This window comes from Muscardinus avellanarius, assembly GCF_963383645.1.
Source record: "Muscardinus avellanarius genome assembly, chromosome: 11".
NCBI lineage: Eukaryota > Metazoa > Chordata > Mammalia > Rodentia > Gliridae > Muscardinus > Muscardinus avellanarius.
The window spans coordinates 67,264,546-67,335,733 of NC_137797.1; the positions used below are offsets into that span (position 1 = coordinate 67,264,546).

The window sequence follows — 71,188 nt, forward strand, 5'->3', positions numbered from 1 at the left end:
GAGATGCTGAGAGGAGAGAGAGAATGAAAAGTTAAAAAGAATTTTCCTGCTAATCACCTGGAGTTAGAAAGAGGCACTAATGAAATTAGTAACTGCAGCAAGAGGGAGTGCTGGTGAGACTATAAAAAGGACTTCCCAGCGTGATGGAGCTAGGGTAGAACTGACCCTGAGAAAGGGCAGCCTTTTTCTCTGCAAGCAACAAGCGGAGAAGATGGCTGCTGGGGTGGAGGAGGAAGAGAGAGGGGGGCAGTTCCAGGAACTCAGGGATCTGGTACCATCCTGTCCCCCAGCTGCAGTTCAAGGGTACAGAAAGGAGGCGTCCCCACTGCAGACACAGATAGACGGCTCCCCTCCCACGCACGTCCCATTGACTTTGCCATTCTGCTGTCAATCCACAGCTTCTCCGAGATTTAACATATTGACTCTCCGAGCTGCAGAAAATTGAATTTTCTTCATTACGACTGTCTCCTGACAAAAGCAGCTCATAAATTCTCCATCTTTTTCAGGCTTCCCGCCCCTCACCACCCGACATGTCTTCAGGGGATTCACACATCTGAACATACAATTCACATGGGTGTAAAGGACAGGCATGACCAGCACTCCCCACGCACCTACTACTCATGAAGACTGGGCATCCACCCGGCCCCACTACCCAACCGAGATCCAGTCAGGCGCATGGCTTCCCACCGGGTGGCTGAAAGGGCGGCTCCCAGCCCTGCCTGCACTGTGCGCCCTGACAGCAGCCTCGCCAGTGTTACCCCGGTTGGGAGGCGGCATTCACTGCAGGTCCACCTCGGTGCTGCCGGCCACTGCCCAGGCCTGGGCCCGCGCGCGGGAGCCCCTGCCTGCACTCCCACTGGGGCTTGGCCCACGAGCATGACACGTAGGCGGGTCCCAGGCTTTTGCACAGACACAGAGGACAGAGGACCCTCCTAGGACCTAGAGGGGAGTCTTCACACCATAGCAACGGCTCCCGCCTCCTCCCAACGCTGCCCCAAGCATCTGGCATCTTCCATGGATGACAGCCTATGTGGCTTCAGCCCCAGGAACAGAACTGGGGGAGGCAGGAGCCAGTTCTTTCGGTACCTGCGCCAGCCTGGCAGCTGAAGCTGTAATGGATGGGCAGGAGGCCAGGATGATGGCCAGCACCGTGCGGCTTTGCCCAGGGCCAGATGGGGCGGGAAGTGATGGGCTGGGTGCCCGGGCACCCCACCTTCCAAGATGCCACACAATCTGCGAGTGGAAAGAGACAGAAAGAGGGACCCCGGGACACTCAGACAAGGACACCCCCTAGAGCCCCACTAAGCCAATCTCTGGCCCATTGAAGCTACTCTCTCCCCCCACCACTCTGACCCAGGCACAAAAGGAAGTCACCAGGAATTGAGGAGGGGGAGGCTGGCCGGCCATTTTCCTTTCAAGTATTGAACCTAGAGAGTGTGGGAGTGCAGCCAGAATGCAGGAGGAAGGTGGTCCGTCTGTCAGGAGAGGGGCTGAAACTGGGAGCGAGCGCAGGGTCTCTGCAGATTTTTATGTGAGATAATCAATGAGCAAATGTTATGTGAAATGCGGATAAACATCTACTGGCTTTGCGAGCCCGACACGGTTCCTCTTGGTACACACACACACACACGCACACGCACACGCATGGGGGCTTGAACCCAGGGGCATTCTACCTCTGAACTACACCCCCAGCCTTTTTATTTTTTATTTTTAAATAGGTCTTGCTAAGTTGCTGAGGCTGGGCTTGAATCTGTGATCCTCCTGTCTCAGCCTCCCAAGTACTGAGATTACAGGCATGCGCCACCACGCCTGGCTCATACACCTCTTTATCTATGACTGGCTCCTCTGTTTCTCCCAATGGCTGAGTTTCTTTTTTTTTTTTTTTTTTTTTTTTTTTTTTGAGGTACTGAAGTTCCTGGAAGCCCTTCTACCTCTGGGCTACACTCCCAGACCTATTTTTACATTTTTATTTGGAAACAGGGTCTCCTAAGCCAGCGCGCGGGGCTGACTTCGAACCTGCGCGATCCTCCTGTCTCTGCCTCTCAAGCGCGGGGATTACAGGCGTGCGCCACCACGCCCGGCCCCAATGCCTGAGTTTCTAAGTCATCCTCCATATTTTCCTTTAAGAGAAATATTGAAAGGACAGAAAGATAGCCAGGAAGGCTAAGGTCCATGGTCCAAAAAAATGGCCTTCTGGAAACTTAGGGGTGTTCAAATCCTGTTTATGCAGAAGTAGAAGAACCACCCTGCCCATCCCAACCCTCCCAGGCCCACCCCCAAATCTGCTCCTTATGTCAAGGCCCCTGACACAGAAAGGGACTACTGTCCACTCACATGCCCAAGCCAGGAACCTGGGACCAGCCAAGGCTTGTCTCCAGGTTGGTTGGGATGGGCAAAGAAACCTGTGTCATGTATTGAGTGACTTGGGTGACTTTTTAAAAATTTTTGTAGCACTGGGGATTGAACCCAAGAACCCTCTACCTCCAAGATACACCCCCAGCCCTTTTTATTTTTTTGTTTTGAAACAGGGTCTTGCTAAGCTATAGTGTTCTGGCCTCAAACCTTCCATCCTCCTGTCTCAGCCTCCCAAGTACTAGGACTATAGTGCACTGCCCAGCAGTGACAATTTTTTTTAAAGCCACATGTCTATAGGCATCAAAATGACCTGTACTTTAGAGATTAAAATGTCCTGCTTCCCTCTCCTTTATTCTTTGGCTACATCCTCCCCACGCTACCTCCTAAAGCCCTCCGGAGTCTGTGCCCTTTGCTCCAGTCTCTCTAGCGGATGAGTCAGTTCTCAGCAAGATGGCTGAGCCAGCTCTTATTGCATTCCTGGGCTCCAGGGTTAGCCCCCCACACTCACAATACAGGGGAGACCGAGGACACAGAGAGAACATGCCCAGCCCCATGAGAGCAGTATTTTAAAACTGCTGGGAAGGTGATAGTACTGTTAGACATGTGAAATCAGCTACTCACAGTGTGACCATAAGACAGCTGTTGGTTTATTTATATTGTGATGGGGTAAACATTTTTCAAACTTTTCATTGATAGACTATGAAAATAAAGAAATAGTACAACTATATAAGTAACACTACCCTGAAGGGAAAAGACCACCTCCACAATCACTCACACCAGGCCCAGTGCCCACCGCCATGTTGGCTGGCTGGGCCCCAATCTCTTCGCCGCAGGGGATCTTTGCCAGTGTGTGTGGTCCATAGAGTTGGTGCTCTGTAAATTCCAGTGGAATGAATAAGAGACAGAGGTCTGAGTATGTGGCCACGTGAGACTCATTTAAAGGCCTTCCCTCCAGAGGGAGCTTTCACCCCACGACACCTCTACTGACTCTAGAATGTTGGCTCAACCCATCCTGATAGAGAGTGGGGTGGGCACGTAGCTAAATTCTATCTCCAGCCCCTCTGAAATGTGGTGAGGCCATAGAACCCGGTCTCACCAACAGCATGTAAACAGCAGTGAGGCGCTATTCCCAAGCTGCAGAGGAGCAGCTGGGCCCTCTCCTGCTCAGTCTTTCCTGTGGGGGGACACCCGGGTGACCTGAAAACACACAGCTAAGATGACAGGTCCAAGCCAGGTGTGGTGGCACACACTTGTGATCCCAGACTTGGGAGACAGGAGCATCTCAGGTTTAGGACAAGCCTCAGCATTGTAGGGAGACTCAAAAACCTAGAAAAAAAAACATGTTTAAAAGAAGACAAAAAGCCAGTCGTGGTGGTGCACGCTTGTAATCCCAGCATTCGGGAGGCTGAGACCTGGAGGATCACGGTTCACGGACAGCCTCAGCTACTTAGTGAGGCCCTCTGCAACTCAGTGAGACCCGGTTTCAAAATAAAGAATAAAAAATAGGGCAGGAGGTGTAGCTCGGAGGTCGAATGCCCCTGGGTTCCATCCCCAGACCCAGGAAGAAAAAAAAAAAAGACAGGGGGTGTAGCTCAAAGGTAGAATGCCCTGGGTTCCATCCCCGGTACCACAATAAATGAATGAATGAATGAACGAATGAATAGGGTTAGGAGTGTAACTCAGAGGTAGAATACCCCTGAATTCAATCCCCAGTACTAACACACAGACACAGACACACACACACACACACACACACACACACACACACACACACACAGGTAGAACCATAGCACAAACAATTTAATTTTTCTTGCATGTGGTACTAGAGATGAAACCCAGGGGCTTTCTATCCCCGGGGCTACACTCCCAGACCTATTCTTTTTTTTTTTTTTTTTTTTTTGGTGGTACTGGGGGTGGAACCCAGAGGCTTTTTACCTCCGGGCTATACTCCCAGACCTTTTTTATATTTTATTTGGAAACAGGGTCTCACTAAGTTGCTGAAAGCCTTACTAAGTAGCTGAGGCTGGCTTTGAACCCATGCGATCCTCCTGTCTCAGCCTCCCAAGCACGGGGATTACAAGTGTGTGCCACCACACCCGGCTCCAGACCTATTATTTTATATTTTATTTGGGAAAAGGGTCTCACTAAGTTGCTGAGAGCCTCACTAAGTAGCTGAGGCTGGCTTCGAAACTGTGCGATCCTCCTGTCTCAGCCTCCCAACTGCTGGGATTACAAACGTGCGCCTCCACGTCTGGCTAATTTTTTAATTAATTTTTTTTGTATTGGGGATTGAACCCACGGGCATTTTAGCTCTCCACCACACACCCTCTTCAAACCCTATTTCATATTCTTTATTTTGAAACAGGGTCTCACTAAGTTGCAGAGAGCCTCACTAAGTAGGTGAGGTTGGCCAAGAAACTTCAATCCTCCTGTCTCAATCTCCCAAGTACTAGGATTACAAGCATGCACCACCATGCCCAGCAGATTTGAATTACTGAGTCAAATGGTTGTAAATATTAACATCAACATATGTGAAATGTAAAGCTTTCTCATGTAAAGAGGTTGAGATCTGTGGTATATTGATGCTATCACGCCCACCCTAATACATGAATCAAGGTACTGAGGCCAAAATGACAAGAAACTCAGGTTTGAGCCTCTATTTTGGACTGTAACCCGTGTAAAGGGTACAGAAGAACACTTGAGAATCAGAAATTCTTTTTTATTTTTTGCAGAACTGGGGGGTTGAATCCAGGGGCATTCCATCTCTGAGCTACACTCCTATCCCTAGTTTTTATTCTTTATTTTGAAGCAAGGTCTCACTTCAGCATTACTAAGTAGCTGAAGCTGGCCAAGAACCTGCGATCCTCCCATCTCAGCCTCCCAAGTACTGGGATTACAAGTATACACCACCACACCCAGCTTTAGAAAATTTTGATTTGACTTTCATACTAGCTATGTGACCTTGGTGAAGTTATCTAATATTTCTGAGCACTGCTTTCTTCATTGATAAAAATATGTAAAAATAATAATAATAAGATAGCCAGGTGTGGTGGCACATGCTTGTAATCCCAGCATTTGGGAGACGGAGACAGAAGGATCACAGTTCGAGGACAGCCTCATCTACTTAGTGAGGCTCTTTGCAACTCAATGAGACCCTGTTTCAAAATAAAGAATAAAAAATAGACCTGGGGTGTAGCTCAGAGGTAGAATGTCCTTGGGTTCAATCCCTGGTACCACAAAAAATAAAATAAAAGACTAAAAAATAGGGCTGGGGGTGTACCTGGAGGTGCAATGCCCCTGGGTTCCTTCCCCAGTTCTGAAGAAGAAGGAGGAGAAGGAGGAGGAGGAGGAGGAGGAGGAGGAGGAGGAGGAGGAGGAGGAGGAAGAGGAAGAGGAGGAGGAGGAGGAGGAGGGGAGAATCACAGTTTGCAGACAGCCTCAGCTACTTAGTGAGGCCCTTTGCAACTCAGTGAGACCCTGTTTCAAAAATAAAGAATTAAGGCTGGGCGTGGTGGCGCACGCTTATAATCCCAGCGCCGGGAGGCTGAGACAGGAGGATCGCACAGGTTCATAGCCAGCCTCAGCTACTGAGTGAGGCTCTCAGCAACTTAGTGAGACCCTGTTTCCAAATAAAGTATAAAATAGGTCTGGGAGTATAGCCTGGAGGTAGAAAAGCCCCTGGGTTCCACTAAATAATTAATTAATTAATTAATTAAAAATAGCACCGGAGTATAACTCAGAGGTAGAATGCCCCTGAATTCCATCCCCAGTACCACAAAAATAATAAAAATAATAAGCTGGGCATGGTGGCAAGTGACTGTAATTCTAGTACCTGAGAGGCTGAGACAAATAAATAAAATAATAATATAATCTACTTCATAGTATTGGTTATGAGGATCAAACGAGCCCAAGAATGTAAAAGAAAAGGTCACTAAAACCAGAAAGTTACATTATGTCTCTGGCTATTATTCTAGCAGTTGACCCATAGTACTTACATATATATATATATATATATATATATATATATATATATATATATATTACATATAATAAATATTTTTGTGGTACTGGGGGGTGGAAACCAGGGGCTTTCTACCTCTGGGCTACTCCCCCAGCCCTGTTTTATAATTTATTTGGAAACAGAGAGACTCACTAAGTAGCTGAGGCTGGCTTCGAACCTGTGCGATCCCCCTGTCTCAGTCTCCCAAGCACTGGGATTACAAGCGTGCACCACCACAACCAGCTTAATAAATATATATAATATATAATATATATGCATATATATTATATATATATATATATATATATATATATATATATATATTTGGTGTGGTGCTAGGAATTGAACCAGTGGGGTTATCCAACCTCAAAACTGTGGGCTAAATACACCTCTGCTTCATGAATACCCAGGTCTAACAGTGATCTGAGCACTTCAGTATTAAAGTGTCTGCTCCATAGACCTATAGAAGGAGGAGCTGCAGTCCTGAGTATTACTGAGAACTCTAAACCACCCTTCCCTCCAGCCCAAGGTAAATGAAGCCAAAGAACTAAAAGGACAAAAGAAAATAGGCCTTAAAGGAAAGTCCAAAAGGATTAAACTTTGCCCTAAAATTGTATTACCAGGCATGGTGGCACACACCTGTAGTCACAACTGCTCGGGAAGCTAGGCAGGAGGATCCCTTGGGGGGCAGGAGTTTTGAGACCAGCCTGGGCAACATAGTGAGATCCACCCATCTTAAAAAAAAAAAATCAGTACTGTTTTTTTCTACTTCCCGTAGAGTCCGCAGTTGGAGGCATTAGTTACAGCGATACTGGTGGAGCAGCTCCTGTGTCCTCAGACCGGCCCAGGAGAGCGCCCGGCACATGGCAGCCCTCAGTGAGTACTACTCATTAGTATTTTCTTTGAAAGAATCTTTGCTTTATTGGAAAAGGTACAGGTTTCAGAATAAAATTGTTTTGAGACTTTTTTTTTTTTTGAGATTGAACCCAGGGGTGCTTTACCACTGAGCTGCATCCCTAGCCTGTTTTATTATAATTATTTTGGGACAGGATCTCACTATTCTTCAGGCTGGCCTCAAACTTGCAATCCTCCCTCCCATTTCAGCCCCACTGGTCGCTGGGATTACAGGCATGCACGACCATGTCCAGCTGGGCAGGTTACTTTTTTTTATGGTATTAGGGTTTGAACACAAAGGTTTTCTACTTCTAAGCTATACCTCTTAGGCCCTGCTTTATTTTTTATTTTGAAACAGGGTCTTATGCCGGGTGTGGTGGCGCACGCTTGTAATCCCCGTGCTTGGAAGGCGGAGACAGGAGGATCACGCTGGTTCGAAGCCAGCCTTGCCGGCTTAAGAGACCCTGTTTCCAAATAAAAAAATAGGTCTGGGAGTGTAGCCTGGAGGTAGAAGGGCTTCCAGGAACCCCAGTACCACCAGAAAGAAAGAGAGAGAGAAAGAAAGAAAGAAAGAAAGAAAGAAAGAAAGAAAGAAAGAAAGAAAGAGAATAGAAACAGGGCCTTACTAAATTGCTGATGCTGGCAATCCTCCTGTATCAGCCTCCCAAATCCTGGGATTACAGGTGTGCACTACTGAGCCTGACACAAATTAGCCTTAAAGTTTCTGTCTCTGCATCTGTAAAATCCCACCAGCCCCTTGCATGTTGCAATAATCCCATCAGGCAGAGGGCGACTCTGGCACAGCAGGCGCTCAGGGTGGTGGAGGCGTCTCAAAGCATCCCAAGGGGCCAGAGCTCCCATTCCACAGCCACTGTGTGTCCAACACCAGGCAGGATGCAGCAGTAGCTGATTTAGCTCTTTTACAAAAGAGAAAACAGACTTCAAACTTCAGGAAAGGGGCTGGGGTGTGGCTCAGTGGGAGGGCACTTGCCAAGCATTCCAGAGACCCTGGCTTCAATCCCCAGCATTGGGGGGGGGGGTTGTCAGGAAATAAGATTTATTTTTCAGCATCGTATCTCCTCTGCAGCCTCTGTAGAGACCTTCAAAGATAATGCCAGTCCTAATCAAGATTTAGTCTGATTTCTGAAAGAACCAACAGTCCCCAAATCTTCCAGCCTCTCTCCTGATCGCTGCAACCTCCATCTGTCTTCACAGTATTATCTCCTTGCTCAAAATATCAGTAGTGACTAACTTCCCATTCTGATAGGAATCAAGTGCAAGCCTCGGAACTTGATGAGTCAATTAAGGAAACACACACTACTATCAAGAATAAGCCCCAAATTTAGATTTTGGCCTAATGTAGTCAGATACTGTGACCTTGATTTGTGGCCAGCTGTCTACCAAGTGGGGATTTAAGGAACCAGGTTCCTTCCATCCTGGAGCCCCACTATATATTTTGTGTGTGGTACTGGGCCTCAAGCATGCTAGTAGGCAAGTGCTTTGCCACTCAACTACATTCCCCGCCCCTTTTTGTATTTTATTTTGAGATAGGATCCCACCAAGTTGCCCAGGCTGGACTTGAACTTGTGATCCTCCTTTTTCAGCCTCCTAAGTAGCTGGGATTACGGGCATGCATAACTGCACCCAGGTTGGTGGCTTCACTCTTGGTTTTTATTTTTATTTTTTATTTTTTGGTACTGGAGATGGAACATAGGAGCATTCTCCCTCTGAACTATACCTCCAGCCCTATTTTATTTTGAAACAGGATCTCACTAAGTTGCTGGAGGCCTTGCTAACTTGCTAAGGCTGGGCTTAAGCCTGCAAAGCCTCCCGAGTACTGGAATCAGAGGTGTAGGCTTCCACCCCAAGCTCTAGGCTTCGCTTCTTCTTTTTTTTTTTTTTTTTTTTTTTTTGTGGTACTGGGGTTCCTGGAAGTCCTTCTACCTCCGGGCTACACTCCCAGACCTATTTTATATTTTTTTTATTTGGAAACGGGGTCTCTTAAGCCAGCGAGGCTGGCTCCGAACCAGCGCAATCCTCCTGTCCCTGCCTCCCAAGCGCGGGGATTACAAGCGTGCGCCACCACGCCCGGCTATCTGTTATTTTTGAAACAGGATCTTGCTAGGTTTCTGAGGCGATCCTTAAACCTGCAATTCTCCTGTCTCAGCCTCCCAAATACTGAGATTACAGGTGTGTACCACCATGCCTGGCCAAACTTCTATATTTTATTTCATTTTTTTCCTGTAACATTTATTGAATATCCAGCACAGTACCTAACACATATTTGTCAAGTAAATCTGTTTCACATTGCTTTGTGCCTTGCACTGAACACATAAATGCACAGTGAATATTTGTTCCCTGATAAAAAGCACTGTTCCTTGGAACAATGGGAGTTAATTACACATACCAATGGGCGTGGTGGTACATGCCTATAATCCCAGGAACTTGGGAGACTGAGGCAGAAAGACCACAAATTCAAAGCCAAATTCAAAACCTTAGTGAGACCATGTCTCAAAAATAAAAGAGAAGCCGGGCATGGTGGCACACACTTGTAATCCCAATATTTGGGAGTTGGAGACCAGAAGATCGGGGTTCACGGACAGCCTCAGCTACTTAGCGAGGCCCTTCACAACTTAGTGACACCCTGTTTCAAAAAATAAAAAGACAGCTGGGCGTGGTGGTGCATGCCAGCCTTTGGGGGCTGAGACTGGAGGATCACAGTTCCCAGACAGCCTCAGCTACTTAGTGAGGCCCTCAACAATTTACTGAGACCCTGTTTCAAAATAAAGAATAAAAAATAGGGCAGTGGGTGTAGCTCAGAGGTACAGTGCTCCTGGGTTCCATCCCCAGTGTTGGCAATAAATAAATAAATAAATAAATAATAAGTAAGAATGTAACTCAGTGTTAGAGCTTGCCTAGCACCTGCGAAGCACTGGTTTAATGTTTAGTTCTGCAAAAGAATAAACAAAATTAACAACAACACATACCAGAATTTCTGGGATATGAATATAATGTACCATTTGTGCTTGAATCCTGATTCACTTATTGGCTAGATGCCTCAATCTTATCATATGTAAAATGGGGATAATAATAGGGCCTACTGTATAAGGCATTTTAAACACATGGCCTTACAAACATCCAATAAATGGAAGCTGCTAAAATAAATTTTATAGAGCTAAAATATAGAGCTAAAATAAATTTTTAGCTCTACTATGAGACTGAGTTTTTTTTTTTTTTTAAACAGGTCTTTATTCTGGGTAGATGATGAAAATCAAAAACACCTGAGACCTTGTTTTATTTTGGGGGGGACTTGAACCTAGGGGCATTCTACCTCAGAGCTACACTCTCAAACCTTTATTTGTGTGTGTGTGTGTGTGTGTGTGTGTGTGTGTGTGTGTGTGTGTGTCTGGGGATTTGAATCCAGGGGCATTCGACCTCCAAGCTATACCCTCATTCCTTTATATTTTTAATTTTAATTTTTTAAAATTTTGTGTATAATAGCCAGGTGTGGTGGCGCACGCTTGTAATCCCGTGCTTGGGAGGCGGAGACAGGAGGATTCTGCAGGTTCGAAGCCAGCCTCGCTGGCTTAAAAGACCCTGTTTCCAAATAAAAAAATATAAAATAGGTCTGGGAGTGTAGCCCGGAGGTAGAAAGGTTTCCAGGAAGAAACCCAGGGGCAGTCTACCTCTGAGCTACATCCCCAGCCCTATTTAGTAGTAGTAGTAGTAGTAGTAGTAGTAGTAGTAGTAGTAGTAGTACTGGGGTTCCTGGAAGCCCTTCTACCTCCGGGCTACACTCCCAGACCTATTTTTACATTTTTATTTGGAAACAGGGTCTCCTAAGTCAGCGCGCGGCTGGCTTCGAACCTGCGCCATCCTCCTGTCTCTGCCTCCCAAGTGCGGGGATTACAAGCATGCGCCACCACGCCCGGCGTTATTCTTTATTTTGAAACAGGGTCTCACTGACTTGCAAAGGACCTCACTAAGTAGCGAGGCTGTTTGCAAACCACAACCCTCCTGTCTCAGCCTCCCAAATGCTGAGATTAAAATAAGCATGCACCACCACGCCAGGTTTACATGATCTAATTTTAACTAGGGATTTCTCCGAGATTAAAATCCAAATCCTCATCCGGCATCCTGTTCCCTAACTCACTCATAAATCCTGACTAATGACACAAACACGTCACCTTAATGCTTGCGTAGCACAGTAACTTATTAAATGCTTGGAGATATTCAGATGAAAGGCACCCAAGGCAGGCACCAGACACCTTATTCAGTCGTAAAAGAAAAAACACCACCAAAAAAATTGGAAAAGATCGAGGCGTGGTGGGGCATGCCTGTAATTCCAGTACTTGGAAGGCTGAAACACGATGATCACAGGTTGGAGGTCAGCCTCAGACCCTCAGCAACTTAGTGAGACCCTCTTTAAAAAATAAATTAAAAGGGCTGGGGGGTGTAGCTCCGAGGCAGAATGCCCCTGGGTTCAATCCCCAGTATAAAACAAAACAAAGAACTTTTAAAAAGTTGAAGTTCCATAACTTAGTGCAGCAGAGAATTAAAACAAGCAACTAGAAAATCAACCCGTAGACTTTAATCCTTTAACAGGGTTGGAGGAGGTAGAGAAGGCGAAGGAGGGGCAAGTCTTTAAGGTGACTTGTGGTGTGGGAGGAGTGCAAATATTTCACTCTTCTAAATAAAAACCGGAGAGACAGGTGGTATTGTTACCCTAATTAATTAAGCCAGTTAAAAGGCTTGGGCAAACAGGCCCATGTAAGTGGCTTGTTTGTGAGTTGTGACGAGTCCTGAATTACACCAGGCTCCGTCCTCAACCTCCTGTTTCTCATCTCCCAACTCGCAGCATCGCCTCAGGAAATGCATCTTCTTCCTAGACCCAGAGGCCACTCCAGGGGAGCCTCCAGGTGTGTGGGTACTATCAGGCCTCTTGACAAGAAATTCAGATTGGAAGAAAATGTTCAGTGCGGAACACAAGGTTTTTACAAGAGATGTCCCCGAGCAGTTTTGAGCTTCCCATCCCCTGTTGGGTGGCTGTGGCGCAGGGACGACAGCATAGAATATGGATTCCGACAATCCTAGTGCAGTTCTTCCATTTCATAGCTTTGACATTTCGGACCTGGTCCGTCACCGCCCTAGGGTTTTGTTTTCTCTTCTGTAAAGTGTACAATCTCACAGGTGGTTGTGAAAACTAAATGCGCAGACACCCCTGTAAGCGCTGTGCCCACTGCGCAGCATCCTGCAGAACGCTTTAGGGCCGTGAATTTCCCCCGCCCCTGCCTCGGTCTCCCCTGCGCTCGCTACTAACCGACTGGTGCAGCCGGCCCCTGCGGAGGAATCCTGGGCTGTGAAGTCCTGTGCTGGCCACACCCTCGTGGGCCCTCTAGGGAACGAGGACTACGCCTCCCAGGATGCCGCGCTCAGATCGCCGCGCCGCCCTCGGCTCCGCCCCTCACGCGCAGCATCCTGGGAGGCGTAGTGCTGCGGGCCGCACGCTGCGCACCAGCCGCCACGGGAGAACCACAAGCCCCAGAAGGCCTCGCGCCCGCTCTTCCCCCGCCCCTCCAGAAGTCGGAATGCTGTTTTTGTTGTTGGTGAAAGGTGAGGGGAACAGCTGATCGTCTGTGGGGTAAGAAACTTGGCCTAATTAAGGAGGGTGGTCTTACGGAGAGAATCACCCCACTTACCGGTCTGGGAAAGGGTAACCTAAGGGAACTGTAGAAAGGGGATTCAGGAGCGTTCGGGTTTTAATACTTTACATACTGGAGAAGCCACCCCCACGTTTTTGGGTGCTCTTGGTTTCCAGGGGCCCCCGGAGTAGGGGGGGGGCGGCCTCATCGTCCTCACTTTCTTCTCAGGCTTTCTCTGGAAAGCTTGAGACGATTCGGGGAATTTGAGGGGACCGAAATCTTTGATTATTCTCTTTCAGGCAAGACTTGTCCCTCACAAAACCTTCCCTCCCTCGCCCCAGTCCAGAGGCCTTTACTACGCAGAATCTCTAGGGGGGAAACTTCCAAGTTGTGGAATGTCAAGAAACTCTAGGGCCCTTCAGAGTGGAGGGATGGGACACATACACACACCGCGTGAGCATCTGAATCTGGCCACATACACTGTAGGTTCCCAGAACTTTCGGGCATGAAGAATGTTGGCAGCTGTTACGGATTTTCTTTGTGGGGAGTATTTGGAGGTTCCCCAAGCATAGATTTTCGGTGACCATTAAGGCTCCTTCTCTCCCCGGAAGAATTGAGGAAAATATAGACTAGTTTTAACCAGAGATTTTTCAGAGGTTAAAATCCAAAGAAACCTCTGTCTTCAAGTCAGTCTCTATTTTAGAAAGAAAATTTGCTTCTTTTTTTTTATCACTAGTCCACTTTTCCTTCTCTACTAACTTTGTTTTCTTTTAAAGCCACCCCAAACCCCTTTGGGGATGATATAGTTTTGTGATATTTGGGGGTGTGCACATGACCAATGGTGATGTAGCCATTGGATGCATCAGCTGCAGCTGACACAGGAGGCAGATGAGTGGGCTGGAGAGGAGAGATGAGAAGAGGGCCAGCTCACAGCTCTGGACTGAGGAGTTCTCTTGATTGTTATTATTATCTTTCCTTACCCCACTCCCATAGTTCCCAGAGAACTCTGCACAACTAACTTGGAACATCCCTTCCTCCCAACCACATGCTGTAGTATGTTTTCAACCAAGCAGACAGCAGGATACAGGCACTTAGGTTTGAGTTTTAAGAGACGCTGAAAGAAAATGGGGAGGGAAATATTAGAGCTGGATTAACATCCAGTCAAACCAGTAGTTTTCTAGTCCTGCTCCAGGCAAAATCTGGAAATATGAATGTTAGGTTCTTTTTTAACTATCTTCCCTTTCTCAACATTAAATATACATTTCGCCTTCTCAAAGCCCCTTACTTCCTATTTTTAGTCTATTCCTTGCCCAAGGTTGAGGCTTTATGGCTCCAAGCCCCCACATTCCATCTCCCCACACCACCACGTTCCTGCTGACTGTTTCACTCCACCCTTGAAGCTACCGCCTCCAGAATTCTTGACTTCCTGGAATAATGAAGTTGAGGGACAGAACCTGTCTTTCCTTATATCCTCCCCTTTCCAGTGTTTTTTAGATGAGAGCTAAAGCTTTCTGCTTTTCTGTAATTAATAGGGGTAGATGGTTCAGAGAAGGAATAGACTGAGTGATCAGGGGCTAGGATTACACTGCCCCCTGCCTCAGCCATATTCTAGCTCTGAAGACTCAACTATTCCCTTTAGAGATTAACTGCTTCTTTCAGGTGTCATAATTTGCTCTTAGGTACAGTTGAGTCAACAAGCCCAGGAGTAGGTAAGAAGACCTGCTCAGAATGAGAGGGCTCTACACATCATTTGGATTTTGAGTTCAAAAGCCAGAAGGTGTCAGAGATGGGATGAGAAATGGAGACTGGAGAATTTGGTGGAATACTCAAGGAAGTTAAGAGCCAAAATGGAGGGACTAAGGGGACAGAGCCTGGGCTGAGACTTGTCAGTGAGGCAGTGAAAAGGAAGAAGAAATTAGGGAAAGACAAACTCTAGGAAGGGCGTATGAGCCAGAGAGGGTACCGCATGACACTGGGTAGGGGCTGAATTGGAAGGCCAGACCAATTCCTAGAACATAGATTCTCAAAGCCAGTGTGATACCTGGGTGGGGGGGAGATGCTGGAACAATAGGGGGGGTGTGAGTAGCCTCAGGTGCATGTGGGAGTGTTTAATACAAATAAGGGGATGATGAAAGGATCCAGGGGGCTCTGGGTAATTTTTTCTATAAAAGGGGGGGGTGGCCCAATAAGTTTGAGAATCTCTGTCTAGAGACTAAGTGTAATGCCTTTAAAAAGTCCTGTAATCTTCAGGTATGCCATCATCTCCAGGTATAGTGACAGGGGCTGTTGAGGTGGGTATGGAGTTGAGGGAAGCAGGTAGAGAGACTTCAGGACATCAACCTTTCTTTCATAGGAGGACAGATATCTTGAAGGCAGGATGGAAGAATCATCAGTAAGCCGGGCAGTGTCCCGGGGTGGAGTCAACTTTCTGAATGTAGCACGGACCTACATCCCCAACACCAAGGTGGAATGTCACTACACCCTACCGCCAGGCACCATGCCCAGTGCCAGTGACTGGATTGGCATTTTTAAGGTATTCGTGAAACCCCTTTGTGCTCAGGTTTGTGGGACTTGGGTTGATTGGAATAGGGAAATGCCTAGATTCTTGGATTCTCAACCTGAGCTAATAGGAAAGAAGGGAGAATGATGTCACAGATGACAGAGACCATCTGTATAAGCAAAACTCATCTTGTCCCCATCTTAGCCTCGCTCTCTCCTGACATGGTAGTGTCCCCCAATTTCCTTGTCTCTCATCATCCTTGCCACTGCAGCACCAGCCTGCTCTCTTGTTCTATCCCTCTGCCATCCATAGATGGTGATTACACCATCATTACACGCTTCTCCCACCTTGGGCTTTCACAGGTGGAAGCTGCCTGTGTTCGTGACTACCACACATTTGTGTGGTCTTCGGTGCCCGAAAGTACAACGGATGGTTCCCCTATCCACGCCAGTGTCCAGTTCCAAGGTACAAGGGAAGATGGAAAACTGGGAGGGAAGAGCCAAGGGAATCCAAGTTTGAATAAAGGTAGTGGGCTCTTAACAGAAAAAGCACAGAGTACAAGGAAAAGTGAATGCAAATGACTACAATAAGAGCCAGGCAAGACAAGCATGGTGGCACACACCTATAATCCCAGTACTTGGGAGGCTGAGACAGGAGGACCACAAGTTTGAGGGCAGCCTCAGCAACTTAGCATGATACTCAGCAACTTAGAGAGACCCCCATTTCAAAATAAAAAGGGTTGGGGGTATAGCTCAGTGATAGAATGCCCCTGGGTTCAATCCCCAGTACCAAAAGAAAAATAGTATTGCATGCCTATAGTCAAAGATACTTGGGAGGCTAAGACAGAGGGATTGATAAGGCTCAGGAGTTTAAGGTGGTCAACCTGGGCAACATAGTAAAACCCCATCTCAAAGGAAAAAAAAATCTAAGGAGAATATATCCAACAGGGCTCAGCAGATATAGAAACATGGAATTATTATAGAACCAGAGACTTTGAAACAGAAGAATCTTTAAAGGGCATCTGGTCCTACCACCTACCCAAAGAAGGAGGAACTCTTCTGATGGAGCTAGGTTGTAGGGAAGGAGTGCAGTAGCATCATATATTGAGAAGTGGGTGGTCATAAGACTCTGAAAGACCTAGGTTTATATCTCAGCTCTCATAGTTGCAGTCTGTTTGGCCTCTCTGTATTTGTTATCTTAAAATGGGATCCCTGGATTAGAGGGACAATATGAAAACTGTTCATCGAAGGGTTGGTATGTGGTGGGCACTCAAATGGCAACTAGCATTACTGTGATGATGGCAAAACAGTGAGTTTGAGAAGGAGAGGAAAGAGAGTATCCCAGGGAAGATAAGTAGCCTGTGGGAAGTGGAGAGGAGAGAAATAGTATATGGAATAGGAGCAAAGGACCAGAGCCAAGGACAATGGAAAATGCGTTGCACTAGGGGAAAAGGTACGTGTGAGTACTTGAGTACCTGAGATCATATTGGGGTCTTGGATCCAATCTTTTCCCCACAGCCAGCTACCTGCCCAAACCAGGAGCCCAGCTCTACCAGTTCCGATACGTGAACCGCCAGGGCCGGGTGTGCGGACAGAGCCCCCCTTTCCAGTTCCGAGAGCCAAGGCCCATGGATGAGCTGGTGACCCTGGAGGAGGCTGATGGCGGTTCTGACATCCTGCTAGTTGTCCCCAAGGCCACTGTGCTACAGGTGAGGAAAGATCATCAGGCTTCTTCCCACTCCCACACCTATTGGGAGTGCCAAGATCCACATGTAGCCCCAACTGGACATCTCACTGGGAGTTATCCAAAGTCTGCTGTCAAGTCTCAACTTTGACATAGACATGGACACATGGGGCAGGAAAGTGAGCTGCCCACAGATAAGTGTAGCTCAGGATCTCCTAAGAACTCTTTGAACCTCCCTCTGAGCACTACATCCTGCCCTAGACCCTAGAGGAAAACCCAAGGGGTGGAAGGCAGCTACTCCAGGGACCACTGGGAGGCAGGGAAGATGAGACCTGTCTCCCTGGCAGGTAAGGACTTACCCTGGCAGGTAAGGACTGGAAGCAAATAGGGCCCATATCTGTCGTACCAGAGGTGCTGACCACATAAGCCAGGCATGATAGTGTATGCTTGTAATCCCAGTACTTGAGAGGCTAAAACAGGAGGATCTAAGGTTTGCAGCCAGCCTCACCTATTTAGTGAGGCCCTCCACAACTTAGCAAGACCCTATTTCAAAATAAAGAATAAAAAATAGGGCTGGAGGTGTAGGTTAGAGGTAGAATGCCCCTGGGTTCAAGCCCTAGTCCCACAAAAATGGATAAAAAATAGGATGATATTTTCACCCTAAGCCAGAGAATTGTGAGCTCATACTTAGTATTCTAGTTTCACATTTATTATTCTTTTTGTGGTACTAGGAATTCAACCCACTGACACTCTACCTCCAAGCTATACCCCCAGCCATTTTTTATAATTTTTTGTTTTGAAACAGCGTCTCATTAGGTTGCTGAAAGTCTCACCGTGTTGCTGAGTCTGTCCTTGAACCTGTGGTCTTCCTGTCTCAACCTCCCAAGTACTGAGATTTACAGGCATGGGCCACCATGCCTGGTTATATTAATTATTCTTTCTTTTTCGGCGGTACTGGGGTTCCTGGAAACCTTCTACCTCCGGGCTACACTCCCAGACCTATTTTTATATTTTATTTGGACACAGGGTCTCATAAGCCAGCCAGGCTGGCTTCGAACCTGCGCAATCCTCCTATCTCTGCCTCCCAAGCGCGGGGGTTACAAGCGTGTGCCACCACGCCTGGTTTCATTATTCTTATTTAAACCTCACAGCAACCCAGACTAAGGGGTCACAGATGAGTACAGAGACTCATAGGAGTTCAGTAACTTGTTCAGAGTCACACAGCTAGTAAAAATTGTATTGGAGCTGGGCGTGGTAGCACACGCTTGTAATCCTGGCATTTGGGAGGCTGAGACAGGGGGATCACGGTTTGCAGACAGCCTCAGGTACTTAGTGAGGCCCTTTGCAACTCAGTGAGACCCTGTTTTAAAATAAAGAATAAAAAATGAGGATGGGGTGTAGCTTGGAGGTAGAATGCCCCTGACTTCCGTTCCCGGTACCACAGACACACACACACACACACATTGTATTGGAGTTTGGCCCAAGTATGTCCAACTCCAGAACTTAGGGGACACCTCCCTTGTTTCTCATGCCAGAGAAGGCATTCCTGCTGCTGCTGTGTGAGGGAGGTGCAGGACCTGGTGTGGGAAGGTAAGAGGATATCACATGAGTGCTGTAGCAGGCAAGGATGCTGCAGCACAACCAGGCCTCCCCCACTCGCCCCTTATGGACCTCACTGACAGCATCTGCAGAGTGCAGGGGACAGGGGCCATAGAACGGGTGCCTCCCAGGCACACCCTCTTCTCATCCTGCCCCCTGTAGAACCAGCTGGATGAGAGCCAGCAGGAGCGGAATGACCTGATGCAGCTGAAGCTGCAGCTGGAGGGGCAGGTGACAGAGCTGAGGAGCCGGGTGCAGGAGCTAGAGACGGCCCTGGCAACTGCCAGGCAGGAGCACGCGGAGCTGGCAGAGCAGTACAAGGTGAGAGCTGGGCCCGGTCAGGGACCAGGGACAGGGCCTGCCTGCTCACCCAGTGCCCAGAATTGGAACCCAGTGAAGACAAAAAAGAGGAGCAATTAGTGGGCTTTTAAGATGGTCTGGCATCAAAAAAATAGGTGTAAGGGGTAACAAGTGGGATTAGACTTGATCCAACAAGGACTTGTCTCAAATTTGGGATGAGACAGTTCTTTGAACATGGGACTACTGGAGTAAGGCGGTAATGGGTATATTCCCAGGTAAGGGAACATCTCTGTACAGTTTCTTTTTCAAGGACAGTGATGGGGTGAAGGTGGGCATGGTCCAACGCTGGTGTGCTCCTCCTAAGCCTTTGTCTTGCTCTTCGAGAGATTAGTCTCAGCCTCCCTCTTCTGTGGGACCTTAATTCCAGGGGCTTTCCCGGTCCCATGGGGAGCTCACAGAAGAGAGGGACATCCTGAGTCGGCAACAGGGAGACCATGTGGCACGCATCCTGGAGCTGGAGGATGACATCCAGACCATCAGTGAGAAAGTGCTGATGAAGGAGGTGGAGCTGGACAGGTGAGGCACCTCCCCACCCGTCGTCGCTGCCCTTCCTTTCCTGGGACCTCCCACACACCAGCCTCCAGTTTCAACAAGCAGATGTGTTCTGTATCTTCCTGTTGCTCTCTCCCTTCTCATTCTTACTCAGGGTGTTTCAACTACTGGGAATCTCTTTCCTCCAACTCTCTTGTCTTTCCTAATGCTGTTCTGTATTCATCACCTTCAGAAATAATCATAGTTACTATGTATTGTGCAGCAAAAGCTCAATAAGCTAGGAGTAGAGGATTTGGAAGAAGAGGATAGGACAGTCAATGAAAGATAAGAAAGGATGGATTTCAAATTTTATTACAGGAAAGATATGATTAGACTTTGTTCTCATTCTTGAGAAATGTTAGAGCTGGTGGTCCAGGAGTGTTATGGAATCTTTCCCCTGGAAAAAGGTATAAGTCATAATTTAAAACTGTTACTTTGCCGGGCATGGTGGCGCACGCTTGTAATCCCCATGCTTGGGAGGCTGAGACAGGAGGATCACACGGGTTCGAAGCCAGCTTTCAGCAACTTAGTGAGACCCTGTTTCCAAATAAAATATAAAAAAAAAAGTTCTGGGAGTATAGCCCGGAGGTAGAAAGCCTCTGGGTTCCACCCCCAGTACCACCAAAAAAATAAAATAAAACTGTTACTTCTACCAAATAGCATAAATACTGATCACTTCTCATGCCCACCCTACAAATTTTTACCAGGTTAAATACTCCAGCTTTTTTTTATTCATCAAATGTGATAATTTTTTCAAGTATTGGTAGATTTGATTTTTTCATTCTTTAAAGAAAAGAGAGCCGGGCATGGTAGCACACATTTGTAATCCCCTCACTTGGGAGGCAGGAGACAGGAGGATCGCGCAGGTTCGAAGCCAGCCTCACTGGCTTAAGAGACCCTGTTTCCAAATAAAAATATATTAAAAAATAGTTGTCTGGGAGTTTAGCCTGGAGGTAGAAGGGTTTCCAGGAACCCCAATACCACCGAAAGAAAGAAAGAAAGAAAGAAAGAAAGAAAGAAAGAAAGAAAGAAAGAAAGGAAGGAAGGAAGGAAGGAAGGAAGGAGGGAGAAAGAAAAGAAAAGAAAGAAAAAGAAAAGAGATGCTCTGCCCACCCAAGGCCCAGAATAATAAGTGAATAGATCTGAGTGACTTCTGTAGGATATACTAGTCTAGCCAGGCATGTAATCAGTTACTCCTGTAATCAATTGGATGCTAAAACAGGAGGGTCAGGGGTTAAAGACCAGCCTCTGCAACCTGACAAGACCCTCTTTCAAAGGAAAATATAAAAAGAGATGTGTAACTCAGGGGTAGAATGACCTTGACTTCAATCCCCAGTACCACAAAAAATATTTTTTTTTCTTAGAGAGACACTATATATATTTTCTTAGGGAGACACTAGATATCTATGTTCTTAGGGACTATCTAGTCTAGGGGTGTTAGGGTTAGCAGACTGTGATCCACACACCAAATCTAGCCTACCACCTGTTTTTATAGAGCCCACAGGTAAGAATGAAGTTTTACATGTTTTAATAGTTAAAGAACAGATTTTTAAAGTATAATATTTGATGTGAGAATTAACATGAAATTTAAATCCTTATGTTTGTAAGTCAAGTTTTATTGAGACACCGTGCTCATTCATTTACTTACTCTCTATGACAGCTTTCATAGAACGACAGAGTTGAGTAGTTGCCACAGAGACCACATGGCCTGCAAAGCCTAAAATATTGACTATCAGGCCTTTTATAGAAGAAGCCTGTCAACTGCTGATGTAGAGCAAAGTAATCATTACTGACAGCTCCTGATCTAGAAACGACTGGATTCTACTCTCTTGATTGAGTGAAATAGCCAAGAAGCCATCAGTAGGACAGTACTTAAAAATGAAACTTAAGCCAGGCGTGGTGGTGCACGCTTGTAACGCCAGCATTCAAGAGGCTGAGACAGGAGGATCGCAGTTCATGGACAGCCTCAGCTACTTAGTGAGGCCTTTTACAACTCAGGGAGACCCTGTTTCAAAATAAAGAATAAAAGATAGGGCAGGGGGTGTAGCTTGGAGGTCGAATGCCCCTGAGTTCCATCCCCAGACCTGCAAAAAAAAAAAAAAAAAAAGAAAAGAAAAGAAACTTAAACAGAAAAGAAAATGGTTTATTTTTAAATTATGCTCAAGAGCCAGGAATTTTAGGTTCTTGGGGTTTAGAACCCTGGTTTGGAGCTTTGCACATCCTAAAGCCAAGTGAAGGCCTGGCCTAGTGGCAGAAAAGCACAGGACAGAAATCTTGAGTTCTTCTCTGGGTAGCCAAATGATCAGACATGTTGTCCCCTATGCATAGGGTTAGAGATGCTGTGAAGGCCCTGACCCGGGAACAAGAGAAGCTCCTGGGGCAGTTGAAGGAAGTCCAAGCAGACAAGGAACAAAGCGAGGTAAGGAGCTCAGAGCCGCTTTGCTTTCTCAGTTGTCCAGCCAGCCTAACCGAGTTCATTTAGAGCGCCATGATAAAAATGTAAAAACTGGGCAGGACGTGGTGGTGCACACCTGTCATACCTGTACTTGAGAGGCTGAGATAGGAGGATCACAGGTTCGAAGACAGCCTCAGCAAGTAGTGAAACTTTTTATCAATGTAGCAAGACCCTGATTGCAAATAAGAAATAAAATCAGGCTGAGGGTGTTGCCCGAAGGTAGAATGCCTCTGGGTTTAATCCCCAGTACCAAAAAAAAAAAGCAAACAAAAAAAAAGTTAAAACCTGTGTGCTCTCTACTGCAGAACACACTACTTACACTCAAACCAGGATTAGTCAAAGTGGAATGTAGGAAGTGTCACAGGAGAAGTTGGACACAGTATTGTGGGGCTCCAGAGGAGCGGACAAGAACACATCTCAGAATCATTAGAAAAGGTTGAGTGCTATGACACATACTTGTGATCCCATGACTCTGAAGACTGAGGCAGGAGAATAGGAAGTCTAAACAAGCCTTGGCAACTTGTCTCCAAAAATTAAAAAAAAAAGGGCTGGGGATGTAGCTCCCTGGTAGCGCATCCTGGTTCAATCACTAGTAATGAAAAAGGGAGGGAGAAAGAGACTTAAAGAGGTTATTAACTAGCCTAGTACTACCAGACCTTTTTTTGTTTAGCTGCAGAGCTCTTTCTTCCCCTCGCCTAGTGAAGTTGTATATCTTATGTGACACCTCAGTGAACAAATAAAAGCAATATCTTATTACCACAAATTTATTTTTATGAATTCAAATATATAACACTTACTTGTAGGGTAATTAAAGCAATTAAACAATTTTGATGGATACCAAACTTTGAAATTAGAGATTATGAGTGACTGTTTTGGTAGTTTTAGCAGCTAATGTATTTCTATGTATTATTTTGGTTATAAATTCTTTTTTTTTTTAATCCAGGGGCATTCTACTTACAAGCTACACTTCTCCAGCCCTTTTTTAATTGTTATTTTAAAACGGTGTCTTGCTAAATTGCCAAGGGTCTCACTAAATTGCTGAGGCTGGCCTCGAACCTGGGCTCTTCCTATCTCAGCCTCCCAAGTACTGGGATTACAAGCATGTGCCACCATGCCCAGCTTTTTACCTAATTTTTAATAAGTTAGAACAAGTTTGGGCTGGGATACAACTCAGGGGTAGAGTGCTTGCCAAAATGCACAAAGCCCTGGGTTTCAGCCTCAGCACTATAAAAAAGAAAAATTAGAACAAGTTCAAATCAAATATTTGTAGAACTTCTCAGTTGCTTTCTCAGAACCCTGGGCCCTGTGTAAGATGGTTTGAAGACTCTGAAAAATAAATGGAATTTGAGTAGACAGATGAAAAGGAGGCCATTCTAGGGCAGAGAAAAATTTAACAATTTTTCTCAGGATACTCAGGGCAGGTGAATGTATTTAGGATACGGCATAGGTCAGACTGTGAAGTATCTTGAGTTTTGTCTTTATTCTTTAAGCAGTGAGAAACACCGATGATTTTCAAGCAGAGGTGACATGTACTTAAAAAGCGTACTTAAATGTTGGGCACGGTGGTGCACGCTTGTAATCCCAGCATTTGGGAGACTGAGATGGGGGATCGCGGTTTTGCGGCCAGCCTCAGCAACTTAGTGAGGCCCCGTTTCCAAATAAAAAGTAAGATAGGGATGGGGATGTAGCTTGGAGGTAGAATCCTTCTGGGTTCAATCCCCAGTACCACAGAAACACGCACAATAAAAAAACATACTTGAAGAAGATTAATCTGGTTGCCTTGTGAAAAATAAGTGAGTTATGAGGTTACTCATCCATCCAAGAAACAAAAAGAACCTGAGCTAATGTGTCATGGTAGTAACAGAAAAGAGAAAATGGCTGTGACCAAGATAAAGGATGGAGAAGAAATAGGCTTTTCTGTGGGCAGCGAGGGAGAGAACAGAGCAAAGCATGGCACCAAAGTGTCCAGCCTGGGTGACATGGGAACTTGTGAGTACCTGAGACAGAAGTAGAAGTAAAAAAAAAAAAAAAAAAACTAAGGTGAGAGGTAAAATATGCTGCGTTTAAAAGGCCTACAGGATATCCAGACTGAGTTTTGATTTAAGAGGAAAAATAGGGCTGGCCCTGGTGGTACACACTCATAATCCCAGATACTAGAGATGCTGAGGCCAGAGGATTGAAAGTTTGAGGCCAGCCTGGGCAACTTAGCAAAACCTTGTCACAATATAAAATAAAAAGGAAAGGTTTGGGGCTGTAGCTCAGTGGTAGAGCATTTGCCTAGCATGTCCCAGGTCCTGGATTTGATTCCTAGTAACACACACACACACACACACACACACACACACACACACACACACACAAAGTAGGAAGGTAAAAGTGGGACCTGGGACACATACATATAAGACCCCAGGCTGTAGCTGAGTGTGGTGGCGTACACCTGTAATCCAAGGACTCGGGAGGCTGAGACAGGAGGATCATAGTTTCAAGACCAGCCTCAGCAATTTAGCAAGGCCCTTAGTAACTTAATGAGACCCTGTTTCAAAATAAAAATAATAATCCAGGCATCATGGCACACACTTGTAATCCAGGCATTTGGGAGGCTGAGACAGGAGGATTGTGGTTCAACGACAGCCTCAGCTACTTAGGCCCTTTGCAACTCAGTGAGACCCTGTTTCAAAATAAAGAATAAAAAATAGGGCTGGGGGTGTAGCTCGGAGGTAGAATGCCCCTGGGTTCCATCCCCAGTACCACAAATAATAATAATAGGGCTGGAGGTATAACTCAGAGGCAAAACATCCCTGGGTTCAATCCCTAATAACACACACACACACACACACACACACACACACACACACAATCCCCAATAACTAACACACATACACACCCAGCTGTGACACTAGATACCAGAGGCACAACATCCTTGGGTTCAAGCCCCAATAACACACACACACACACACACACACACACACACACACACACACACAGCTGTGATACTAGATACCTTGTTTGAGTTGAGATCCAGACTATTCAAGTTAAAGTTTCTCAGAACTTAGAACCCAAGCAGGGCTAGCAAGAACTGAGCAATTTGAGTTTGTGTTAAATCTAAGAAGTGGGACCTTGATCTCTTACACAATGGCAGAGGTCACCCTCTCCCTGGCCTCTCCAATACTTAGACCCCTGTTCTTCCTATTTTCCACTTCCATCAGGCTGAGCTCCAAATAGCACAACAGGAGAACCATCGCTTAAATTTGGAACTGCAGGAGGCCAGGGGCCGGCAAGAGGAACAGGGTGCTCAGACCCAGCGACTGAAGGACAAGGTGGCTCAGTTGAAGGATACCCTGGGTCAGGTGCAGCAGCGAGTGGTAAGTGGAGGCCCCCAGGCAACCAGAGCAGTGAGAGGTCCAACACTAGTTGTAGGAAAGTTGGGTGTCTAGAGAGAAGGGAGAAAGCCGGTGTCTCAGTACTTGGGAGGCTGAGACAAAAGGATCACAAGTTCAAGGACAGCCTCAGCAAGTAGTGAGACTCTCATCAACCTTCTTATTTTGAAAGACCCTGTTTCAAAATAAAAATAAAAAAAATAAAAATAAAAATAAAATTAGTCTGGGGGTGTAGCTCAGAGGTCGAATGCCCCTGGGTTCAATCCCTAGTGCCACACATACAAAAAAAGAAAAGACGTGGCCTACCAACACAATCCTGAGACCTGATGCAGGAGGTGGGGAGAGGGGACTCTGATTGCCATCTTCTTTCTCCTGAGGTCGAGCTGGAGCCTCTGAAGGAACAGCTGCGGGGGGCCCAGGAGCTGGCAGCCTCAAGCCAGCAGAAAGCTGCCCTTCTTGGAGAGGAGTTGGCCAGCGCCGCGGGAGCCAGGGACCGCACCATAGCGGAGCTCCACCGCAGCCGCCTGGACGTGGCTGAAGTCAACGGCAGGTTGGCCGAGCTCAGTCTGCACCTGAAGGAGGAAAAGTGCCAGTGGAGCAAGGAGCGGGCAGGGCTGCTGCAGAGCGTAGAGGTAGGGGCATGGGGGCATGGCAGTTTCGTGGCCACTGCCCTGAGCTCTGTAGGGACTCCTGCATGTGGTCAGGCTCTCTGGAAGGGATTGAGAACCTTAGGGCACCTAGGAGTGCAGAGAGGCTTTGAGGGAGCACGCTTTCTAGGCATGACCCAGCCCTAACCAGGATATCCGGGCTCAGTCACCGGAGCATCTTAGTTACCATCTCTGATAAGAAAACATTCACCAGCCGGGCGTGGTGGCGCATGCTTGTAATCCCAGCATTCAGGAAGCTGAGACCAGAGGATCGTGGTTCGCGGACAGCCTCAGCTACTTAGACCCTCTGCGACTCAGTTTCAAAATAAATAAATAGGGCAGGAGGTGTACCTCGGAGGTCGAATGCCCCTGGGTTCCATCCCCAGACCTAAGAAAAAGAAAACATTCACCCTTGGAGGCATAGGCCCTGATATAATACCCTTTCCCGATCAGCACAGCACTTTGCTGTCATGTCCTAACCTGCATTCAGGATATAGGAAATGAAGAAGGTAAGAAGGGGAAATTGCTCAAAAACAGAAGTTCAGTAAAGTAAGGGACACAGTGAGGGACGGTCTTGCCGCTGGCATCCCCCGTCCTTCACCTCTGCCCTCCTGTTCTCCTCTCCACTGTTCCCCAGGCCGAGAAGGACAAGATCCTGAAGCTGAGTGCCGAGATCCTTCGGCTGGAGAAGGCGGTTCAGGAGGAGAGGACCCAGAATCAAGTGTTTAAGACTGAACTGGCCCGGGAAAAGGATTCTAGCCTGGTGAGGCACCTGGCCACCACGGGTCCCATCCTGTGTCTTGAGGTGTCGATCTTGGGTGCAGGCTCAGGTGCACCCTTCTGTGTTGGGCGGTACACCCCCTGGCCCTCATCTGTTTGAATGTGCAGTGTCCTTCTCTGCTGCCAGAGCATGCATGTGGGCCTAGTAGAGGTGACTTAGGAGGATTATAGAGTGTCCCTCTAGTATGACCCAATCCTCTGAACCCCAGCCTATGGCAGTCATCCAGTCCACACTCAAAAGGCAGAGATCAGGACTCAAGCCCAGTCTCTACGGCCAAGACAGGGGTCTTGTAGAGGAAGAGCAGTATGTGTTGGAGTGAAGGTGTGGGAGCCCTGATTTTAGCCTGTTGGACCAAGTCCCAGAGCCCAGGTTCTTGAAGGCCATTCTAAGCTCCTGGTTCCTTCGGCCCTTTCTACTCAGGTGCAGTTGTCCGAGAGTAAGCGGGAGCTGACAGAGCTGCGGTCCGCCCTGCGCGTGCTCCAGAAGGAAAAGGAGCAGCTACAGGTGGAGAAGCAGGTGAGAACCACGACTTGGGCTGCTGAATGCCAGAGCTGAGCACCCGGGGACTCCAAATTCTATACCTTCTTGAATCTCAGCCAGTTTTTAGTGCATGCTTATAACCCAAGTACTTAGGAAGCTGAGACACCAGGTTCACAGCCAGCCTCAGCAACTTAGTGAAGCTCTCTGCAACATAGTGAGGCCCTGTTTCAAAATAAAAGATAAAATAGGGATGGGGGTATAGCTCAGAGATAGAATTCCCCTGGCTTCAATCCCTAGTACCAAAAAAAAAAAAAAAAAAAAAAAAGCTGGAATCTCTAAAAGAGGACCCTGGCTCTTCTTAGATGAGTTGGCAGGTCAGGGAGGATGGCAGGGGTGAAGGAGGACTCCCAGGTCAGAAATCCACCCTACACTACTCCACCCCATGGTAAAGGCATCTGATCCTGGAAGTAAGGAGTTCGTCTGGACCGAGGAATGGCTGTGTAGGCCAAAGATTTGGCATCTTCACAGCCTCTAGCACCTGCCTCTTTCCTCCAAACTCCAGGAACTGCTAGAGTACATGAGAAAGCTGGAGGCCCGCCTGGAGAAGGTGGCAGATGAGAAGTGGAACGAGGACGCTGCTACCGAGGATGAGGAGGCCACTGCGGGGCTGAGTCTGTACACCCCGGTCTCGGGTCACCTCTTCCCCTCCACCCCAACATTACCTGCCCTAGGAGCTGCCTCTGCCTTCTACATTTTGCCTTTTACTTTTCCAGCCCCCCCACCCTCATTTAGTTTAAAAGTGTCCTCCTCACAAGGTGACCCAGTCCTCTTAACAGTGCATCCTTCTTCTCTGCCTGCCTCTTCTCCTACAGGCTGCCCAGCGCCTCTCACGGACTCAGAGGATGAGTCCCCAGAAGACATGAGGCTCCCACCTTATGGCCTGTGTGAGGGTGGAGACCCGGGCTCCTCTCCTACCGGGCCCCGAGAGGCGTCTCCCCTCGTGGTCATCAGCCAGCCAGCTCCCATCGCTCCCCACCTCTCAGGGCCCGCTGAGGACAGCAGCTCTGACTCGGTGAGCAGTGAGGGGAGCCTGAGCAGAAGCAATAAAGAGCAGGCAGGGCCACACTCAAGAGCCCCGGCCCCCAAGGCAAGAAGTCTGTGCCATACATGGCTCTTGGCTTTTTGCTTTTGTTTTTGTGTTGCTGGCAGTCAAACCCAAGGCCTCTTGCATGCTAGACAAGTGCTCTGCCACTGAGCTACATCCCCAACCTTCAGGGCTTACACGCGCGCTCTCTCTCTCCCTCTCTCTCTCCCTCCCCCCCCTTTTTTCTTTTTTTTTTTTTTTTTTTTGTGTGTGTGTATGTGTGTGTGTTTGTGTGTTGTACTGGGGGTGGAACCCAGGGGCTTTTCTACCTCCAGGCTGTACTCCCAGACCTATTTTATATTTTGTTTGGAAACAGGGTCTCACTAAGTTGCTCAGAGCCTCACTAAGTAGCTGAGGCTGGCTTTGAACCTGTGCGATCCTCCTGTCTCAGCCTCCTAAGTGCAGGGATTACAAGCATGTGCCACCGCACCCGGCACCACCCCCTCTCTTTTATTTTTATTTATTTATTTTTATTTTTATTTTTTGGTACTAGAGATTGAACCCAGGAGCTTTCTATCCAAGTTATACCCCCATCCCCCCCTTTTTTTTTGCAATACTGGGGGTGGAACCCAGGAACATTTTACCTCTAAGCTACACCCCCAGCCCTAATTTTTATTCTTTATTTTGAAACAGGGTCTCACTGAGTTGCCAGGGACCTCACTAAGTAGCTGAGTCTGTCCACGAACTGCGATCCTCCTGTTTCAGCCTCCCAAGCGCTGGTATTACAGGCATGTGCCACCACACCCAGCTTCAGGGCTCTCTTTTATTCTCAGGGGAGAGGAGGCAGACCCATCCTCTCTTCAAGACCACCAACTGGATGCCACCCCAAACCCAGCCCAGCCCAGTGGCCTCGCTGCTTTTGGTTCCTGCTCCTCTAATCCACCAGCGCCCATTAGAACGTCTCCGGCCTCACTCTTCCCCTCTGCTCCTCCCAACCATGGCTTCTCCTCCTTACCTGTCCCAGTGTGTGCTTCCCCACTTTAGGACATCACTCTAAACCCAGCTCTGTCTCTTTGGTGCCCAGGAGGCAGAAGACGAGAAATCGGTCCTGATGGCAGCTGTGCAGAGTGGGGGTGAGGAGGCCAACCTGCTGCTTCCTGAGTTGGGCAGCACCTTCTATGACATGGCCAGGTGAGAGCCACAGGGCAGGCCAGGAGGGAGGTGGGCGGTCAGTGGGGAAGGGCATCCATGCAGCAGTCATACCTGCCCCAACCTCCTCTTCTTGGCCTCAGCCAAGAAAAGGAAATACAGGTGTGGTTCACATAGAAAATTACCCAGTGCTGAATATCCCAGGTACTTCAGGTAAACTCCCCCTATCTTAGCAGCGCACTCAGAGGCCTTGCCTTTAACTGGCTTCTGTGTTGTTCTAGCACCATCTTCCGTGGAGCCCAAATTGCCCTGCATCCCCTCTTTCCTGCCCCTTCCCCTTCCCCAACCACCAGGTAGGTACCATGGCTCCTCAAGGGAGGAAGGGAGGTGACCAAGGCCCCCAGGGATAGGAGTGAAAAGAAGACTGGGATCCAGCCTCTGTCTGGCTACACCTGAGATGTTGTCCCTCTCCCCTGACCCCCCTGGGGAGCTCTTTGGGAAGGGACTCTCCAAGGGTGGGGGTTCAGGTATCAGATTGCCCCCTTCTGCCTTCCCTTTTCTTCCTTGGATCAAGAGTGTGGGGAAGAGAGATTTTATCATCTGAGCACCAGCTCTGCCGGGATGTGAGAGGGGCTCAGGGCAGGGAGGGGCGGTGCTGTCATCCTCTCAGCTGGAGCAGGAAGATGAAGGACGATGTCAGGCTCATTTTCAGCCTCATTAGGCAGCAGAAGGAGATGGAGGAGAGCAGGAGGTTGGGGGATGGGCCCTGCATTACAGAGGCCAGCAGGGCCTCAAGAAGAGAGGCTAGGGGGATCTGGAAAATGAAAGCAGCCATGTTGTGGGGAGAAAGGTGCCATAGCACCATGAGCCTGCTGCATTAGGAGCAAGAAGCCTGGGGCCCAGGCCCACGGGCCTGCTCCCTGAGGTCTGCAAGCCAAGAAGGCAGAGCGCGCACTGACCCTTTCCTCCTCCATCTCTCTTCAGTGGCTTTACGGTGGGTCCCCTGTCAGAAGCCAGCACTGGGGGCCCTGCCACCCCACCGTGGAAGGAGTGTCCCATCTGCAAGGAGCGCTTCCCTGCTGAAAGTGACAAGGATGCCCTGGAGGACCACATGGATGGACACTTTTTTTTCAGCACCCAGGACCCTTTCACCTTTGAGTGATCTCACCCCTCCCCAGTATACGCACAAATATACACTTACACACACACGCACACATACATATTCATGCACAGACATGTACCTGGACTCTTGCCTGTTTTCCATCACACTGGGCTCCATGATACTGTTTCCTAAGAACAGCTCCTGTGTGTCCTGTTTTCACCCCAAGCTTTCTGACTTCATCCTCTACCACCTGGCTCCTTCATCCCAGGTAGGGGTCCTTCTTGGAGGCAATGGCTGAATTTACCCCTTGAAAACAGTTTTGGAGGAACCCGGGTGGAGGAGACCTTCCCCTGGGCGAAGGAATCGACCACTCCTAGCCCTCCACACAACCACTGCACACACTCATACACTCACACACACTGCCCTCTCTGCTGCCCCAAAGCCAGTTCCTGGGGTACCCCACCCTCTCTTGTTTGGGGTCTGTGTTTGTTTACCTGAGTTTTCCCTGGGGCCTGGGTAGAGGCGGCAGCATGGACATCATGACCTCTTCAGGCCCCTTTGGTTCTCAGCTTCATTGGTTCCTCTTTCTGTCCTCCCGTTGACTTCTATGCCCCATCCCTTTTCCTTAGCCTTAGATATTAAGTTTGGAGGTTTATTTTGTATTTTTAAGGGTTCTTATAGTCTCTCTCCTCCCACTCCCACCCCCCACCACTGTATCCTCACATGGAAAGAAATAATGTATTTGTGCCTTCTGTGAGGGATGGGGGGAACAAGTGATCCCAGGTGTCCATTTCCTGGCCCCTCTTCTTCCTTGAGGTTCCCCACAGCAATAAGAGCTTCCCTCTCCCTCCACATGCCTTCCCTGGTATCAGTAGTTTGAATAAATATATTTATATGATATGTGTAACTGTTGTCATGAAATGTGTTCTTAGCATAAAGTGTAACTAGAGCAGAGAGCACCCAGGCCTCTGGCTTGGGGGAGGGGAAGGATAACTGTGGCCACTGATCCTCCCACTGTGCTCCCTCTGCTCAGGCTGTGCTCGCTGTGCTGGCCTCCAGAGGAGGGGAGGAAGAGCTCTGCTCAAACACACTGCACTGCAGAGGAGCACAGCTTGAGCTCTGCTCCGTGGTTGTTGCAGGGTGGGTGGGGCATGCCGAGGGAGAGGGTGCGCACCTCCGCCCTCCACTCCCCTATCACCGTGCCTGTGATGTGCCCCAGGACAGGCAATGCCCTGAGTAGAATGTCCTGGGTGCCATGCCTCTAAAGACCACCCTGCCTCCCTCTCCTGTGCCATCTGCATGCACACCCTGATTCCACAGCCACAAAACACATTCATCCGCTCTAACCAGTTTCGCGGGCTAGACAGACACAGCCACAGCATCATAAAGCATTTATTAAGGACCTGCGTGCTCACCAAGACGCTCAGCAGCGCCCTGCAGGAGCACATGCCCACAGCCTCCTTGTTCTCCATCCCAAAAGTTCCCTTATCGGCCACCTCCATTCCTTCCAGGGCCCCTGGGTAGACCACCCCCACCATTCCCTCTCTCCATCCACCTGAAGCCCTCCCACCCGCCCCCCTTCCAGCCCCACCTGGATGACATCTTACATCCTTCCTTCTTCCCTCACGTCTCTGTCTCCTAGCAACCCCATCTCATTCCCTGAATCCCTTCCAAGGAAATTAGAGATAATGGATCTCTCTCCTCTCTCCATCTCAACCCCTCTTTATTGATCCTCCTTTAATGAAAGTTAATTATAACAATGATTTAATTAATAGAATCCCTCTCTTCCTTTATTGCTTCCCGTATTAAGACTATTAATAAATACGAGCTGGGCTGACAGAGGCATCCATCACCCGCCTGGGATTCCCCCCATTCCTCCTTTCATCCTCTCCCTTCCCCCTCCCTCTCTTGGCCTATAAACTTGCCGGGGTAGTGGGGGTTAATCAGAGAGGAATTATGAGCCAACGTCCCCAGCAGGAGGTGCATTTAATGAAATCACTTGTAATTTATGTCTGGGGGAGGCTGGGGAGGGAAGAATCTGGGACCCACACATCCTGGCTTCCAGGAGGGCGGCCCCCTAGTGCAAAAGAAGAGGAAATGACACAGAAACAGGAACCCAGGCTCTGGCTCCCACCCACGGCCCCTGCAGAGCCACACCCCCACGGGAGCCACAGCGCTGGCTGCACAAGCCGTCACACCAGAAGCACCAGGGCTGCAGTCTAGGCTTTCTTCCTTCTCCCCTCCAGAACTTCACGTGGGTCCTTCTCACTCCTTCCTTTCCCCCAGCTCTCACCTTCCCAAAGCTGCTGCACACTCTCTTCCTCCATGAAGCCCCCGCCCCTCCCCAGGCCACTCAATGTGGATATTGAGTCGTCAACTTCTCCTTTGTCTGTCCTCTGTGTCTTTCTGGTATGCAACCTGCAATTTTACACCAGAGCTCTGCAGGAGTTGGGGGCCATTTCTCTTCCTTATTCATGATCTACCTCACCCAGCTTGCAAGGCATGGCCCTGACGCAGAGGTGATCAGGGAGCTGATGGACTGCCTGGCGGGGAGGGAAGACAGCTGGGTTACAACTCTAGTTCTGTCTCCCTCGCACTGCGTGGTACTTGGCAACTCAACCTCTCTACTTACTTCCCTTCTGTTATGAATCATCTTGCCCCCTGCAGAAGCTGATAGACCTGAATAGGACTGAGACCCAAGAGTGAAAGGGAAAATCCCCCCAAGTGGCAGCACCTAGGAAGGCGTGCGTCAGTATTCAGTGGTGGAAGGATGACTAAACACTTCAGTCTCCACTTAGAACCTCAGTGGCTGCCAGTTAGCAACAGGAGCGTGAAGTGCAGATCGCTTAGCGTGGCAGCGAGGGTCTTCACCGTCTGCTGCCAGCCCGCCTTCCCCTCCTCCATCGTACCCGGAGGAACCCTGTGCTCCAGGGTCACAGAACCATTCCACAGGGACAGGCACGGCAAAAAGGACACTTCCTCCACAAAGCCTTACCTGACTTCCTTCTGAGATATCACAAAAAGCACCTGTGTAAAAATGCACTACATCATGTGTACAAGTTTCTCTTCTCTCTAGACGCTAGGCAACTTGAGAATAGGGCCTGGGTTTATATATCTCTGTGATCCTAAAATCTAATATAGGGACCAGCACATAGAGGTGGCCCCTTCAAAATTAATTAATTTTTTTGTGTGTGTGGTACTGGGGTTCCTATTTTTTATACTTTTTTATTTAGAAGCAGGGTCTCTTAAACCAGCGCGGCTGGCTTTGAACCAGCGTGATCCTCCTGTCTCCACCTCCCAAGCCCGGGGATTACAAGTGTGCGCCATCACGCCCAGCCAAAATTAATTTTTAAAAAACTGAAACAGGCCAGGCGTGGTGGCCCATGTTTGTATCCCAGCATTTGGGAGGCTGAAACAGGAGGATCACAGTTCACAGACAGCCTCAGCTACTTAGTGAGGCCCTTTGGAATTTAGTGAGACCCTGTTTCAAAATAAAGAATTTTAAAAAAATAGGGCTGGGAGTGTTGCTGGAAGGTAGAATGCTCCTGGGCTCCATCCCCAATACCACAAAAATAAATAAATAAAAATAAAAAACTGAAACAGGCATGGTAGCTCTTGCCTGTAATCCCATTACTTGTGAGGCTGAGACAGGAGGATCTCAGGTTCGTGGCCAGCATCAGCAATTTAGTGAGACTTTCTGCAACCTAGTGAGACCCTTTTTCAAAAATAAATAAATAAATAAATAAATAAATAAATAAATAAATAAAAAGCACTGGGTTGGGGGGTGTAGCTTGGAGATAGAGTGCCCCTGGGTTCAATCCCAGTACCAAAAACTATATATTTTATTTTATACATATATACATAATATAAAAATGGTTTAATGAGCATCATTGGACTCACTAACTAGTTTTAGATAATCAGATATCCTTAAGAATACTGAAGTGTCCTGGATCATTTGAAAAAACAAAATGTGTTGCCAAGCCTGTAAAACATAGTGGCACATGCCTGTAATCCCAGTATTTGGGAGGCTGAGACAGAAGGCTCACAGGTTCAAGTACAGCCTCAGCAACTTAGACCCTGTTTCAAAATAAAAAGGGATGAGAGTGTCTAGCTTGAAGAAAGAATGCCCCTGAGTTCAAGCCCCAGTAACAAAAAATAAAAGAGAAAGGGAAGAAGAAAAAGAAAGAAAGAAATATGGTGTGGAGACATTTCTATTAACTCAAGAAACTTTACAAAGTGCCCTTTATGGGTCAAATGCTGGGGGTTAGGGATGGAATAGAAACCCTATCCTCAGGGAGTTTATAGTTAACGTAAATCGCAAAATACAAGAGAAGCAAAATACAGGCGGCTATACAGGTATGCACGGCGGCTCCGAGGCCACGGAGGAGAGGTACTTAACCAGGGCTGGGGAAAATAAAGGTTCCTGTGTGATGATGTGGAGCTGAGTCTCAAAGGACAAGTAGATGTGAGCCTAGCATGTGTGAGCAGGAGGAACAGAATGTCCTGAGCATAGTGGAGCAGCCCTGTAACCCCAGTGATTCAGGAGGCTGGCGCAGGAGGCTGGCAAAATAAATAAATAAATAACGTAAATAGGGCTGGGGGTTGTATCTCAGTGGTAGATTACTCCTGAGTTCAATCCCCAGTACCATACACACACACAAAGGAAAAATGTGCAAAGACCTAACTTGCTCAGAAATCTAAACACCCAGGTAAGGCATCTGAGTGAAGATCACACACCGGTGGGAAGCAAGGCTGGCAAGGTGGCCCGCGACATTCACTCACACACTCAGTCAACGAATATTAGCTGGGTGACCACTATGTGCCAGATACGGTTCTAGGCTCTGGAAAAACAGCATAAACAAAACAGAAATGCCTGCCTTCATGCAACTTACACTCTATTGCCACATCATGAAAGTCCAAAGAAACCAGCTGGAAACCTACTGTCATGATGCAGGCAGAAGTGGTGAGCGCCAAAGTTAGGCAATCTCAAGGGAAAGGGGGGCAGAATTATTTAGGATGTAGAATTAATGGGACCTGGCGATCATTAGATATGGGAAATGAATAGAAGGAGTCAGGTTGATCTGGGGTTTCTGGTTTCAATGACCAGATAACTGATAATACCATCACTAAATAAATAATACAAATGGAGAAACACATGTGAGAGCAAAGCGATCGAGACAGTTTTGGCTTGGGGGATTCTCAACGGGGAATCATCCAAAAAAGAGCCAATATATATAAAAGATATATATACATAAATGTATATAAAAGCCGGGCGTGGTGGTGCACGCTTGTAATCCCCGTGCTTGGGAGACTAGACAGGAGGATCGCACAGGTTCAAAGCCAGCCTCAGCTACTTAGTGAGGCTCTCAGAAACTTAGTGAGACCCTGTTTTCAAATAAATTATAAAATAGGGCTGGGGTATAGCCCGGAGGTAGAAAAGCCCCTGGATTCTACCCCCAGTACCACCAAAAAAATAAAAAATAAATAGGTCTAGAAGTATAGCACAGAGGTAGAAAAGCCCCTGGGTTCCACTCCCAGTAGCACAAAAAATGTGTACATATATATATATGTACATATATATTATATTTTTGTAGTATTTATGTGCACATTTTTTGCTGTACTGGGGACTGAACCCCAGTACACATATACACTTTTTTTTTTTTTTTTTTTTTGCAGTACTAGGGATTGAACCCAGGGGCATTCTACCTCTGAGCTACACTCCAGCCCTATTTTTTTTTTTTTTTTTTTTTTTTTTGGTGGTACTGGGGGTGGAACCCAGAGGCTTTCTACCTCCAGGCTATACTCCCAGACCTATTTTATACTTTATTTGGAAACAGGGTCTCACTAAGTTGCTGAGAGCCTCACTAAGTAGCTGAGGCTGGCTTCAAACCTGTGCGATCCTCCTGTCTCAGCCTCCCAAGCACAGGGATTACAAGCGTGCGCCACCATGCCAGGCTCCAGCCCTATTTTTTATTCTTTATTTTGAAACAGGGTCTCACTAAGTTTCAGGGCCCCTCACTAAGTAGGTGAGACTGGAGAGCCAATATTTGAATAGGTATTTAAGTCTGGAGATCCAAAGAGTTGGGAATAGGAGCATAGTGGCACACACGTATAATCCCCGTACTTGGGTGGTTGAGACAGGAGGATCACAGGGTCAAAGCCAGCCTCAGGAACTTATCGAGATACTCAGCATCTTAGTGAAACCCTGTTTTTACTATTATTATTATTATTATTATTATTATTACTATTATTATTATTTTGGTGGTACTGAGGGTGAAACACAGGGACTTTTCTACCTCCAGGCTATACTCCCAGACCTATTTTATACTTTATTTAGAAACAGGGTCTCATTAAGTTCCTGAGAGCCTCACTAAGTAGCTGAGGCTGGCTTCGATCCTGTGCAATCCTCCTGTCTCAGCCTCCCAAGTGCTGAGATTACAAACGTGTGCCACCATGTCTGGCTGAAACCCTGTTTCTAAATAAAAAATAAGCCGGGCCCTGTTTCCAAATAAAAATTATAAAATAGGTCTGGGAGTGTAGCCCGGAGATAGAAGGGTTTCCAGAAACCCCAGTACCACCAAATAAATAAACAAATAAATAAAAAATAAAATAGTGCTTGGAGTATAGCTTGGAGGTAGAATGCCCCTGTGTTTAATTCCCAGAACACACACAAAAAAAAAGTTTGGAACTGGTAACAGAGATTTAAGATCCCTGAAAATCAAGATGATAAGAGTGAAGGCAGGACTGGGGATATAGCTATGGTAGGGCACTTGCCCAGCAAACATAAGGCCCAACATTCAATTTCCAGTGCTGACCAAAAAAAAAAAAATTAAGAAAGATTACCCAGGTCTCTTTGCAAGTTGATTAAGGAAGGGTAAGAGGGTCAAGGAGAGAACTTAGGAGAACATCTACATGAAAGGGAAATAAGAATGCAGAGTTCTGAAGAAGACTGAGAGGACCTGGTCAGGGAGGTAACCTCCTCAGAAACAACTCCGGAGAGATGAGTGTAGGAGAGAGGCCAGCAGGATCAGGAGCCGCTGAGGAGCCGGGGAAACCAAGTCCAGGAAACCAGTGGATGCAGCAGCCTGGGGCTCACTGTGGCTCCACCAGTGGCCCCCGAGGAGAGTGTTGGAGATGGAAGTAACTGCACATCTGGACTGCACAGAGTCTGCAGTAGACACACAGTTCGGGTCTGCAGAAACTGAGGATATGCCTGCAGACTTGCATAAAAACAGGGAGCCACAAAGCATGGTGGCTTGCACCTGTAATCCCAGTACTGGGGAGTCTAAGAGAGAAGGATCACAGGCTTGAGGCCAACCTCAACAATTAAGCCAAACCCTTAGCAAATTAGACTGTGTCTCAAAATAGAACCGGGCATGGTGGCGCATGCTTGTAATCCAGGAGGCTGAGTCAGAAGAATTGTAGCTGGGTATGGTGACGCACGCTTGTAATCCCAGCATTCAAGAGGTGGAGACCAGAGGATCGTGGTTTGCAGACAGTCTCAGCTACTTAGTGAGATGCTTTGCAATCCAGTGAGACCCTGTTTCAAAAATAAAAAGACTAAAAAATAGGGTTGGGGTTTAGCTCAGAGGGACAATGCCCCTGGGTTCCATCCCTGGTGACGCAAAAAAAGAAAAAAATTTGTAGATTCATGGCTGGCCTCAGCAATTTAGTGAGACCCTGTTTCAAACTGATAAAATAAAATAGGTCTGGGGTTGTAGCTCAGGGGTAGAATGTCCCTGAGTTGAATCCCCAGTACCACAATAATAAATAGGCAAATAATAAATAAATAAAAATAGCCTGGCATGGTGGTGCAGCCTGTAATTCTAGGACTTGGGATGCTGAGACAGAGCGGTTACAGCCTTAGCAGCCGGGCGTGGTGGTGCACGCTTGTAATCCCCGTGCTTGGGAGGCTGAGACAGGAGGATCGCACAGGTTCAAAGCCAGCCTCAGCTACTTAGTGAGGCTCTCAGCAACTTAGTGAGACCCTGTTTCAAAATAAAATATGAAATTGGTCTGGAAGTATAGCCCGGAGGTAGAAAGCCCCTGGGTTCCACCCCCAGTACCACCAAAAAAAAAAAAAAAAAAGACAGCCTCAGCAAGTAGACACTGTTTTAAAATAAAAATAATTGGGTGTAAAGCCGGGTGTGGTGGCGCAGGCTTGTAATCCCCGCGCTTGGGAGGCAGAGACAGGAGGATCGCGCAGGTTCGAAGCCAGCCGCGCGCGCTGGCTTAGGAGACCCTGTTTCCAAATAAAAATGTAAAAATAGGTCTGGGAGTGTAGCCCGGAGGTAGAAGGGCTTCCAGGAACCCCAGTACCACAAAAAAAAAAAAAAAAACTGGGTGTAGCTTGGATGTAGAATGCCCCTGGATTCAATCCCCAGTATAGAAAAGAAAAGAAAAGAAAAGAAAAAAGAAAGAAAGAAAGAAAGAAAGAAAGAAAGAAAGAAAGAAAGAGGAGGGAAGGAGGAAGGAAGGAAGGAAGGAAGAAGGAAAGATAGGGCTGGGAATGTAGCTCAGAAGTAGAATGCCCCTGATTCAATCTTCAGCACCACAAAACAAACAAACAAGGAAGTCTAAGCCAAAGTGTAAAAAAAAAAAAAAAAAAATCAAGAGTAGGAGCCCTAGATGTCTGGGACTCTAACATCAAAGATCCTGTAGCCTCTGGCTAGTCAGGTGTGAGACACAGTCTAAAGTAAAAAAAAAAAAAAAATTTTTTTTTGAGACAGGATATTGCTATGTTGTTCAGGCTGGTCTCAGATTACGGGGTTCAAGCAATCTTCCTGCCTCAACCTCCTCCAGAGTAGCAGAGACTCCAGGCATGTTCCACCATGCCTGACAGCTAAAATAATATAAAGCCTAAGTCTGTGCCTTCTGTTAGGACAGCCAAAGGCCACAAAAGCCATACTACTGAACATTTGAAATGCAGCAAGTCCAAATTGAGATGTTGTGAGTGTAAAGTTTATAACAAAATTTAAAGACTCAGTACTTTTTCAAAAATAATTTAACCTTGGCATGGTAGCCCACACCTATAATCTCAGTACTTGGGAGGCTGAGACAGGACGATCACAGGTTCAAGAGCAGCCTCAGCAACTTAGAAAGCCCTGTTTCAAAATAAAAATTTTAAAAGGCTGGTAGTATAGCTCAAAAATAGAATTTCCCTGCATTCAATTCCCAGTCCTAAAAAATAAATGAAAAATAAATATAGCCATTAGAGAATTGTAAATTAAGCTGGGTGTGGTGGCGCACACTTGTAATCCTGATACTTGGGAGGCTGAGACAGGAGGATCGCAGTGCAAAGCCAGCCTCAGCTACTTTGTCAGGCCATCTGCAACTTAGTGAGACTCTGGTTCAAAATAAAAAATAAAAATAGGGCTGGGAGTGTTTCTCAGAGGTAGAATGTCCCTGAGTTCAATCCCTAGTACCACAAAACAAAAAAGGAAAATTATAAATTATATGTGTGATTTATGTTCAATTTCTACTGCACAGTGCTGGCCTAAGCTCTGCCACAAAATAGGTCCCCCATAGACTGGACATGCCTAGACTCATGCATGAGTGTGTGTGTGTGTGTGTGTGTGTGTGTGTGTGTGTGTGTGTGTGTGTTGGAGTTTGAACCCAGGAGCATTTTACTTCCAAGCAACAGCCCTAGCCCTTTTGGTTTGGTTTGGTTTGGTTTGGTTTTGAAACAGAGTCTCACTAGGTAGCTGAGAGTCTTGCTAAAATTGCTGAGGTTGGTTTCAACCTGTAATCCTCCTGTCTCGGGCTCCCAGGGACTGAGATTACAGGTGTGCACCACGGCACCCCACTTCACATGTTCCTTAATCGCTCCAAACTCCATCTTTCTGAATAGAAAGACAAATGCCTGGGATTCCTGAGACTGCGCTCTTGGCGTGCCTCTGCTCCACACTCCCAGCCCCAGCCCCTAGGGCCAGCGACTTTAGCCTTCAGCACCCCATCTCTACGGTTCCCCTGTCCTTTCTTTCCTCACATCTTCTAATACTCAGGTGAGGGCAGAGATGTCCTAACTCACAAAAGTGGATTTTTCCTGACCTTTTTTTTTTTCCAGAATTTTTTTTTTTTCAGATTTTTCCAGAATCTCTCTCCCAACCCTGAATTTAGAAGCCATGTCTTCTTCCTGTTTCCCCATCTCTCAACTCCTTCCTCGCCTTTCCTCCTTTCTGAAAGAAGCAATTCCCCAAGTTGATAGAAGCGTAGTAGTGCTAGGGAAATCACCCAGCTGCAAACCTAGTTTACCATACTTCCCGCGGATGTGACCTGCAGCAAAGCATTCATCTCTCTGAGTCTGCATCTGCAAAACGTGGGTAACACCGGGCTGGAAAACTTACTGTGCGGATCAAATGAGGTCACGTGTGCAAGCCGCGCTCCGCCTGGCTCGAGGTCGGGTGCTTTGTAGTTCTCAGTTCCCCACTTTGCCTCCTTCTTTTTTTCTTTTCAGAGACAAAGACAAAGGTTCATTTGGAAAAGTCAGGGGGTACACATTCAAGGAAGAACATGGGCCACCTCGAGAGTAAGAGCGAGAGGTCTTTTGGGAATAAAGGACTCTTCCATTATAGGGGCCATTTGAGAGGGGCGGGCAGGAGGTATGTGAGAATGGCTTCGTTCCTGTGGGCACAAGGTGATTTAGGGTGTTCCTGGCCCTGCCCAGCACTGTCTTATCACCAGGTAGCCTTCTAAGCTATTTATTTATTTACTTATTTTATTTATTTATTTATGGGTCTGGGGATGGAATCCAGGGGCATTCTACCACCGAGCTACACCCCCTGCCCTTTTTATTCTTTATTTTGAAACAGGGTCTCACTGAGTTGCAGAGGGCCTCACTGAATAGCTAAGGCTGTCCGCGAACCACGATCCTCCGGTCTCAGCCTCCCGAATGCTGGGATTACAAGCGTGCGCCACCACGCCCGGCTCTTCTAAGCTATTTAAGAACAACCAACAAGGTTGAAGAGATTCCACTCTTATCTCTTATCCCTACAGATCTGGAGAAGTGAAAGAAAAAGACAGTAAACTCAGGTCTCTGTGTATGGATTCACAGAATCTCAAAAGCAAAAGGGCTCTCATAGACTTCTTTCCAGCTTCTCCTTTAGTGTAGAAATTCCCTGGACTGCAGCTCTCATTGGTAGTCATCCAGCCTCTGCTTAAACATCTCCAGGGGCCTTTCATCAGCTCACTCAATAAACAAGAGCTAGGCACTGCGGGAGCCACAAAGAGGGGCAGGCACAGATCTTGCTGTTAAGGAGCGTGTAGTTTAGCAGAAAGACATATAGAGAAATAACTCTAAGGTAAATGTGGTATGTGCCAATTGAAATGCCGTGATAGAGAGCCGGTAACCTTGTGAGTTAAGTCATGCTCAACAAAGGCTAGCTCTCATACCAAACTCCCTCCCAAATCTCAGACCTCATTTTTCCCATTCATTTTATGGAACACAGTTCACAGATCGTCCTTAAGAAGGACATGTCTGCAACAGCCCTAAAACTCCAGGAAGATGTGGACAAGGGAGAGGCTAGCACAAGTGGATAGACGCACAGGTAGAGAAAGAACTGGGAACAGTTTCAAGAAACTGAGCCTAGTTGAGTGTGGTGGCTCACGCCTGTAATCCCAGTACTTGGGAGACTGAAACAGGAGGATCACAGGTTTGAGATTAGCCTCAGAAACTTCTCAAGACCCTCAGTATCCTAGAGAGACTGTTTAAAAAAAAAAAAAAAAAAAAGGCTGGCGGTGTAGCTCAGAGGTAGAATACACCTGGGGTCAATCCCCAGTATGGAAGGAAGGGAGGAAGGGGAGGAGGGAGGAATCGGAAGGAAAGAAAACCTCCAGCCTGTTCTGGAAGTCTCTAAATACCCATTCAGCCTCCTACCTACTACTCACAATCCCTGTCCTGACCTTGGAGAGCCCTACACATCCCTGTTCTCAAGATTTCTCCAAATGTTTTCTGTCTGTGCTTCCCCCTCTCCCTCTTCTCTCCATCCCGATTACATTGCTTCATCTTTTATCAGCAATTCTGTAGTTTCCTTTGTGTCCATCTGTGCTTCAAATCGTCCCTTTCACCACTTTGATATTTGGTTTCTAATATTCTTGGGGTCTTTTTGCTCCTATCTCTATCTCTGTCTCTCTTTTACTCTCTTACCGTCCTCTGTTTCTTGGTTGATTTCCATTTTTCTGTGTCTGGCCTCGCTTTCTCCCCAGCTGCCGCAAAGCCATAAACCCAGCCGGCCCTGCAGCAGGCAGCCGCCAATCACTGGGCTCCAAGAGTTGCGGGGGAGGGGGAAGCAGAGACATGGGGGGATAGAAAAGCTGGGGCCCTGTTGCTACAGCAGGGGAGGGGAGAGGCGCAGAAAAGAGCAGAGAGGTGCCCCTCCCCGAAGCCAGCTGAGGCCACCTCCACCATCACGTCTGGACCTCTTTCCTGCAGAAAACAGACACCTGCTGTAAGGCAGGGTACCCAGGCCCCTCTCCTATATTCCACAAACCATGATTTCTCATCCAAAACCACTAGCCACAATCACTCCACGAGAGGCCGCCTCCTCTTTCATTCTTAAGCTCCCCATCCCCAAGATGAGGGATGTAATGGCTCCTGGGAGCCTGAGGATGCCTGGGACAGATGCTGATGTGGGACAAGATGCTGATTCTTGGGACAAGAAAATGATGGTCAAGACAGGGGATAGTGGAGGATGCTCAGCTGGGTTTGGGGGAAGCACCAAGAGGAGGGAAGGGTTCTTAATCTTCCGGGGCTGGACAGAAGCTTGGGCCCTCCGGGCTTCTTATGAGCTCCCTGGCCATTCCTAAATCAACACTAACAACCAGAATCCCTGCTCCCTGATTGAAGCTGCGTCTCAGAAACTTAGGATGTTACTTGAGGAGCAACTGCTCAGCTCAGCCTTAGAAACCTGCAGGGTCTGAGGCTCTAGAAGGGGAAGACAGGAAAGGGGATGGGTGGGTGAGAGATTTTAGGAAAAAAGCCGAGGAGGAACAGTTCCATCCTGTTGGAGCAGAGGAGGCAGGCCTAGAAAGTGGTAATTCCTGGTGTGCTGGCGACCCCTGCTGGCTGTGCACACCACCACCTGGGAGCCAGGAAGGTGCAGCCAGCCTGCAGTGAGCCCGGGTGTTGGAGGTGACACCGTATTTTGTGTCACTATACTGTGATGATGGTGTGTGCAGTGCTGCCCATTATAACGTGTAGGCATCCCTGAGTGCAGGCAGTAATGTAAGCGAGCACCAAATTCAGGCTCGAAACTCCTGGCTCCCCTGCCCTAGGACTCTGGGTATCTGGGAAAGGTGAGACAATCGAGCCCAGCCTTCATCTTCACCAGTGTCAATGATTTAGATCCAGGCAAAGTAAAATTAGCCAGTCCAGGGGAAAGAGTACCCACTTTGGAATTAGACCTGGGTTAAAATCCAGATCCCCTGGTTACTACCTGGATGACCTCAAGCTACTTACTTAATTTCTTTGAGGCCCAGTCACTTCACACTGTAAGGATATCGGGACACCTGTCTCACAGGGTTAATGTGAGTGTTTCTCGCAGTGCCTAGCGATGGTAAGCATTTAATAGATGCTAATTTCCTGCCTCCCCCTTCCTTTATCTACCTCCCACCCTCAAGGTCATGCAGGGATTTCAAAAGGCAAATAAACTGAGATGATGTTGACAGTGATGATGGTGTGGTTTATATTTACACCACTCATGCAAATCATTTTAAACATATTTTAATACACGGCTTTTTTCCTTTTTATTAGCCAAGCACATCATGATTATGTTTTATTGGGATAGAAATATCCTGGTGTTATGGCAGGTATCTAGAAGGATGGCCTTTTGAAGTGATAACAAGGCATGACAAATCTTTCTTGATTGTGATACATTTTCATTACTCAGGTTAATCAGGAATTACCCATTAGAACACGGGCTTAAGATAAGTACATGACTGTCATCTACAGATATCAAAATCTCCTGAATTTTCAATGGGCATCTAATTGTTATCGCTATTGTAGGGGGACGATTAATGCTCAGATTGAACTGGTCTTAAAACATTAGAATAACTCAAGATATGACAGGTAGTTAGAATTAGTAGATTATGAAATTAAAAAGAAGACAGATTCCAATTCTACTGAAGAATATTCTAACCTCTACAGCTGTCCAGTGACAGAGGCCAACTGCATCTGTAGTAAAGAGCTCCTCCGTTTGAGCAAGAATGTTGAAGAAAAGGCCAGCTGACTCTGCCTAGCAGGCCTGCAGAGGGAGAGTGGATAAGGGGCCTTTCTAGCCGGGCATGGTAGTGCACACCTAGAATCCTAGTACTCGGGAGGCTGAGACAGTAGGATAACGGGTTCGAGAGTGACTGCTGCAACTTAGCAAGACTCAGCAACCTCGTGAGACGCTCTTTTAAGACAAAAAATAAACTTAATAATAGGGCTGGGAGCTGGGCATGGTGACATACGCTTGTAATCTCAGTACTTGGGAGGCTAAGGCAAGAGGATTGAAGGTTCAAGGACAGCCTCAGCAACTAGTGAAACTCTCATCAACCTAGTGAGACCCTGTTTCTAAATAAATAAAATAGGTCTGAGGGTGTAGCTTGGGCATAGAATGCCCCTGGGCTCAACCCCCAGTAACCACACACACACACACACACACACACACACACACACACACACACGGGCTGAGATTGTAGTAGCTTAGAAGTAGAATAGTCCCTGGGTTCAGTCCCTAGTACCACCAAAAAACAAAGAAGAGGCCCTCAGGTTCCTCCACAAACACACTGGAGTATATGATAGGCACTTAGTTCCATGAAGTGTTCCCAACAGTATCAATGCCGTACCCATTGTTTGTCCAGGGGGTAGGAGTTGGGGTGCTAAAGTAACAATGAACTTCTTTTCCTCTCTGAGACTTTGTTCTTCTCAAGGAAAGGAAGAGTGCTGGATCATCCCCTGTAACCATCACCGCATTTCTCTTGATTTCTTCTGCGATCCTCGCTTTTTGATTCATAGGATCCATCATCAAGTCGCTTGTGTATATGGGGAGAGTGGTACTAGGGGTTTAACTCAGGGGTGCTCCACTTCTGGGATGTACCCAAGCTTTTTTTATTTTTTGTTTTGAAACGGCGTCTTGCTCAGTTACCATGCACCAGCCTAGAATCTATGATCCTCCCGTCTCAGCCTCCCAAGTACTGAGATGGGATCCCAGGCACATGCCACCACATCCGCCTCATCACCAAGTATCTTAAAGCAATCCTTAAGGAAAGAGCTGTTTTCATCTTTTAGTTTTCTGCCTCTAAGAGATAGGTAAGCAATGGGGGTGGGTAGAATGTTTACTTTGCTTCTGTTACATGTCAATACTATAAATCTTGCCCTTAACCAAGAGAAGTGTGTATCTGCTTTCATGCAGGTTAGTGTGTGTGTGTGTGTGTGTGTGTGTGTGTGTGTGTGTGTGTACACTGTTGGTACATGTAGATGGATCCGAGGGAATTCCGTGCTGTTCAAGCCCCTCTGAGGGTTTGGTTGGATGGAGCGTGACATGGGGACGACTGTGTGCAGCTCCTTTCAGGATTTCAATACTTTCCATGTGCACACAGACTAGCCAGGAATTATTCTTCTGGCTTCTGGATCTTCCTGCATGCTCTCAGGTTTGTGTGCCTCCACCTGGGCACGTGTGTGGACTCATCAGGACTCATCTTGCCTCCTTGCTCCCAAGAGCAAGCACTTCTCACCTCTGCCACGGTGCCTACAGCTTCCTGTGTCCAACCTGCCCCGCGTTAAGCCCTGTGTGTCCTGCAGCCCTTCCTCCCAAGGAGGACCCTGGGAAGAGTCCTTGGCACCCTCCCCTCCTGGCTACCCCCACTCCCCACTTTCCATGCCAGGAGAGATCTAATTACACAGAAATTAGTACAGAGAAGGATCGTTTGCTTTTATGGCATCAGCACCAGGGCAGCTGTAAATCTGGAGCCCTGGCTGCAGCCGCCTCTGGGCACTGTGCAGGCAAGGGGGTGGGGGCAGCTCTCACCTCCACACCCCTTTACTCCTGGGTCTCTGCCCCCTCTTAGGACCCAGATCCCTCTTAGGCATCCATCTCAGGAGGGGTAAGGGGATGAAAGGGGAGGGGATGGTCAATCAAAAGAAGACATGTAATAGGTGCTAAATAAATGTTCACCAAATGATCAGAAAGGAACAAATCCCATCAATGCAATTCCCCAGACCCAGTCACCAAAGGATGAAAGTTCCTAGTAAAATTTATCTCAACATCTTCAATCTCCTCCACTTTCTTTTGAACCCAGATAAAGCATATGGAGTCGTCATTCTGGCTTCTACTTTAGACACCCTGAACTCCTCCTTAGGTGGCATCCGATCTTGATTCTTCTGGTAACTAGCTAAAAATAACCTTGAAGACACCTCCCCCACCCTGAGCCTTGGTGTCCTCATCTGTGGAATGGTGGTCAGCTTGTCGTGAGACACCGATGAGAAAGCACTGGACCAACAGGGAAGTGGTCCACTCATCATCATTATCACTACTAATGTCTCACTAGATAACACCTCCAACACTGCTTCTGCCCCCTTCCTCTCATCTTCCCCTTCATCTGGGGATGAAAGTAGTCTTTTATCCCCAGCAACTTCTGCTCAAGGGTCATCAGGTATTTGGGTCAACAAGACATTCTGGTAGATGGTGCCCAACCAGAACTGAATGTTTCCCCCTGTTAAGAGTCTTACCAGAAGCAGGGGCGGCCAGATATAGTGAAGCATGCCTGTAATCCCAGTATTTGGGAGGCAGAGATGGGAGAATTACAGGTTCAAAGTCAGCCTCAGCTACTTAGCAAGGCTCTCAGCACTTTAGTGAGACCCTGTTTCAAACCAAAAAAATAAAATAGGACTAGAGGTATAACTCAGAGGTAGAACTCCCCTGAGTTCAATCCCCAGTACCAGAAAGAAAGAAAAAAAAAAAAAAAAAAAAAGACAGGGCTGGGGACAGACAACTCCAACAATCCCTGGGCACCTGGGGGCAGTGTTTTACCCTTAGTCACCCTCTACACTCCTACTTTGGCAGTGATTATTTTGATCTCCATTATTTTCATAGAGGGTATTCGTTCTTTGGGGTAACTGGAGGATCTAGTTGTAAATGATTGAGAAGAAAAAATAAAAAATTTAGGAAATTAAGAGGGAGCCAGAGCCACAGAGTTGGGGTGAAGACAGGAGGAGGCTTGAACCCATTCCAAAACAAAGTCAAAGGGTCCTTTAGGGAGTAGCAGAGTCAGAAACTAAATACCCTGGCTCCCAACTTCCTGCCAACGCGGTCCCCAAACCCAGCGGCGGGGAGAGGAGGGGTGTCTCCTTCCTCTCGTCCTTTCCTACACTGATGTCTCTGGCCCAAGGCACCTGGCCAGGAATTCCTGACTTTACTCCATGTGGATAGTCCTGGAGAGCTCTAAGTGTTGTACAGAGGAAAAAGGGACAAGCTCCAAAACAGAACCCCAAGTCCAACCTGCCCAGATGTCTAAGCACCATTTGGGCAGGCCCCCGGCTCCCACATTCAGGGACAGAAGGAGCCGCAGGAGAGGAGGAAACGCATCCTCCGCGTCCAGCCTCTCACCCCCTGATCTGCGTCCCGGGGAGGGTGAGGATTTGGCGTGAAGGGCAGAGCGGCAGGGGGATCTCTGGCCCCCGCCTCCCCACCCCCCAACCCCAACTCGGCCTGCAGTCTCTCCTCGTTGTAGCAGAGCGAGAGCAAAGGGACGGGCAGTAAAGATGAGTGATGGCGCGGAGACAAGCAGAAATACACCATCATGAAAATGCTAATGACTCCTTGCTCTCTTTCTTTATGGTTGGAGTAATACAGACTTCAATCATAAAAACAATCTCCCAACATTTTAATGGGCTCCATCATGCCCGCACTTGTCGGTATATTTGAAGAATAAATCACCCTCCCCGCTCGGAATGAATTCGCTGTCAAACTCGGCTCCCTCGGAGAAAATGGATGGGGAGAGAGGATGGAGGGTTTTTTTTTTTTTTTTTGGGGGGGGCGCTCCCCGCTAACTCTCTCCTAAAACGGATTGTTGTGAGAGATGCCCGGATCCAGAATAAGAAGTGTCTGTAGGAAATTGGGGGAGCTGAGCCCGAAGGGAGGGTTTTGGGAAATGGGAGGACAGGGAGTGAGGGGCTCCGCGCCGAGAAACCAACCGTGGTCGGATGGGCGTGGGAGAGTGAAGGGAAAGGAATAGGGGGCAGCATTGAAGGGAAGGGGCAAAATTCTGACATCGAACCCAAAGGATGCAAAGGAGATGGGGAAAAAACTATATAAAACCACATTATTTCTGCGTCATTTGGTCAAATTATTTTTCCAGATTGGGCCCCAGGCAGGAACCCAGAGGGAAAAGGAGAAAGTTTGAGAGAGCTCTTTTGAGGGGAGAGGACAGGGCAAGAAGCAAGCCCAGGCCAGGATTTCGGGTTCTAAGCTGCCAGGTTTCATCTCAGTAAGCCACAGGTCCGCACTGCTGAGAAGGGCCTTAGAGTCCCTTGTAATCCTCATTTCCATACAGGTGGCTGTCAGCCAATGAAAACTTGGGATGTGCGTACTGCGAACAGCCAATCCCAGTTAAGTATGAGCCGGACTGGCAGGTTTAATTGCATCTTGATTGGTTGTGATGTTGCTAGGCAGAAATCGTCCTAGAGATTGATGCAGGCAAGACAGAAGAGCCAGGTTGAATATGAAAATATCTGGAAACCTAGACTCTCGGTGCGACATTTTTCTTCCCGAGCTCCTTCATTGTTAAAGGATTGATGGAGCCAGGGGAATGACTCTCTCCACCTTTTCTGGAGCGGGAAAGAGCCAAATACTTATATCTTTTCCCCAAAAAGCTTTCGGAGAAATCTGGTTATTTCAAGGGATTTCTAATCTGAAGGAAAAAAAATCCCCAGTGAAAGTATTCAACCTCACCTTCTATCTTCAAGCCTTTCACTGTAGCTGGGGCCCAATTTTCTCTAATACGCCTAGGAAAGGGAGAAATCGTGCCCCAGCTTCTCCCTTCATGCTTCATGATTCAAAGAGCAAGAATTTCCCTGCCTTCTTATCCACTCTGCCAAGACCCACGGGTGCCCCGCAGACCCTGCGAGGGGCCAGAATCCTCCACCCAAAGGCCTGTGGAGTGGCATTCCCAAACCCGCAGCTTCCGCCTTCATTTGCATCTAATTTGCATAAAGCAATCCCACCCTGGACCCCAAGCGCGGGCCTTTCCCCAGCCGCGGCTGTGCGTCCGGGTTCCCCTTCCTCCGCCGGACTCGCCCCCGACCTCTCTGGCCTCCCTCTGGCCGCCCCCCAGCGCCGGCCCGCAGCCCCCGAGGCGCAGGGCGGCAGCCGCGGGCTCTGAGCCGCAGCCTCCGGGGAGGCCGGGGTGGGGGGCGCGGGCGGAGGGGCGGGGGCGCTGCGCGGCGGCGAGCCGCGGGCTGAACCCGACCAGCCGCCAACAATATGCCACCATTTACATCTGAACGCGCGCCAGCCGCCGATTGTGATGTTAATTCGGCGGTGATTTAGGGGGGCGGGACGGAGGGGGGCTGGCCGCCTCTCTGTCAAAGTGCTGTCCAGGGGCTTAATATTTGTAATTGAAGCTGATGAGGACTCCGTCTCTGTTTCTACTGATAAAAAAAGGCAGGGAGGGAAAAAGAGCGACTAAATTATAGGGCCGGGAGAAAAACATGATTAATCAAAGGTTTGAACTGTCGCCGTGTTCGAGGCCCAGTAAATCTCGCCCGGCCGGGCCCCGCGGAGGCCGGAGGATAAATCTGAGCAGCCCGGCGTTTGCCGCCCCTTCTGTTTGCCTCTCCGTGCGCACGTCAATTAATTCGATAATTGGATTTGAAGAGATGTCAGGAGATTGCCCAGGGGGAGCAGGGAGGGATGGGTGTGGAGGAAGGCTCTGGGTGGAGCCGGAGAGGAGGCGAGAGCGGTGGGGTCGGCAGGTGGAGGGCCCGAGAGCCCATCCTGCCGGAGCGCTTCTTCCAGCTCGCCTCTTCTCTGGGGTTTCTCTTTTCTTTCCTTTTCTTTTCCTTTTTCTTTTTTTTCTCTTCTTTTCTTTTTTAATAACTTTCTTTTTCCGGTACTGGGATTGAACCTAGGGACACTCTACCACCAATCTACATCCCCAGCCCTTTTTATTTTTTATTTTGAGACAGGGTATCGCTAAATTGCCCAGACTAGCTTGAACTTTGAATGCTCCGCGTCGGCAGAGTACCTGGCATTCCGCTGGGTGACCCAGGCTGGGTTCTCGGGGTTTCTGAGGACTCGGGGGGGGGGGGGGGGCCTGTACTTTACCCTCCGTGGTGGTTTGCGGTCCACCTCTTCACACACAGCTCTCCAAGAAGTGCTCCCAAATAGTCTCCCGAAATTTTGCCCTTGTGCCTGAAGACTCCTGCAATCCTGCTGTCCTTCTGCGGCTGCAGGGCATCCCTACATGAATTCATTTGCAAGTGTTTGTGTGTTGGCTTGTAAGTGATGTTTCATTGTTCCCTGTCCCTTCCCTTGTGAGCCCCTGGTTCACCCCATCTGAACTTTTTTCCCAAAAAACACTGGGAGCTCCCAGAAAGGCAGAGATCAAGCCTTCTCTTTGAATCCCTACTCTACCGTCATAACATGACTTTTTTCTTCACCGCCACCCCCACAACCTCCCTTCCCACAAATACATTTAGAATTCTAACCTTCAATCAAAGCTACCTTCTGTTTAAGGAAAATACCTCTACAAACACATTTACATACACAGGCATTCACCCTGACCTCAAACCACTGGTCACCAGGCCCTTAGCTACAGCCTACCTGTAAGTATATGCTTTAGAAGGTCAGGCCTTCAGCAAAGCCCAGGTAGAGCCATGGGCTAGGAGAGTGACCTTGTGGGAATGTCTGGAGGCACGGTAAGGTCAAGGGAGAGGTGAAGTCCCCTGCCCATAGAGGGGAGAGTTATTTTGAGACAGTCTCACAAATTGCCCAGGCTGGCCTTAAACTTAAAATAATCCTGCCCCAGTCTCCCAAGTCACTGGGATTACAGTTCTGTGCTGCCAAGCCCAGCTAGTCTGTTTCTTGAAGTGGATGAGTGAGCTCCATACTGAGGAAGGAAACAGACCCCTCGCCTGGCTCAGTCATAGCCTAGTTCAGTGACGTGCTCTCCAAACGGACCCTTGATCACAAGGGTTCTGTATGCCAGGAAACATTATTTAAACCTAGGGAAGATCCTATTTCCAAATTAAAAAAATAAAAATAAAACATAGAGCTGGGTGTGTAGCCCAGAAGTAAAAGGCCCCTGGGTTCCACCCTGAGTACCAGAAAAAGAAGCAGAAAAGAGGAGGAGGAGGGGGAGGAGGAGGAGGGGGAGGAGGGGGAGGAGGAGGATTGGCTTTAAGTACCACTTTGCTCTACAGTGAGTGAATGGCAGGGCCAGGTCAAGAGCTTAGTTCTAGGACTGAGGACATAGCTTAGAGCCCAAGGCCCTGGGTTCACTTTCTAGCAGCACACATGCTTAAGCACGCACAAATGCACACGCACACACATACACACACCGTATTTAAAGAACATAGTTCTATCCAGGCATAGTGGTACATGCTTGTAATCTCAGCATTCAGGAGTCTGAGACCAGAAGATTGCGGTTCTCCATAGCTACTTAGTGAGACCCTGTTTCAAAATTAAGAATAAAAAAATAGGGCAGGGAGTACAGCTCGGATGTTGAATGGCCCTGGGTTCCATCCCCAGACACACACACACACACACACACACACACACACACACACACAAACACGAACTTAGTTCTCCATTTTCCACATTTATTGTATTGACAGCACAGGGTGGAACCAGACTGCTTGTGTTCAAATTCGCCCTGCACTTACTAGTTATGCCCCATTTTCCCCTTCTGTGAAGTAGGGATATAGAGGCAGTAGTAGTACCTACTTTGTAGAGTTGTTATTTAGAAAACTCACATAAAGAAATCTGCGCAATAAGCCGGGCGTGGTGGCTCACACTTGTAACCCCAGCAACTGGGAGGCTGAGACAGGAGGATTGCAGGTTCATGGCTAGCCTCAGGTTCTTAATGAGGCCCTCCACAACTTAGTGAGACCCTGTTTCAAAATAAAAATAATAATAAAATAGGGTTCAGGGTATAGCTCAGAGGTAGAATGTCCCTGGGTTCAACTCCAGTACCACAAAAAATAAAGGAAGGAAGGAAGGAAGGAGAAAACAAAATTAGCACAAGATCTAGCACATAGTAAATATTCAGTAATAGCTGTTTTTAAGCCAGGTATAGTGGTGCACGCTTGTACTCCCAGAGGTTGGGAGGCGGAGACAGGAGGATCACGCATGTTCGAAGCCAGCCTCAGCTACTTAATGAGGCTCTCAGCAACTTAGTGAGACCCTGTTTCCAAATAAAAGTATAAAATAGGTCTGGGAATATAGCCCGGAGGTAGAAAAGCCCCTGGGCTCTACCCTCAGTACCACCAAAATAATAATAATAATAATAATAGCTGTTTTTATTATGAGGATGGGTGTAGTTCTTATAACCGGCCCAACTGAATGACACGATTAGCAAAATACACTCACCAATGCCTGAAAGCTGCCTGACGCATAGCCATAAGGAGAAACGCTGCCTTGGAAAGACAGAGGCTCTCTGTTTTGGTGGCTCTAAGACCACTTTTTACATCTTCAAGACTGCCAGGTTTAGGCTGTATAGATAATCAGTATATCAGTGACTCGTTCTCAGTTGTTTTATTCACTAATTCATTCACTGAATGCCTATTTGCAACACAGCCTGGTTCATAAATCCATCCAGCCTGTATTGAAGTCCCATTATGTGCTCAACACTTTAATAGGCAGTTATCAAACCATGAATCCATTACATTATTAGCTACTCCAGTGACATATATACTTATAATATCTGTGTCCTAAACACCTAGTACAGTTTAGGCATATGGGAATTGTATAAATGTATTCTGAATGAATATATAAAACACCATGAGAAATTGAAGAGAATTAGAAAAATAATTCTTGCCCTTGATAAGCTTAAATTCCCATTTTGGGAACAAGATTGGTACATATGAATGAAAAAGTAAGTAACACAAAGCCAGATGGGGTGGCACACACCTGTAAGCCCAGCTAATCCACCCCAGCCTGGGCACATGGGGCTCCTTTGAGGCCTGCCTGGGCAACTTAGCAAGATTCTGTCTTACAAAAGAAAAAACAAAAGAAAAAGAAAAAGAAAAGAAAAGGAAGAAAGAAAAGGGCTGGGAGTGCAGAGCTCAGAGGTAGAAAGCCATTGGATTCTCAGCGCCACAAAATAGTATGTGGGGGCGGGGTGGCAGAGCAAGCGCAAGCCTTTGGTTTCAACCCCCAGTACTAAAAACTAAAACTAAAAGGAGAAAACAACACAAGATAGTGATGTATTAAGATTATATCAAGCTGGGCGTGATGGCACACACTTGTAATCTCAGTACTTTGGGAGACTGAGACAGGAGGAACACAGGTTCTGGGACAGACACAACCAATAGCGAGATTCTCATTAACCTAGTTTTATCCCATTTGAAAATGAAAATAAAAATACATGTTATATCTTTTTGTTATTGTTGTTGTTTGTTTTTTGGTGGGTCTGGGGATGGAACCCAGGGGCATTTGAACTCCGAGCTACACCCCGTGCCCTATTTTTTATTCTTTATTTTGAAACCGGGTCTCAACTGAATTGCGGAGGCCTCACTAAGTAGCTGAGGCTGTCCGCGAACCACGATCCTCCCTCCGGTCTCAGCCTCCCGAATGCTGGGATTACAAGCGTGCGCCACCACGCCCGGCTTATATCTTTTAAATAAGTTCTAGGTGATACCGAGTAGAAGAGGTCAAGAGATGGGGGTTGCAGTGGGCAAGGATGCTAACGTGAAGGAGGTCTCAATAAAGAGCAGCATTTGGAACGGCTGAGGAGGAGGAAGGGCACTGCCTTCAGGAGCAGCAAGAGCGACAGCATGTGGTGAGAATCTGCCCGTGTTCAGGGAACAATGACTGGACCAGCTTAACAAGAGGGAGAGTCCCTGCATTTGGAGGACAGATCCGTTTGTGTCTGTGACCATTCTTGAAACTCCTAGTCATCAAGAAGTAATATTTGAATTTTTTATTATTTGAGACTATTCATACATTTGTTTCCTCTGTCTTAACTTGAAAACCCAGAATATGAATAGTAACCAGCTAGCAAAGCAAACAGACTGCAAAAGCAATGACGCTATTCTTATTTCTCATTTTTTCATATACATGATAACGTCCTCTTCCCCTTTCTCCCGCATGGTTTTAACCTGAGCTAGATTTTTTTTCTTTTTCTTTTCTTTTTCTTTTCTTTTTTTTGTATTTGGTGGTACTGGGGGTGGAACCCAGGGGCTTTCTGCCTCCGGGCTATACTCCCAGACCTATTTTATACTTTATTTGGAAACAGGGTCTCACTAAGTTGCTGAGAGCGTCACTCAGTAGCTGAGGCTGTGCGATCCTCCTGTCTCAGCCTCTCAAGGACGGGGATTACAAGTGCGCACCACCACAGACTGCTTTTTTTTTTTTTTAACAGCACTGGGGATTAAAAACAGGGGCATTCGCCGGGCGTGGTGGCGCACGCTTGTAATCCCCGCGCTTGGGAGGCGGAGACAGGAGGATCGCGCTGGTTCGGAGCCAGCCTCGTTGGCTTGAGACCCTGTTTCCACATAAAAAAGTTAAAAAATAGGTCTGGAAGTGTAGCCCGTGGGAGTGTATCCCGGAGGTTGAAGGGCTTCCAGGAACCCCAGTACCACCAAAATAAATAAATAAATAATAACAGGGGCATTCTACTTCCAAGCTATACCCCCAGCCCTGTTTTTTACTCTTTACTTTGAAACAGGGTCTCACTAAGTTGTTGAGGGCCTCACTAAGTAGCTGAGGCTGGCCACAAACCTGGGATCCTCCTCCCAAATACTGGGATTACAAGTGTGCACCACCACCCCTGGGTTACTTTTTTTTCCCCCATTTTTAAATTCTATTTTATTGTATTTTAGTTTTGGAGATGGAACCCAGGGCCTCATATATGCTCTGCCATTAAACTACATCTCCATCCCTGCCTCAGCCCTTTTTTTGAAAATATTTTTATTTATTCATTCATTCATTCATTCATTTTTAATACTGGGGATTGAACCCAGGGACAATCTTTCTCCTAGCTACAACCCCAGCCCTTTGTGTATGTGTATGAGTGTGTGTGTGTGGGGGGAGGGGGTAATTGGGGATTGAACCAAGAGACATCCTATACCCTCAGCCCTATTTTTTATGCTTAGGGCCTAAGTTGCTGAGGACCTAAGTTGCTGAGCCTGGCCTTGAAGCTGCAATCCTCCTGTTTCAGCCTCCCAAGTACTGGGACTTAAGGTATACACCGCTGCTCCCAGCTTCCCCAGCCCTTTTTTATTTATTTTCTGTTTTTGTTTTCTTTTGTGGTACTGGGGATTGAGTCCCTGGGCATTCTACCTTCCTGCTACACTCCCAGCCTGATTTTATTTTTATTTTGAAACAGAGTCTTGCTAGGCTAATGAGAGTCTGACTATTTCCTGAGGCTGTCCTTGAACCTGCAGTCCTCCTGTCTCAGCCTTCCAAGTACTAGTCTTGCAGGTGTGAGCCACCACCCCTGGCTACTCTTTTTAATTTTATTTTGAGAGAGGCTCTTACTAAGTTGCCTAGGCTAGATTCAAATGTGCCATCCTCTTATCTCAACCTTCCAAGTAGCTGGGAAATTACAGGCATTGGCCACTGTGCCCAGCTGGGTAAGCATTATTGTTCTCATTTTGCAAGTAAGGAAACTGAGGCTCAGATAGTCTTCCCTGGTTCAAAGAAAAATAATTATCTGTAGTGATGCATGCCTATAACCCCAGGGACTTATGAGGTTGAGGATGGAGGATTTCAAGTTCAAGGCCAGCCTGAGCAATTTAGCAAGAATCTAACTCAAAAAATATATATCCCAAAGTGGTGGTGCACACTTGTAATCCCAGCACTGGGAGGCTGAGACAGGAGGATCGCACAGGTTCAAAGCCAGCCTCAGCTACTTAGTGAGGCTCTCAGCAACTTAGTGAGACCCTGTTTCCAAAAAGTATTAAAAAAATAAGTCTGGATGTATAGCCCCAGAGGTAGAAAAGCTCCTGGCTTCCACCCCCCAGTACCACCAAAAAAAAAAAAAAAGTCCAAAATAAGCTAGTACCAGGAAAGAAAGGAAGGAAGGAAGGAAGGAAGGAAGGAAGGAAGGAAGGAAGGAAGGAAGAAGCCAGGCGTGGTGGCGCACGCTTGTAATCCCCGCGCTTGAGAGGCTGAGACAGGAGGATCGCACAGGTTGGAAGCCAGCCTCAGCTACTTAGTGAGGCTCTCAGCAACTTAGTGAGACCCTGTTTCCAAATAAAATAGAAAATAGGTCTGTGAGTATAGCCCGGAGATAGAAAAACCCCTGGGTTCCACACCCAGTACCACCAAAAAAAATTATATATATATATGTACATAATATATAATATGTATATTTTTAAGGGCTGGAGATGTAGCTTAGTGGTAGAGCCCCCCTGGGCTCACTCCAGTAGTGCAGATGAATAAACAGTAGTGGAACATATCTATAAAATAAAATAAGAGCAGAAACAGGGTTATGGGAGGCAGAGACAGGAGGATCACAGGTTTGAGGACAGCCTCAGCTACTTAGCAGGGCCTCAGCAACTTAGTGAGACCCTTTGCAACTCAGTGAGACCCTGTTTCAAAATAAAGAATAAGAAAAAAATAGGGCTGGGGGTATCACTCAGAGGTAGAATGCCCCTGGGTTCTATCCCCAGTTCTACAAAAAATAAAAATAAAAAAAAATAAAAAATAAAAAGGGGGGAAGCTGAGCATGGTGGTGCACGCTTGTAACCCCAGCATTCAGGAGGCTGAGACAGGAGGATCGCGGTTCAAGGACAGCCTCAGCTACTTAGTGAGGCCCTCTGCAACTCAGTGAGACCTTGTTGCAAAATAAAGAATAAAAGATAGGGCTAGGGGTATAGCTTAGCTCGTGGGTAGAATGCCCCTGGGTTCCATCCCTAGTACTGCAAAAAAAAAAAAAAAAAAAAAAAAAAAAATCAGAACAGAAACAGGGACATCTAGATGAAAGCTTCAATTCATTTAATGGGGAGAAAACTGGAGAGAACAGAGCCCAGAGAAAAAAAGTTTCAACAAATGCAGACTCATTGGACACGTACCAAGTTTGGGGAAGGTCAGCCAAAGGGATGAGGCTCCTAAGCTCTAGAGGCCAAGAGGATGATTCCTAGAATTTAGAGATGGAAGGGAATTAGGCTCGGGAGAGTCGGAATAGTCCCAGCAGTGCCCCAGTCAGAAAACCCGCCATCTTCACCTTCGACTTCCGCGCCCCACAGCAGCCAGTCGCTGCGGCCTGTCAGTTCCTCCTCCTAAGTCTCTACCTCGGCTGCTTCTCTCCAATCCCAGTTCTCACCCTAGAGCTCAGGACACCACTGCCTCCCACCTGGGTTATGACAGTGCACTGCGCCCTGAGTCCCATCCCTCCACACTACAGCCAGGAGAGTCTTTCTAAAGTGCAAATCTAGCCAGGAGTGGTGGCGCACGCCTGTGAGCGCAGTACTTGGGAGGCTGAGGCAGGAGGACCACAGGTTCGAGGATAGCCTTAGCAAGTAGTGAGACTCATCAACCTAGTGAGATCCTATTTCCAAATAAAAATTTTAAAATAGGTCTGAGGACAAAACTCAGAGGTAGAATGCCCCTGGGCTCAATCCCCAGTACCACAAAGAAAAAGAAAAAAAAAAAACAATATCTAGCCAAGCATGGTGGTGTATGCCTATAATTCCAGTACTTGGGACGCTGAGACAGGGAGGCTGAGACAGGTTCAAGGACAGCCTCAGTAGGTAGTGGGACTCTCAGCAACCTAGCAAGATCCTGTTTCAAAATACAAATAAAATAGGACTGGGGGTGTAGCTCAGAGAAAAAAAGAATATCCCTGGGTTAAATCTCCAGTGAATTAAATCAATAGCAAATCTGAGGGGTGGGGGTGGAGCTCAGTGGTCCAATGCTTGCCTAGTATATATGAGGCCCTGGGTTTGATCCTAGCACCGCAAAAAAGAAAAAAATCGGAACCTCTCACTCCTCTTCCTAAAAGAGTCCTTTCTGCTTTCTGAATAAGATCTAAATGCTTGATGCTCAACATTCTCCAGGATCTAGCCACCAACAACTAGTCTCCTCTGCGCCCAAGCACGCACGTAACTGTTCATTTGGGCCGTTTGTTCTTTAGGGAAGAGATCGCTTAGTCCCTCCCTTCCAAGCCTGTGAGCTTACTATTCCTTCTCTATGGAACATGCTTTGATTCTGTCCTTATGCAGGTCCTTTAGGAGTTTTAGAAATGTCACCTCTCCCTTCCTTGAGGCCTTCCTTAACTACTGCTTCTCAGAACTGGGATGTATATACTTCTGGAGCATCCAGTGCTCACCCTCTTACAATGCTATTGTGCTGGGTTTATTTTTTTTATTTATTTATTTTTTTTAATTTATTTTATTTATTTATTTTTTATTTTTTTTTTTTTGGTGGTACTGGGGTTCCTGGAAGCCCTTCTACCTCCGGGCTATAGTCCCAGACCTATTTTATATTTTATTTGGAAACAGTCTCTTAAGCCAGCAAGGCTGGCTCCGAACCAGCGCGATCCTCCTGTCTCTGCCTCCCAAGCGCAGGGATTACAAGCGTGCGCCACCACGCCTGCCTGTACTGGGTTTAAAGTGTGTGTGTGCGGGCGTGGTGGCTGGTAATTCCAGTACTTGGGAGGCTGAGACAGGAGGATCCAGGTTTATGGCCAGTCTCAGATACTTAGTGAGGCCCTTTGCAACTTAGTGAGACCCTGTTTGAAAATAAAGAATAAAAAACCGAGCTGGAGGTGTAGCTCGTAGGTAGAATGCCCCTGGGTTCAATCCCCAGCACCATAAAAAAAAAAAAAAAAAGGGCGGGGAGTGTAACTTAAAAGATAGAATGCTCCTGGATTCAATCTCCAACACCACACAAAAATAAAGAAATAGCCGGGCATGGTGGCACACGTTTGTAATCCCAGCACTTGGGAGGCTGAGACAGGAGGATCACAAGTTTGTGGCCAGCCTTAGCAACTTGTGAGGCCCTCTGCAACTTAGTGAGACCCACTCTGTTTCCAAATAAAGAATGAAAAATAGGGCTGGGGGTGTAGCTCAGAGGTAGAATGCCCCTGGGTTTCATCCCCAATACCACACAAAAATAAATTGTGTGTGTGTGTGTGTGTGTGTGTGTGTGTGTGTGTGTGAACCCAGGGGTGTTCTACCTCTGAGCTTTACCCCCAGCCCTTTTGTTTTGAAATAGGGTCTCCCTAAGTTGTTGAGGCTAGCCTTAAACCTATGATCCTCCTGTCTCAGCCTCCCAAGTACTGGGATTAGAGGCATACTCTAGACCATAAACCATAAAGGACAAGGACTCTATCTTATTCACTATTCAATCATCCACAAAATTTCTATTGAGAGCCTAGTAAGTCCAGTCCACTACAAATGCTTGGGAGACAGTGGCGGGCAAGGTCACTGCCCTAGGGGAATTTACCTTCCAGTAAGAAAAAAAAAAGCAATAAAAATGGTAAGGGCTAATAAAAAAAAAAAGTATCAAGAGATTAGGAAGGAAGGGTAGTCAGGCACAGTGGCATGCACCTGTCATCTCAGCTACTAGGGAGGCTAAGCCAGGAAGATCTCTTGAGCCCAGAAGTTCAAGACCAGCCTGGGCAATATAGTAAGATTCACTGGAGAAGAAATGGAGGAAGAGGTAGTGGTGGTGGTGATGGTGGTGGTGGTGGAGGAGGAGGAGGAGGAGGAGGAGAAGGAGGAGGAGGAGGAGGAGGAGGAGGAGGAGGAGGAGAGAGTGGTATTTATTTACATAGGGTGCTGGGAAAAGCTTCTCTGAGGAGGCACTAGTTGAGATAAAGTCTAAATGAAATGAGATGATCAAGACATGATCTGGGGTGATCTGTTGCACGCAGAGGGAACAGTCACTCCGTTTAGAATATCTGAAGATCAGCTGGAGCCTACTGTACCTGAACTCTGCGTTGTTTTCTTTTAGCAGTGCTGAGGATCAAATCCCAGGGCCTCGTGCAATGCTCTACCACTGCCCGTTATTGGGAAGTTTTAAGTAGCATGATCCAACCTAGACTTTAAAAGATTAGCTTCTCACTGTGCGGACAGCAGACTATGGGAGGCCAGACTGGAGTCAAGAAGCCCAGGTAAGAGGTGGTTACAGTGGTCTAGCAAGAGATATCAGGGGCTTGGTAGGCAAATGTGGGATATGTTTGTATTCTCAGTGTCTAGCATGATGTCTGGCTAGACAGTCAATAAATATTTGATGAATGAATTAAGAATTAATTAATCCAAATGAGGACTCTGAGCTGAAACTGAAATAGTCCATCCTTAGGGGCTCTGCTAAAATCTCAGCCGCTCCACTAACTGGAAGTAGAAGGCGGCCACTGGCAGCACATGCATGTGCATCCATTGGTAAATCCCTAAAAACCGATGGGGAGGTGACCACACAACCCAGTGGGAAAATGGACAAAAGACAAACATGACAAGGCATTTCACAGAAGACAGAGCGTGAATGGCCGGATATCTGAAAAGGTGCTCAAACTCATAAACAACTAGGAAACAAACTCAAACCACTCTAAAACTCCATTTTATACACAACAGACTGACTGAATACCAATGGTATTCACGCCCAAACTCATATACTCTTGTGGACATAAACATTGGAAAACAAATTGAAATTAGCTAGAGAAGCTGGAGACTTCCCTTTTTTCATTGTTTTTGGTGGGCCCCAGGTGTGCCGGGCGAGGGCTCTGCTGCTGAGCTCGACCTTTAGCCCAGCAATTACATGCCCTGTATACCAGGCATATACCTGTATGTACCCGTATATACCTGTATATACCTGTATACCTGGTATACCTCAGGTATACCAGGAGACACAAACAGAAATGTCACAAGCAATGCTGTTTATGACAGCAAAAAGCTATAAACAAATCTAAATATTCATCAATAAGGGAATTAGTTAAATGGGTGCATTATTATACATTAATGAAAATAAACTACAGCTGGCTGAATCTTAGAAGCATAATGTGGGATTAAAAGAGCACATTGAAGAAGTCCACAAATAGTACTATATTGCTCTTAAAATGGTGTAGAAAGAGGAGGGGGACAAAATAAATAATATGCCATAAAAAAAAAAAAAAGCCAGGCATAATGGTGGCGCACGCTTGTAATCCCAGCATTCATGAGGCTGAGACTGGAGGATCGCGGTTCACAGACAGCCTCAGCTACTTAGTCAGGTCCTTTGTAACTCAGTGAGACCCTGTTTCAAAATACAGAATAAAAAATTATAGGGCTTGTGGATGTAGCTTGGAGGTAAAATGCCCCTGGGTTTCATCCTCAGTACCAGGAAAAAAACCCCAGAAAATTATAAATGTATAATTCAAATGTTACCTTAGGACATGGCCCCTCAATGTTTTTTTTTTTTTTTTTTTTTTTTGCAGTACTGGAGATGGAACCCAAGGGCATTCAACCTCTGAGCTACACTCCCTGCCTTATTTATTTATTTATTTATTCATTTATTTATTTATTCTTTATTTTGAAACTGGGTCTCACTGAGTTGCAGAGGCCTCACTAAGTAGCTGAGGCTGTCCACGAACCGTGATCCTCCAGGTCTCAGCCTCCGGAATGCTGGGATTACAAGCGTGCGCCACCACGCCCAGCTTCCCTAGCCCTATTTGTGTGTGTGTGTGTGTGTGTGTGTGTGTGTGTGTGTGTGTGTGTGTGTGTGGTGGTACTTGGGGTAGAACCCAGGGGCTTTCTACCTCCAGGCCATATTCCCAGACCTATTTTATTTGGAAACAGGGTCTCACTAAGTTGCTGAGAGCCTCACTAAGTAGCTCAGGCTGGCTTCAAACTGGTGCGATCCTCCTGTCTCAGCCTCCCAAGCGTGGAGATTACAAGCCTGCGCCACCACGCTGCTATTCCCTAGCCCTATTTTTAACTCTATTTTGATACAGGGTCTCACGGAGTTGCATATGGTCTCACTAAGTAGCTGAGGCTGTACACAAAAAATGATCCTCCTGTCTCAGCCTCCTAACAAACCTGGCTCCTATTTTTATTCTTTATTTTGAAAGTTGCGGAGGGCCTCACTATGTAGCTGAGGCTGGTTGTAAACCTGAGATTATCCTGTCTCAGCCTCCCAAGTACTGGGAATACAAGCATGTGCCACCATGCCCAGCTTCTTTTCCTCTTCCTTCCTTTCTCTTTCTCTCTCTCTCTCTCTCGCTCTCTCTCTCTCTCTCTCTCTCTTTTTCTTACAGTACTGATGGAATCTAGTGGCATTCTACCTCCAAGCTACTTCCCCAGATCTTTTTTTTTTTTTTTCAGCACTGGGGATTGAACCCAGGGGCATTCTACCTATGAGCTACATCCTCAGCCCAATTTTTTATTCTCTTATTTTGAAATAGGGTCTCTCAGAGTTGCAGAGGGCCTCACTAAATAATAGCTGAGGCTGTCCATGAATTGCAGTCCTGTGTCTCAGCCTTCCAAATGCTGGTATTACAAGCATGAGCCACCACGCCTGGCTACCCAGACCTATTTTTTATTCTTTTTTTTTTTTTTTTTTTTTTGCGGTACTTGGGATAGAACCCAGGGGTATTCAACCTCCGAGTTACACCTCCTGCCCTATATTTTATTATTTATTTTGAAACCGGGTCTAACTGAGTTGCAAAGGGCCTCACTAAGTAGCTGAGGCTGTCCCTGAACCGTGATCCTCTGGTCTCAGCCTCCCAAATGCTGGGATTACAAGCGTGCGCCACCACGCCCAGCTCTATTCTTTATTTTGAAACAGAGTCTCACTAAAATGCAGAGGGCTTCACAAGTTGCTGAAGCTGGCCATGAACCTGTGATCCTCCTGTCTTAGCCTCCCAAGTACTAGACTTACAAGCATGCTCCACCAAACCTGACTGTCAGACCCTGTTTCAAACTAAAAAAATAAAATAAAATAGGACTGGGAGTGTAGTTTGGAGGTAGAATGCCCTGGGTTCAATCCCTAATACTACAAAAATAACTAAATGAATAAATAAAGAGATAAATAAATTGCTGAGGCTATCCTCAAACCTGCAATATTGAGAGCACAGGTACCACCATATCTGGATATCAATAATAACATGTATTTAAAGACCTTAGTAATCATCTTGTGTTTTTCTTACATTATGCAGATCAGAAAACTGAAGTCCAGAGGGTTTTTTTCTTCTTTCTCTTTTTTAATATATATATATATATATATATATATATATATATATATATATATATATGTGTGTGTGTGTGTGTGTGTGTGTGTGTGTGTGTGTGTGTGTGTGTAGTACTGGGGGTGGAACCCAGAGGCTTTCTACCTCAAGGCTATACTCCCAGCCCTATTTTATGTTTTATTTTTGAAACAGGGTCTCACCAAGTTGCTGAGAGCCTCACTAACTAGCTGAGGCTGGCTTCGAACCTGTGTGATCCTCCTGTCTCAGCCTCCCAAGTGCGGGGATTACAAGCATGCACCACCACGCCCGGCTTATATTTTGTACTAGAGATTGAACCCCAGGGCATTCTACCTCCAAGCCATACCTTAACCTATTTTTTTTTAGAAATAGGGTTTCACAGGTCAGATGTGGTGGCACATGCTTGTAATCTCAGAACTTGGGAGGCCACGACAAGAGGATCATGGGCTCGCAGTCAGCCTCAGTAATTTAGTGAAGCCTTCTGCAACTTAGTGAGATCCTGTAGTAGGAGGGATTCACCAAACAGTTGAGGTTGGCCATAAACCTGAGATCCTCTGGTCTCAGCCTTCCCAGTACTGAGATTACAAACCTGAATCACCATGTCTGGATTTTTTTTTCCCCCCCAGTACTGGGGATTGAATCCAGCGGCATTCTGCCTCTGAGCTCCACCCCAGCCCCATTTTTTATTCTTTATTTTATTCTATTTATTTATTTTTGTGTGGCACTGAGAATTGAACCCAGAGGCATTCTACCTCTGAGTTAAACCCCCAGCCTCATTTTATTTCTTATTTGGAAACAGGGTCTCACTAAGTTGCTAAGGGCCTCACTAAATTGTCAGGGCTGGCTTCAAAGCTGCAATCCTCCTGTCTCAGCCTCCCAAGTGCTGGGATTACAAGCGTGCACCACCACACTGTGCTCAACTTCTATTTTCTGTTTTGTCTGTGGGAGAGATGTTTCAATGAGAAGGATCAAATCTGCCCACAGATATGCAATCATGGTTTCTGAAAATCTCTGTGTATATATACAAATTTCTCATATAAATTTACTTTTTTGTGTGTGGTACTGGGGGTGGAACCCAGAGGCTTTCTACCTCTGGGCTATATACCCCAGACCTATTTTCTATTTTATTTGGAAACAGGGTCTCACTAAGTTGCTGAGAGCCTCACTAAATAAGTAGCTGAGGCTGGCTTCGAACCTGCGGGATCCTCCTGTCTCAGCCTCCCAAGCGCGGGGATTACAAGCGTGCGCCACCACGCCCGGCTCTCAAATAAATTTAAAGGGACCTAAATTCTTTTATAGCAGAAAGGTGGGGGGTTTTTTGTATTTTGGGTTTTTTTTTTTTCTTTTTGCAATAATTGTGTTTGAACCCTGGGGGATTCTACCTCTGAGGTACACTCCAGCCCTATTATTTATTTATTTATTTATTTATTTATTTATTTATTTGCAGTACCAGGGATTGAACCCAGGGGCATTCTACCTCTGAGCTACACCCCCAGCCCTAATTTTCATTCTTTATTTTGAAACAGGGTCTCACTAAGTTGCGGAGGCCTCACTAAGTATCTGAGGCTGGCTACGAACCTGCGATCCTGTTGTCTCAGCCTCCCAAGTACTGGGATTACCACGCCTGGTGCAAAAAGTTTTTTGTTTTGTTTAGTTCTGGTTTGTTTTCTTGGTGCTAAAGACTGAACCTAGGGGCATTCTACCTCTGAGCTACACCTGAAGCTTTATTTATTTTTTTTAAAGGGTCTCACTAGGTTGATGAGAGTCTCACTATTTGCTGAGGCTGTCCTGGGATTACAGACATGAGCCACCACACCTGGTTTGCAAAAAATTTTTTACCATCTTTTTGCCATTAAGTCCCCTTCCCCAATTCCTCTATCGGAGCCTGGATAGTGGCAATTTTCTCTTTCTCCAAGTACTGTTTTCTTTCTTTAGATGTAGAGAGGTTTACGTGATGGCTCACAGTCCTGCTGTCTGAGAAGGTATAGCTCAATAGTAAAACATGTACTTAGCAAAAGCAAGTTCCTGGGTGAAATCCCAAGCAGGAAAGGAAAAGCATCACAGATAAATAGAGGAGTTCAAGCCAGGTGTGGCGGTATGTCTGCAATCCCAGTAGTTGGAAGGCTGAGACAGGAGGATCAAGGTTTGATTGCTAGCCTCCAAAATTTAGTGAGGTCCTCAGCAACTTAGCAAGACTCTATTTCTAAATAAATTAGGAGCCAGGCATGGTGGCGCATGCTTATAATCCCAGTAATTGGGAGGCTGAGACAGGAGGATTATAGGTTTGCAATCAGCCTCAGTATTTTGTGTGTGTGTGTGTGTGTGTGTGTGTGTGTGTGTGTGTGTGTGTTTGGGTCTGGGGATGGAACCCAGGGGCATTCTACCTCCAAGCTACACCCCCTGCCCAATTTTTTTTTTAATTCTTTATTTTGAAACTGGGTCTCACTGAATTAATTGCAAAGGGCCTCACTAAGTAGCTGAGGCTGTCCGTGAACCACGATCCTCCAGTTTCAACCTCCCAAATGCTGGGATTACAAGCATGCGCCACCACGCCTGGCTTTTTTTTTTTTTTTTTTTTTTTGGTGGTACTGGAGCTGGAACCCAGGGACAATCTACCTCCAAGATAAGCTACACCTCACCCCCAGCCCTATTTTTTTATTCTTAATTTTGAAACAGGAACTCACTGAATTACAAAGGGCCTTACTAAGTAGTAGTTAAAGCTGCCCATGAGCCTTGATCCTCCTGTCTCAGCCTCCCAAATGCGGGGATTACAAGTGTGTGCCACCATTCTTTCAGCCTCAGTAATTTAGTGAGACCCTATTGCAAAATAAAAAATAAAATCTGGCTGGAAGTATATCTCAGAGGTAGAATACCCTGGGTTCAATCCCCAGTACTACAAAAAATATATAAAATCGAGCTGGGGGTGTAGCTCAGAGGTAGAACGTCCCGGGGTTTCGTTCTCAGTATCTCGCACGCACACAGATGAAGAGGTTCAGGATCCAAGAACAGTCCTTACAGGGCAGGGAAGGCACCACTCAACTTGGACGAGAAAGAAAGAAAATGCTAGAGAGTTAGCACAAATGAAACCTCTAAGATGGCTTACTTCATTCCATTATTTTTCCAAATGAGGATACGCAAATGGTAGCGGGGCTGGGACTAGACCCCCAGGCTCCTGCCTCTGAGACAGCTGTCCATTCCATGCACGCGCTGGCCACATGTGCAGCTAGCAAAATACATCGTAAAGTAGCTTCCGTTAAGCCATCAGGAATAAAAAACAAATTATATGAATGCTTCCTCTTCTCTGACAATATTTATTCATTTATTGTGGCACCGTGGATTGAACCCAGGAGTATTCTACCTCCAACCTACACCCTCAACCATTTTTATCTTTTTTTTTTTTTTTTTTTTTTTTAGTGGTACTGGGGTTCCTGGAAGCTTCTACCTCCGGGCTACACTCCCAGACCTATTTTTTATATTTTTTTTTAATTTGGAAACAGGGTCTCTTAAACCAGCACAGCTGGCTTCAAACCTGTGTGATCCTCCTGTCTCCGCCTCCCAAGCTCAGGGATTACAAACCGGCGCCACCACGCCCGCCCGGCAACCCTTTTTACCTTTGAAAAAGGATCTCAAACCTGCGAAACTCCTGTCTCAACCTCTTAAGTACTGGGATTACAGGTGTGTACCACCATGTCTAGCTAATATTTTTTATTTTTTATTGACAAATAATAATTTTATTTATTTATTTATTTTGCAGTACTGGGGATGGAACCCAGGGACATTCTACCTCCAAGCTACTCCAGCTCTATTTTTATTTTATTTTATTTTAGTCTTTTTATTTTTGAAACAGGGTCTCACTGAGTTGGGAAGGGCTTTGTTAAATAGCTGTTGAGGCTGTCCGTGAACTGCAATCCTCCAGTCTCAGCCTCCTGAATGCTGGGATTACAAGTGTGAGCCACCACGCCCAGCTTAAATAGTAATTTTATATATGTATGGGGTACAATGTAATTAATATTTATTTTGCAGTACTAGGGATTGAACCCCGTGTGCTCTGCCATTGAGCTACATCCCTAGCCTTTTGTACTCTGTGTGTGTGTGTGTGTGTGTGTGTGTGTGTGTGTGTGTCTGTGGTACTGGGGATAGAACCCAAGGGCTTTCTACCCCCAGGCTACACTCCTAGACCTATTTTATATTTTATTTGGAAACAAAATCTCACTAAATTGCCAAGAGCCTCACTAAGTAGCTGAGGCTGGCTTCAAACCTGCACAATCCTCCTGTCTCAGCCTCCAGGCGTCTTTTTTTTTTTTTTTTTTTTTTTTTGCGGGTCTGGGGATGGAACTCAGGAGCATTTGACCTCCAAGCTACACTCCCTACCCTATTTTTTATTCTTTATTTTGAAACTGGGTCTCACTGAGTTGCAGAGGGCCTCACTAAATAGCTGAGGCTGTCCGCGAACCTCAATCCTCCAGGTCTCAGCCTCCGGAATGCTGGGATTACAGGCGTGCGCGCCACCACACCCACTTGCCTTTTTTACTTTTTGAGACAGGGTCTGCTGAATTTCCCAGACTGGCCTTAAACTTGCAATCCTCCTACCTCAGCTTCCTGAATCACTGGGATTACAAATTTATTATAGCTGTGTATTCCCACACCCAGTCAATGTGATATTTTTGCTTTGTTTTGTTTGCAGTAACGGGGACTGAACCCAGTGCCTGGCACATGATAGGCAAGGATTTCTATCACTGAGCTACATCCCCAGCCCCAGTATGGCATTTTGTTTTGTTTTTCTTGTACTAGAGATTGAATCCAGGGGTATTCTACCTCTGAGCTACACCCCCAGAGTGATTTTATTTATTTCAAAACAGAGCCTGGCTTGGTTGATGAAAGTCTACTCGCTGAGGCTGTCCACGAACCTGCAATCCTCCTGTCTCAGCCTCTTTTTTTTTTTTTTTTTTTTTTGGTGGTGCTGGGGTTCCTGGAAGCCCTTCTACCTCAGGGCTACACTCCCAGACCTATTTTATTTTTTGGAGACAGGGTCTCCTAAGCCAGTGAAGCTGGCTTCGAACCTGCGCGATCCTCCTGTCTCCGCCTCCCAAGCGCGGGGATTATAAGCATGCGCCACCACGCCCGGCCTGTCTCAGCCTCTTAAGTACTGGGATTATAGGTACGTGCCACCCGGCTCAGCTTCCAATGTGGCGGTTTGATCTATGTATGCATTATAAAAAGATTCAATCCATCTTTTAAAAAGATTCGATCCATCTAATTAACATATCCATCACCTTACCAATTTGTTTGTGTAGGTGTGATGAGAATGTTAAAATCCACGTTAGCAATCTTGATAAATACATCAACCATGGTCACCAGGCAGTGCAATAGATCACTAAAACTTATTCCTCCGGTCTGACTGAAACTTTGTACGCTTTGATCAACATCTTCCCATTCCCCATTCTTCCTCTCCCATCCCCCACCCGGAAAAATTTTTTTTTTCTTTGTGTTTCACAGTATCCTACTCTCCCCTCTTTTTCTAATCCCTTGTATATTCTTGCTGTGAATCTGTCTCTGGGGTTTCAAGTTGAAGTGTGGCATGCCTGCATGATTCTTTTTATTTTTTATTTTTTCTCTAAACTACTGTTTCTGTCCAAAGGCAAACATGTACGAGCCAATCAAGACACTTTCTTGGCGACCTTTGTGGAAAAGAACCCTTGGAATTTCAATATGAGAAATGCTAAACCTCCCTCCTAGCCTATCCAGTCAATTAAAATGAGCCTCTGGCCCCCCTGAGGGTTGTTAACCAATCCAAGGAAAGGAAAGATCAATCCCATCTCTTCGTCACCACTGTGCAGGGAAGCTACTAACCAGTCAGAAGCTGCCACTAGCAGTCATTAGAAAAACTGGCCAATCAGACCAGCCTTGTTACATGGCCTGGTAGGAAAAGAAAGGGGTTGATTGGAAAGGATAGTTCTGGCTCCACACCCTTTCCTTCCTGGACCCCTAAGTGAAGTGAAGGCGTGGCCCTTCCGGAGCCCACAGTTAAGAAGATCCCTAGATCCTTAGCTCATCTTCTCTTGTGTCCTCTTTTTGTCAAATTCACCCCTGCCTTTCATACCTCTTTATCCAATTTTTGTAGTCTCATTGATCTGCTAGTGATGTAATTTCTTGCTTCAAACCTCCTTGCAAAAGCCCCCAGGATTCTCAGCCTTCCCACAGGCCTCCACTCGCCCATATGTCAAATCGCTTGTTTTGCATGATTTATGCGGGTGAAAAAAGTTTTGTGATACTTACGTTTCTGTCTTTACCATGCAAGAGCCTTGCAATAACGTCTCGAGGGAACAGTGAACTGAGCTGCAAAGCTCCTATGATAATAGTGCTGCCGCCGCCGCCGCTGCTGCTGGTAACAATGATTATAATGAGAGCAATGATTAAACCTTTACTGGATGCCAAGCACCCAATACTGGCCGCAGGATAAGCGCTGCTAATTGTTCTCAATTTACAAAGGAGAACATTTATTTAGAGGGGTTAATTTGTCCAAGGTCACACAGAGATTTCGGGAACCCCAGTTTGTCTGAACCCAAAGCCCATCACTGTTTCAAACACTGCAGGCCGTAACAACTTTGGGGGAAGGCGCTAGCTTTAGCTTCCTCAAAGGCCTCTTTTCTGATCCTCCTCTGGGATTGTTAGTCTAGCTGGGGTTGTATAAATTGTCACAACAAACAGCTGCAACAACCGTTTGGCGGCGGTGGCTCCAAAGAACCACGGGCGTTCTGCCTCGCAGAATGTGAAATTCAGAGCTAAAAGTAGTTCAGTTTTTGCGGGGTCGGGGGCCTCAGGGGATAAACTCCTAAGTCCGTGCCAGCCTGTTCTCCCTTTCTCCCACAGCATCTTACACGGTGCCCAGCACCACTCGGTAAATACCTGTTGATTAATTTCCAAACATCTCAGTTCCGCCCCCACCCCAGTCAACAACCGGACCTGGGGAGAGATGTGGGGATTTCCTCTGAGAATCCTAAGCGAGCTGAAATGGTGGGTTTAGGAAAGGCGGGAAGTCCCCCACCCTCCTCGTCTCCTCTTTCTCCCCACTCCGTCCCCTCCCTTTCAGGAGCTCAGGGCCATAAAAATGCAGATGGAGGATCGGTGTGAAATAACGGGCCCATATAAGTCCCTCTGCCGCCCGCCTGCAAGATGGATTGGCCGCATTGAAATTCCTCCGCGAGGATAATTAAACTCGGGGCCT

General features: G+C 46.9%; 1 protein-coding gene across 2 annotated transcripts; it reads left to right on the forward strand.

Moving 5' to 3' along the window:
* Positions 1-15,268: 15,268 nt before the first annotated feature.
* CALCOCO1 (calcium binding and coiled-coil domain 1) lies at positions 15,269-30,699 on the forward strand (the record flags this gene model as incomplete). Of its 2 annotated transcripts, XM_080705803.1 has the most annotated exons (14): positions 15,269-15,424; positions 15,754-15,856; positions 16,909-17,099; positions 18,836-18,994; positions 19,401-19,549; positions 21,893-21,983; positions 25,226-25,381; positions 25,774-26,028; positions 26,681-26,806; positions 27,245-27,340; positions 27,867-27,975; positions 28,177-28,376; positions 29,473-29,579; positions 30,522-30,699. In XM_080705803.1, 14 exons carry the CDS (start codon positions 15,269-15,271, stop codon positions 30,697-30,699), a joined length of 2,076 nt encoding a protein of 691 aa, XP_080561929.1. The 2 variants fall into 2 exon arrangements, with proteins under 2 accessions (XP_080561929.1, XP_080561930.1); XM_080705804.1 differs by lacking the exon at positions 25,226-25,381 and having other exon boundaries at positions 17,008-17,099.
* Positions 30,700-71,188: the final 40,489 nt, after the last annotated feature.